Source organism: Episyrphus balteatus, chromosome 1 (assembly GCF_945859705.1).
Source record: "Episyrphus balteatus chromosome 1, idEpiBalt1.1, whole genome shotgun sequence".
Taxonomy (NCBI): domain Eukaryota; kingdom Metazoa; phylum Arthropoda; class Insecta; order Diptera; family Syrphidae; genus Episyrphus; species Episyrphus balteatus.
This window is the reverse complement of record NC_079134.1, coordinates 157,136,423-157,208,511: the sequence shown is the minus strand read 5'-3', so window position 1 is coordinate 157,208,511 and position 72,089 is coordinate 157,136,423. Positions and strand designations below refer to the sequence as shown.

The following is a 72,089-nucleotide window of genomic DNA, read 5'->3' as shown; positions in this document are numbered from 1 at the left end:
CAATCAAATCTTAACTACAGGTACAGTTTTAAATTTGGAAAATCAAAATGTTCACATTGAGATTTGCGCTATTTATGTGTGTTTACATTGCATTGAAATTGAGTTTTGAAGGACAAATGTATAAAGTTTTGAGTGATTATTTTTTGCGGCTTGTTGTATGTTTTTGGGGTCGCTGAATCCGAAGTTGCCAATTTTTGTCAGAGGCCAATTTAAGAGGCGGTAGTAAATAAATTGCACGACTGGGTCGCATGAACTTGCTCTTAGTGTTAAAGTTGCTTAAATTTTTAAGACTTTTTATATAGAAAAAAATTTCAAAATCGTTAGAGCCGTTTTTTAAAAAACTAATTTTTTATAAATAATTTTTTGGAAAAAAAGTTTAAAAATAAAATTGGCATGCCATTTTGTAGAAATCACTAATCAACATCTAAAAACAAAATTTCAAAAAAATTCAATGTCCCGTTTTCGAAAATTTGATTTTTCAAAAAAAAATTTCAAATTTTTTTTTTTAATCCAAAAATTATCTTTTTCAAAATTTAATTTTTTGTTTATATTTCAACTATATAAATGCTTCTTCACAAAAAGTTTTGTTGATGAAGTCGAATAAGCAGTTTCGGAGATAATCGGATTTGAAAAAAAAAACGGTTCAATGGTAGGTACCGTTAATAACACCGGCACACAAAATAAAAAAAGTGTCATGTACCAGGAACCAGACCTATCTTTCTAAATGTTTTTGGGCACGCTGAATCCGAATTTCAAGTCCGTTTGGCCCGGTCACCCTCCAGTTTTTACATTTTTATGACTTTTTTGGAGTTTTTTTGCATTTTTCTCAAAACTGAAGAGTGTTCGGGCAAAACGGACTTGAAATTCGAATTCAGCGGGTCAAAAAACATATAGAAAAATATGTCTGGTTCCTGGTACATATAACTTTTTTTTGTGTGCCGGGGATGAAAGCGACATTTCGCGACAGTGCCAGCACACCAAAAAAAAAAGTTGTATGTACCAGGAACAAGACCCATCTTTCTATATATTTTTGGACCCGATGAATCCGAATTTTAAGTCCGTTTTGCCCGGTCACCCTCCAGTTTTGAGAAAAATGTAAAAAAGACCCCAAAAAAGTCAAAACACTTCCTTTTTTTGAGTTTTTTGCATTTTACTCAAAACTGGAGGGTGACAGTGTCAAAAGATAGAAAGATAGGTATGGTTCCTGGTACATGACACTTTTTTTATTTTGTGTGCCGGTGTAATGATTTTAAAAAAAAATTTTTTCATTAGAAGATAGACCTTGTCTTAAAACTAACACTTGCATTTTTTAAACAAAATCGTTGGAGCCGTTTTTGAGTAATTTCAACTTTACTAAAATCGGTACCGTTATTTTTTGTCCAACAAAATTAATTCCAAAAACCCCTATGGAGAGTCGCCAAATAACGCTACATACCAAGTTTGACATTAATCGGTCCATCCAACCGATAAAGTCCCCCCGGGATTTAGGGGCCCCCAAAGATACAGAGCACAAGACGCATGCAAAAACATTCACTAAAATATTCAAACTTGAAAAATGTTATTATTAAAATTGTTATGATAATTAATTTTTGTACACGTCTTTGTTTCTTCGCGTCGATAGTTTTTTTGTTCCTACTACAACTTCAACATTTCTCACATTTTTCAATTCGAAGACACGCAAATTATCACAAAAGTGGGTCTCGCAAGTTCGTTTTTCTGTCTGTATAAGGAACTAAAGTCGAAAAAAATTATTACCAGCATAAGGGTGGTGGGAAAATTTTTAATAAATGGTATATAAAAGGTAAAAAAAAAAATCGCCCATAAACAAATCGGGGGATAATAAAAAGATGTAAAACTTTTACCTTTTTTAAAATAACCTCAGAAATATTGAGAAAATTTAAAAAATGTAATTTATTTATTTCACCTATTTTAAATGTTGTTTTATCAAAATATTATTTTTCAATCAAAAAAGTTACCAAAAAAATTTTTGATTTTTGAAATGTTTGGAATTTCTTTATTTAGATTAAAACATTTTTTGAGGCTATGTAGAAAAAATACACTTTTATTTCAGAAAATATTGAGAAAAATTGAAAAAACAAAAATACGATTTTTAAGATAGATTTTACCATAAAAGACAGTAATATTGGCGAGAAAAAATTTTCCACATTAACTCTATTATACTTTTCTAATGGTCTTTGACATTCTGAATTTGAATTTAGCACTAGAATGCATCTATCGTGCCAATATATAGAGTTTTCCAACCACCCATATGATTCAAATATTTTTTTTTTTTTTTTTTTCAATAATTATTTTCACTGGTCTACAAGATACTTATTCAATTTGAATGAAAAATTTAGTGCAAAAGCATTTACTATATAGCTTTGCTATAAATTCAAAATAAAATTCCAAAAAAATTAAATTTTGGAATGAAAACAAATTTTTTTGAACTATGAAAATATAAATACTTCCTTATTCCGTGACCTTTCTTTTTAAATAAAGTGCATCTTCTTCGTTGGCTATAGCCAACGAAGAAGATTCACTTTATATGAAATTTTTGAAAATGGGATAATTATATTTTTTAGAAGTTGATTAACACTTACTAAAAATTTCCAGCGTTCAACTTTTTTTTCCAAAAAATTAAATAAAGATGGGAGGGGCCCCCAAAATAATTTGGACACAGGTCTACAGGTCTAGCTACGCCACTGATCAAACGAAATATGCTAATAAGCCAATTTAAGGGAATTTGGTAACTTGTTCATCCCAAATTCCTAAAGGCTTCGATTAGCAAAAAAAATTATTAGACCAAAAATTTTTTTCCATGGGTTTTTTTTTCTGACTCTTAAGGAATTTTCAATTTTTTTTTATTAAAGCCAAAACAAGAATTTAAGCTTTCTTCACATTCAATATTTTTAGGATATCATTACTTATCGCTTCCGAGCTTCATAGACCCAAATAAAAACTCTCCACTTAAACTAGCACATTTATTGTGTCATTGAACCCAGAACGCATACATCCGCAAATATACAAATTTCCTCATTGGTAACCCTATATAGTGGTGGTCATAACATTTAACAATTTGAAATATTACATCTGTCAAAAATTCATAGCCTTCTCATAAATCAAATGATAATAATTTTCTTGCTCTACAGAAGCTTTGTTGACAAAACATTTATGTGTGTCTCCTTATCATACAACACTTAGAATTGAAAAAAAAAGAAGAAGAAAACGGACAAATAATAATATTTTTCCATCGGTCATTGTACTTTGGCTTTATTTTTTTTTTCCGGAGTTCATTTTGAAAAAAAAAAAATAAAAAACAAACAGAACCACATCAAGAATCACCATAATAAAATGCGGTAAGTCTACACCTACACCTCTTCAATATCTCCACACCACCTCTCCACTCCAACCCACACAATTGAGACACAAATTGCAAAAAGATGTCATCGTTACAATGTGGGCATTGTGCCACCATTATAGCTCTGTGACAACCAGACAAAACGATAGGTATTCCAGAGAGATAACCAAACAAATGAAGAAGTCCTGGAATGTTTTTTTTTTTGCTTCCTTTTTTTGTTATTTCTCTCCAACAATCACAAGGATGTCTCCACTTTGCTCTCACACTTTGTCCACATAATATTATAGCAGCCTTATAACACCACCCCTCAAGGGGATACTCTTCAAGTTATATTCTTCTAATATTGGCGATAAAAATAGTCACTCTACTATCTCGCAAACAATGTAAAATGGATGCAAAAGAAACTATAACATAAAAAAAAGATAAAAGAATAAAAAAAAAATAACATTTTAAAGATGGAAAAATAAAATAATGGAAAATATCTCTGAAGGATGGAGAAAATTATTATAATGCTCCTTTCCGCACCCGTATCTTTACACACGTACGTACAAGAGAGATGAAATCGTAAGGATTTTATTTGAGAAGAGATTCTCGCAAGGCAAGAAGGCAAAAAGGCAAGAGGGAACTATAAAATCAACTTTAATTGGATGCGATGTCCTCTCTTATCACATTGATCGAACTTTTTTTCACTCTACTTATAGTCTGTCACTATCGAAGACGATGATGGAGAAATATACAGTGGTTCAAGTTGTATGAAAAATTTGTCTTAATCATGAGATGTGAGAGAATACCAAAAACAAGCTTATAAGAAGTTTAAAAACTTGTAATTCCAATTCCAAAGTCGCCCACTGACACGCCCATTTATAGAATTTAAGAAATTTAAATGAAAACTTGTATTTCTTTTATAAAACAAAGTTTTTTAATGGTTTGATGCAATTTGGACAGAAACAATTTTAGGGTCTGTATAAAGGACCTTGACTTCCAACGGCTATATTTCGGAATTTTGAAAAAAAAATATTTGTATGCCAAAAGGTAGCGGGGACTCTAACCTACATTTGGGTACAACTCCCATCCCGGTAGGTCCACGCGTTCTTAAACCGGGAGAACTTAAAGGTAAAAAAAATAGGCCCGATTCTGAAAAAATAGGCATGATGTGGAGGTTCAACATGAAAGATGATTTTTTAAAAATCTGGCAATGTGCAAAGCGTAGGCCCATGACACAAGCTATCATTTGGCATCATTCCCTAAAATTGCTCTCAAGCGGTTTAGCTTCCAGAAGCTTTCAAAGATTCGGGGATTTTCTCACAATTAAAAAAAAAAAAACAATTTTTGTCTAATTTTGAGCCACTGTTTTGGCAGCATGACCGACAAGGACATGGGTTTAATGTTTTCTTATTCAAAGCAAATGATGCATTAAGGATCTCATCGAAGGATATAAACTTCTGTGGCTTTCTATACTTTGTGTATCCTACATAAACTCTAAGGTATGCTGAATAAATCTATGTAAATATAGCTGGAGACCAATATACTTCGTCCGAAAGCAAAAAAGGATGTAAATCTGATGCTGGCTCTACTCTTGCTGCGTTTGCATAAATCGACTCAACGGATATTGCACATAATGGCTCATCAATATGAGGTATTTTCCTATTATGTAAAGGTTTAAATGCTGGAGCTTTGGTCTGGCCTCTGTATGGGGTCTTCAAGGGTTAAGGACATAACTTATTCCAATGTTGTTTATTAACATTGTATCTCTTCTACAAGTACCACAGGTATTACATAGAGATTTCTAGTATAAACCACATTTATAATGATTTTGTCATTGAAAAAGGATTTTCCACAAATTTTATACATTTTGAATGTTTTGTTTGGAACATGTCTGGGAGGCATATATTAAATAAAAAAATATTATTGTTGATTTTATCTACGTGCGATTTGGAATTTTTATGACTCAATTTGAATATCATTCAATATTTAAGCAATAAAATGGGGAATCTGCTTTTTTTTTTTTGCTTATGATTTATTTGTATCATGTCCTTGTGATAGCACAGTATTTATGAGGCACAATGTGACTGAAATATTTTACGTTTTGAAGCAGTTAATCAATTTAATTTTACAATTTAAATATTGTTTTCAAGTTTCAAGTTGTTGAATTAAAAGTAACGTTGCAAATAATTGTTGTGAATTTTTCAACTTTTTGACACACTTTGTGAGAAGGTTTATTATTGTCAGCTTACGCAGTAGAATGAGATAGATCATCATATTCTCCGCATATTGAAATCAACCACTTCGTTGGGCGCCAATTTTTTAACAGATCTATTTAATTTCTTGTTTTCTGTTCTGTTTATTGCTTAATTATTTTATAGTTACGTTAATTATATTTACTATACTATTATGTATTAATATCACTCGGGTGGGAGTGGGTCAAAACTCTGGCTTCAAAATTCTGGTTTTTAAAATTCTGCTTTTTTCAAGAAAATTCTGTTTTTTTTTCAAAATTCTGCATTATTTATATTCTATCTTTCAAAATTCTGCTTTTTAAAATTCTGTTTTTCAAAATTCTGCCAGCGTTTTTTTTTGGGTTAGGGTCAAAATTCTGCCGGGGTCAAAATTCTTTTGTCAAAATTCTGCTTTCAAAATTCTGCTTTACAAAATTCTGCTTTCAAAATTCTGCTTTTCAAAATTCTGTTTTTCAAAATTCTGTTTTTCAAAATTCTGCTTTTCAAAATTCTGTTTTTGAAAATTCTGCAAAAAATTAAAAAAGGGTTTGGAAAATGTTAAAAAGCGCGCGCTTTTTAACATTTTCCAAACCCTTTTTTAATTTTTTGCAAAAATTTGTAAAATCATCTTCTTGAAAAATTTTCTGCTTATTTGATTACTTACCTTCATAATTTGTCATTCTTTGAAAGCAAACTAATTTTTGTTTTATAAATAAATAAATTTGAAAACATTAAGAAAAGGTTTTTAATACATTTCCGAAAATAATTAAAATTTTTTTAATTTATCAAATAAAGATGAATATTCAAAAATTTGAATAAGAAAAGGAATATTTTGTATCAAACAACATCGGTTCCAATAAGTTAAACATAGATTTTATTTGAAAGAAAGTCAGTCTGTGCATTTTAAAAAATATTTGCGACACTTTAACAAAAAAATTTAGGAAAGTACCAATGTTGAATTACATTAATGAGGTGTATTTTTCTTTAGTCAGCGCATATGCTATAAAAAAAAACAGAATTGGCAGAATTTTTTTTGTTCAATTATAATGCTGGCAGAATTTTGAAAAGCAGAATTTTAAAAAGCAGAATACAAAAAAAGCAGAATTTTGAAAAACAGAATTTTCGTTAAAAAAGCAGAATTTTGAAAAGCAGAATTTTGAAGCCAGAATTTTGACCCGATCCCTTTTTTTTTTTTTTTAAGAAAAAAATTCTGCTAATTCTGTTTTTTTTTTTTCATAGCGTTTTCATTTGTAATTTATGTTTGGTACTTTCCTAACTGCCTATAAGACTGACTATTTTATAACTCACATCTAAATACCATTGAAAACTAGTTAGAAACGATGAAGAATATTCCTTTTCTTAATTAAATTAAAAATTATTTTAATTATCATTTTTCGAAGATATTTATCATAAAAGACATTTTTCCAATATTTTTAATTTTATTGATTAATCAAAAAAATTAATAGTACCAATTCGTAAATAAGTAATCTCAAATAAGCAGCTAATTTTTCGAGATGATGATTTTACAAAATTCTGAAAAGAAATAAAAAAGTGTTTTTAACATTTTCCAAACTTTAATTTTTGTTTCAGAATTTTGTAAAACAGAATTATGAAAAGCTGAATTTTGAAAAGTAGAATTTTGAAAAACAGAATTTTAAAAAGCAGAAATTTGGACAAAAGAATTTTGACCCCGGCAGAATTTTGACCCCAATCCCACTCGGGCGTATACGTACTCTTTTTTGCATTTTCTATAGAAAAAGAAAATATATGTATAAGGGGCATGTTAGTAAGGTCAGGCATGCTAAAGTCAAACTTAAAAAATTCTATGTACAAATATGGTACAAATATGGTTTCTATAACCATTTGTCAATCTGTCTATACATATAATCAGGAATATTATCTTGCATTGCATAGCTTCATTTTCTGTGAATGAAAGTTCCTAGAGTTATTTCATTTATCATAAGAATTAATTATCTATCCTACAACATGGAAACATGTTTGTTAAAAAGAGGAAAAAACTAATGTTATAACAATAATGAATATGACACATGTCTAGATGTCAGGAACTAGAAATTAATGTATAAGTTCGGTTTTAATACCTACTTTGTTTGACATTTTACTTGCGATATAGGTACTATAGGGCAAGTTTAGGATTCGTAAAAAAAATCGAACTCAAGATAACAATTTTACATGACATTACGATGATGGAGAATGCCAAAAAAGTGGGTCCGGCAATTCTGTCTGTCTGTCTGTCTGTCTGTCTGTCTGTCTGTCTGTCTGTCTGTCTGTCTGTCTGTCTGTCTGTCTGTCTGTCTGTCTGTCTGTCTGTCCGTCTGTCTCTATCTGGAGCTGCAGCCTAAACGAGTGAAGTGATTTTCTTCAAACTTGGTAGTTAGCAGTTTTTGGTGATTCCCTAGAGGGGAAATTGAAATTTTTTTTATGACCAAAACTAACGGTACCTGCCATATAACGGAAATAGAAAAGTTAATTTTTTTCAAAAACGGCTCTAACGATTTTGATTAAAATTTTTGTGTGTAATACTACACATAAGGGCCAACTTTTTAAATAAAAAAAATATTTTTTGTACCGTTATTAACGGTACCTGTCATACAACGGTTTTTTTCGTTTCTGAATATCTCGTACAAAATTAACCCGATTTAAATGAAAATTTTTATACAAAAGTGTGTAAGTAAAGATAATATTAAAATTTTAGAAAATTTTCAAAAAACGCATTTTTGGTTTTTTAAAAAATATTTCAAAATTTTTTTTTGAAAAATCAATTTTTTGAAAACGGATCAATGAAAAATTTTGAAATTTAGTTTTTATGTGTAAATTAATTATTTCTTCAAAATGGCATACCAACTTTTTTTTTGAAAAATGTTAAAAAAATTTTATATATAAAAAATTATTTTTTTAAAAAACGGCTCCTACAATTTTCAAAATTTTTTTTCTAAAAATACCTTTTTATACGAGAAATAAAATGGCATATTTGTTTTTTTTTTTAAGATATTTTAAAACGGAGTTTTATTAATTATAAAAACAGATTTAATTTTTTTATACTACTTATGAAATTTCTTCAAAATATCGAATTTTAAATTTCTTGAATAAAAAGTTTTAACATTATAGTTACTTTAAGCATAAGAGCAAGTACGTGCGACCCCAGTCGTGCAATTTATTTTGTATGTATTTGTCTTTGTGTATTACATTTGTAATTTGTATTTCCTATTTGTATTTGTTTGAATACCAAAACAATTTAACAAATTACTTTGTATTTTTTTTGTCTACACTTAAAATCGATAAGATGATTTTTATAAAATAGATTTATCATACGAAACAAAAATCTTAGCCCAATTTTTTTAACTGCATAAATTCAGTTTTTCAATAAGAACTTTAAATATTTTTGAAAAGTAGATAACAAAGATAATTCAAAACTTTATAGTAATTGGTTTAATTTAACGTTCCAATGATGTTTAAAACAGTTTTTGTTAAACTGAATACAGCTTGTTCCGGGTTTTGTAAGTGTAGTGTATTTTGTAATTTGTCCCGTGATTGTCCCGTATTTGCAAATTATCTGATTTTTTCATTCAAAATTTTAAAAACTTTGTACGAAAAACAAGATAAACAGTGGTTGCAAATTAAAAGTTTTTCTAATTTTTTCGTATAAAAACTTCAAGCCTAGTTTAGTAACGAAAATTTTTTTGAGTATCCCAAAGTCAAAAAAAAACTCTTTTGGAGCAAGAAAAATTACCTGCACCGTTAAGTATGAGTGACAAACGATTGAAAACTCTCCAATTTAAACAAAGTGAAAAAAAAAAAATAATGAAAATTATTTTTATTTTTAAGCGGAGTGATTGAATAAAGAATAAAGAACAGAAGAGTTAAGAACCCAGCCGAATTTTAAAAACTAAATTAGTACCTACTTAATTACATAAAATTTAAAAAAAAATATTTTGAAATTTTTTTTTCAAAATTTTGATTTAAAAAATTAATTTTTCAAAAACTGTGCCATGAAATGACTTTGTTTGAAAAATTTGTAAAAGTCTAATGTTTTAGCTTTACAAAAAGGTATAGCACGTTATTGTAAGTATAACCGTTGATTCAAAAAAAAAAAATTTCCAAATTAAGTCAATTTTTTTTTTCAATTGCCCCTCCCCGCTAAACCAAGGGGAATAGACCCCCCCCCCCCCTCCAATACGATTTTTTTCTTGTCTCGACCTAACCTACACGCTCTAGCTTTTTGGCACATTACTCCTGAATCACCCTGTATAAAATTACAATACATTAATAAATGTTGGTATTATGCGTCATTTTTCTTGGGACAACTTTTATCAATGTATAAAAAATAGCAAAACTTAATTTTTTTTTGTAAGAGATTTACTAATTAATAAAGAGTATTGTGTATTATGTAGTGTTAAGAAAAGAAATACTCAAAAATAAATTAACTTTTATGTGATTAAAATCAGATTTGATTTTCAGTTTTTGAGTTATGGACATGTCCGGGAACGCTTTTTTTGGGTATATATTAGAAGCAATACAAAAGAAATGGAATTTTTTCTAACCAAAACAAATATATTCTTAGATGCGTGCCAACTATTTTAATTGGTAAATGAGAAAAAAGCTTTAAATAAATGTTATTTTGATTAAAAAAAAAAAATACCTGGACATCAAATTTTCCAACCCTCCATGATTTTGACCTATAAACATCGAAATCGATGCTTTGAATCTTATGTCTTGTATTAAATTCAATGTCCCCAATGGAAATCTTAGAAGGATTCAAGAACAACATACCCATAATCATAATTCCCTATTTTAGTCTAAGAGCCCAGAGCAGATTTTGGGAGTTTTTGGATAACCGAAAATGGGTCATATGTATGTGTAGGTAATAGCGTCCTGATGAAGAATTCGAAAGTCTGGCAGGTTTATTTCACGGCATTCTATGGTTTATGGGGAGTTGAAAAATGCATTTTTTCCGATTTTTGTGTCGAGTATATAACCACTTTAATTCATATAGAGCCGATAGAGGGCGATACCTTGATTGCAAAAAGTTCGGTCCCAGACGTTTTATTCACGGCATTACCCCCGCCAGACGTCCTTGAAGATTCGCGAAATGGCGATTTTCATACAAAAGTCAGAATATTATTTTTTGCAAGATGTATAACCGTCTGGTGGTACCTATTAAAAAATCACCACTACCCATTGATAGAAAATAAATTAGTGCCAGACGTTTAAATCACGGCATTACCCCCGCCAGACGTCCTTGAAGATTCGCGAAATGGCGATTTTCATACAAAAGTCAGAATATTATTTTTTGTAAGATATATAACCGTCTGGTGGTACCTTTTAAAAAATCACCACTACCCATTGATAGAAAATAAATTAGTGCCAGACGTTTAAATCACGGCATTACCCCCACCAGACGTCCTTGAAGAGTCGCGAAATGACGATTTTCATACAAAAGTCAAAATATTATTTTTTGCAAGATATATAACAGTAGATTTATAATAAAGCATTTCGAGACTCTTCAAGGCAGTCTTACAAAAAATAATATTCTGACTTTTGTATGAAAATCGCCATTTCGCGACTCTTCAAAGACGTCTGGCGGGGGTAATGCCGTGGTTAAAACGTCTGGCACTAATTTATTTTCTATCAGGGGGTAGTGGTGATTTTTTAAAAGGTACCACCAGACGGTTATATATCTTACAAAAAATAATATTCTGACTTTTGTATGAAAATCGCCATTTCGCGAATCTTCAAGGACGTCTGGCGGGGGTAATGCCGTGGTTAAAACGTCTGGCACTAATTTATTTTCTATCAGGGGGTAGTGGTGATTTTTTAAAAGGTACCACCAGACGGTTATGTATCTTACAAAAAATAATATTCTGACATTTGTATGAAAATCGCCATTTCGCGAATCTTCAAGGACGTCTGGCGGGGGTAATGCCGTGGTTAAAACGTCTGGCACTAATTTATTTTCTATCAGGGGGTAGTGGTGATTTTTTAAAAGATACCACCAGACGGTTATATATCTTACAAAAAATAATATTCTGACTTTTGTATGAAAATCGCCATTTCGCGAATCTTCAAGGACGTCTGGCGGGGGTAATGCCGTGATTTAAACGTCTGGCACTAATTTATTTTCTATCAATGGGTAGTGGTGATTTTTTAATAGGTACCACCAGACGGTTATACATCTTGCAAAAAATAATATTCTGACTTTTGTATGAAAATCGCCATTTCGCGAATCTTCAAGGACGTCTGGCGGGGGTAATGCCGTGGTTAAAACGTCTGGCACTAATTTATTTTCTATCAGGGGGTAGTGGTGATTTTTTAAAAGGTACCACCAGACGGTTATATATCTTGCAAAAAATAATATTCTGACTTTTGTATGAAAATCGCCATTTCGCTACTCTTCAAGGACGTCTGGCGGGGGTAATGCCGTGGTTAAAACGTCTGGCACTAATTTATTTTCTATCAGGGGGTAGTGGTGATTTTTTAAAAGGTACCACCAGACGGTTATATATCTTGCAAAAAATAATATTTTGACTTTTGTATGAAAATCGCCATTTCGCGAATCTTCAAAGACGTCTGGCGGGGGTAATGCCGTGGTTAAAACGTCTGGCACTAATTTATTTTCTATCAGGGGGTAGTGGTGATTTTTTAAAAGATACCACCAGACGGTTATATATCTTACAAAAAATAATATTCTGACTTTTGTATGAAAATCGCCATTTCGCGAATCTTCAAGGACGTCTGGCGGGGGTAATGCCGTGGTTAAAACGTCTGGCACTAATTTATTTTCTATCAGGGGGTAGTGGTGATTTTTTAAAAGGTACCACCAGACGGTTATGTATCTTACAAAAAATAATATTCTGACATTTGTATGAAAATCGCCATTTCGCGAATCTTCAAGGACGTCTGGCGGGGGTAATGCCGTGGTTAAAACGTCTGGCACTAATTTATTTTCTATCAGGGGGTAGTGGTGATTTTTTAAAAGATACCACCAGACGGTTATATATCTTACAAAAAATAATATTCTGACTTTTGTATGAAAATCGCCATTTCGCGAATCTTCAAGGACGTCTGGCGGGGGTAATGCCGTGATTTAAACGTCTGGCACTAATTTATTTTCTATCAATGGGTAGTGGTGATTTTTTAATAGGTACCACCAGACGGTTATACATCTTGCAAAAAATAATATTCTGACTTTTGTATGAAAATCGCCATTTCGCGAATCTTCAAGGACGTCTGGCGGGGGTAATGCCGTGGTTAAAACGTCTGGCACTAATTTATTTTCTATCAGGGGGTAGTGGTGATTTTTTAAAAGGTACCACCAGACGGTTATATATCTTGCAAAAAATAATATTCTGACTTTTGTATGAAAATCGCCATTTCGCTACTCTTCAAGGACGTCTGGCGGGGGTAATGCCGTGGTTAAAACGTCTGGCACTAATTTATTTTCTATCAGGGGGTAGTGGTGATTTTTTAAAAGGTACCACCAGACGGTTATGTATCTTACAAAAAATAATATTCTGACATTTGTATGAAAATCGCCATTTCGCGAATCTTCAAGGACGTCTGGCGGGGGTAATGCCGTGGTTAAAACGTCTGGCACTAATTTATTTTCTATCAGGGGGTAGTGGTGATTTTTTAAAAGATACCACCAGACGGTTATATATCTTACAAAAAATAATATTCTGACTTTTGTATGAAAATCGCCATTTCGCGAATCTTCAAGGACGTCTGGCGGGGGTAATGCCGTGATTTAAACGTCTGGCACTAATTTATTTTCTATCAATGGGTAGTGGTGATTTTTTAATAGGTACCACCAGACGGTTATACATCTTGCAAAAAATAATATTCTGACTTTTGTATGAAAATCGCTATTTCGCGAATCTTCAAGGACGTCTGGCGGGGGTAATGCCGTGGTTAAAACGTCTGGCACTAATTTATTTTCTATCAGGGGGTAGTGGTGATTTTTTAAAAGGTACCACCAGACGGTTATATATCTTGCAAAAAATAATATTCTGACTTTTGTATGAAAATCGCCATTTCGCTACTCTTCAAGGACGTCTGGCGGGGGTAATGCCGTGGTTAAAACGTCTGGCACTAATTTATTTTCTATCAGGGGGTAGTGGTGATTTTTTAAAAGGTACCACCAGACGGTTATATATCTTGCAAAAAATAATATTTTGACTTTTGTATGAAAATCGCCATTTCGCGAATCTTCAAAGACGTCTGGCGGGGGTAATGCCGTGGTTAAAACGTCTGGCACTAATTTATTTTTTATCAATGGGTAGTGGTTATTTTGTAATAGGTACCACCAGACGGTTATACATCTTGCAAAAAATAATATTTTGACTTTTGTATGAAAATCGCCATTTCGCGACTCTTCAAAGACGTCTGGTGGGGGTAATGCCGTGGTTAAAACGTCTGGCACTAATTTATTTTCTATCAAGGGGTAGTGGTTATTTTTTAATAGGTACCACCAGACGGTTATATATCTTGCAAAAAATAATATTCTGACTTTTGTATGAAAATCGCCATTTCGCGAATCTTCAAGGACGTCTGGCGGGGGTAATGCCGTGAATAAAACGTCTGGGACCGAACTTTTTGCAATCAAGGTATCGCCCTCTATCGGCTCTATATGAATTAAAGTGGTTATATACTCGACACAAAAATCGGAAAAAATGCATTTTTCAACTCCCCATAAACCATAGAATGCCGTGAAATAAACCTGCCAGACTTTCGAATTCTTCATCAGAACGCTATTACCTACACATACATATGACTCATTTTCGGTTATCCAAAAACTCCCAAAATCTGCTCTGGGCTCTCGGTCTATTTGATTAAAACCTTAAGTTTTATTCTCTACGAAACGTATACTCTAGGGACCAAGTAAAAATAAATTAATGTTAATGACCTGGTTAAATTAAATCTATTAAATAAATATGATATCTATTTATTAAAGCATTTTCAGGAAATTGACTTCAATAAATTTTCAACACAAAATAAAGCAAAAAACATAGATTCCAAAAAAAAAAAAAAGGTAGAAGGTTCACAAAATAGCTCTTTTGTATCACAAGACATCCATCTATCTTCTATTCATTTGCCTCCTCTTTGTGTCTCTTATCTTATTTAAGTTACACAATTATGTGGCTCCCCAAACAAAGTTGAATTTCACAGGACTTTACTTGGCTTAGAGATAGAGATATTCTTTTTTTGTGAAAATTGATTAAATTGGTTGAAAGACAAAAGACACACCATCATCACACAGGATTCCATTTCAATTTTATGTGTGTCCTTTCAGTCAATGACACAAAAAAAAAAGGAGAAAAAAACAACAACAACAATATACAAGCTTATCGAATCGAATATTCAGAGAAATGCTTTGTTTTGAAGTGTTATAAGCTTACCAAATCAATCGCAAAGTTAACCAATTTCAGTATATCGCACCGACAACAAAGCTTATTTTACTCTCTCTCTCTGATAACCGAACGTAAACGTAACAAAACAGATGAGATTTTGTATTGAATGTCCTCATAAATGTTATATACTTGCAACAACAAAATGAATTCAGACAAAGTTATAAACATTCTCTCTCTTCAGCATTCATTGTCAAAAAGGTCCTTGTCCTTGTGTTTTAAATGATCTTTGTCTATCTCTCTTTCTCTGTGGTGCAGTTGTGAAACAGGACTTAATAATAATATTTTCCCTTTTTTGCATATTTACCTTCTATGAACCTGTCAGAAGTTTTACATTTCTCGTTAAATTGAAATTTATGCTCGGGGCGTATCGGCAGGATGTGGGTTTGCCAAATGAATATAAAACGGACTATGACTTAAAAGTGTTTTTGTTTTTGTATTATTTTTTTTTGTATATTCAATTTTGATGGAGGTATCATAGTTTTTATGACATGCATATTTTGTGGTGTGTTGAAATAATTTAAAAGTTTGTTGTTGACATTTAAATAATGTTAGCCAACAAAAACAAACTATAAAAATAACAGGAAAATGATTGTAATTTACATTGTGATTAAGGCAACAGACTTTAAAAGGACTTAAGAGATTATTTAGTATAAAAGTGTAGGAGGTATGATTGTTTTTTAAATTCACTAAGCTGCAAAACAAAAAGAAATCCCAAAATTAAAAAAAAAAAATATCACATTCATAGAACCAGGGTTGTAAAAAATATTTTTTTTTGTTTTCCATTAAAATTTTTAAAAAATATTAACTGCAAATGAAAAATATTTGCATTAAAACAAAATTTATTGCAACTACTGAAAAAAAAATTGGCATTAAAAAATATTTTATTGCAACTGAAAAATATTTGCATTAAAAAAAATATTTATTAAAATTACAAAAATTTTGCATTAGAAAAAAATTTTATTGCAACTTAAAAATATCTGTATTGAAAATAAATTTTTTACTGCAGTGAAAAAATTTTTTCTTTGCAAATAAAAAATTTTCTACCATGAAAAAAAATTCAATGCAAAATGTGTGCATAAAATATATGTATTTTTTTTTTTAACCCTCTGTCGGCACACGGGTGCGAATTTTGCAGGACAAAAATAAATAAATTACGATTTTTCAAAAAAGTGGTCACAAAAAAGTCTATTATAAGGGTGAAAATATTTTTTTTTTTCGGAATTGTGAATACAATATTCGAATTCCTCGGAATATTCTACATCAATTTCATACTTGATTCTCTATAAAATATTGTGACCGAAAAAAGTTCTAGCGACATGAAAAAGTATAAACCAAATTCGCACCCGTGTGCCTATCACGTCACAAAAAAGAGGTGTGCCTACAGAGGGTTAATATTCGTCGAATTTCTTACAATTTTGGCTATTTGATCATACATTTGGTTCAATATTATAAATAGTTAAAATAGGTTTTTACTTGCGATATAGGTACTATAGGGCAAGTTTAGGATTCGTAAAAAAAATCGAACTCGAGACAACAATTTAACATGACATTACGATGATGGAGAATGCCAAAAAAGTGGGTCCGGCAATTCTGTCTGTCTGTCTGTCTGTCTGTCTGTCTGCCTGTCTGTCTGTCTGTCTGTCTGTCTGTCTGTCTGTCTGTCTGTCTGTCTGTCTGTCTGTCTGTCTGTCTGTCTGTCTGTCTGTCTGTCTGTCTGTCTGTCTGTCTGTCTGTCTGTCTGTCTGTCTGTCTGTCTGTCTGTCTGTCTGTCTGTCTGTCTGTCTGTCTGTCTGTCTGTCTGTCTGTCTGTCTGTGTGTCTGTCTCTATCTGGGGCTGCAGCCTAAACGAGTGAAGTGATTTTCTTCAAACTTGGTAGTTAACAGTTTTTGGTGATTCCCTAGAGGGGAAATTGAAATTTTTTTTTATGACCAAAACTAACGGTACCTGCCATATAACGGAAATAGAAAAGTAAATTTTTTTCAAAAACGGCTCTAACGATTTTGATTAAAATTTTTGTGTGTAGTATTACACATAAGAGCCAGCTTTTTAAATAAAAAAAAATATTTTTTGTACCGTTATTAACGGTACCTGTCATAGAACGGTTTTTTCGTTTCTGAATATCTCGTACAACATTAACCCGATTTAAATGAAAATTTTTATACAAAAGTGTGTAAGTAAAAATAATATTAAAATTTTAGAAAATTTTCAAAAAACGCATTTTTGGTTTTTTTAGAAATACTTCAAAATATTTTTTTGAAAAATCAATTTTTTGAAAACGGATCAATGAAAAATTTTGAAATTTAGTTTTTATGTGTAAATTAATTATTTCTTCAAAATGGCATACCAACTTTTTTTTTGAAAAATGTTAAAAAAATTTTATATATAAAAAATTATTTTTTTAAAAAACGGCTCCTACAATTTTCGAAAATTTTTTTCTAAAAATACCTTTTTATACAAGAAATAAAATGGCACATTTGTTTTTTTTAAGATAATTTAAAACGGAGTTTAATTAATTATAAAAACAGATTTAATTTTTTTATACTACTTATGAAATTTCTACAAAATATCAAATTTTAAATTTCTTGAATAAAAAGCTTTAACATTATAGTTACTTTAAGCATAAGAGCAAGTACGTGCGACCCCAGTCGTGCAATTTATTTTTTTTTTTTTTCAATGCAGAAAATTTTTTATTTGCAAATACAATTTTTTTTTAATTCAAATATTTTTCAGTTGCAATAAAAATGTATTGCAAATTTTTTGAGTTTCAATAAATAGTTTTTTAAATGCATTTTTTTTTTTTTTTGTCAATTGATATTTTTACAACCCTGCATGGAACACATTTGTATAGTTTGGGGGACGGAAATCGAATGTCCTGGCTCTTGTGGACCAGTCAAAATACTTAAAGAGCAAAAATATATATATTTCTTACATCATTCAATCATTCATATTCCCCCATAGAACAAAAAAAAACTCCTTAAAGCAACAAACTTTATCTGTTCCATACCTATTACATTGTTAATCCTTTCAACGAAAAGCAAAAAAAACTTGGTTTCTAATTGAATGAACATGACATTCATTCGAACTTTGTCCGTGTATCCTTTTCCAATATAATTCATACTGGTAATCAGAAATGACTTAACTTTCGCACGAAACTTCTCGATTAACACCCAATAATAGACTTTCTGTTGCTTGTTAAGCTTAATTAAGACTGAGTAGCTGGCAGGGATATAATAATGTTTGAGAGTGCGAGAGACAAAGAGGAAAATTCCCAAGATTTTGATAATTGATATCCGCTACCGGCACACACCGAAAATATAATTATTATGTCCTTCTGTCTGCACACGTGCAAATACTTAAACCATCTAAAACTTCGGCCTAAATGTACTTATGTGTACATAAATACATACAGATATAACAATTATTATTATTACCTAACCACAAAGCTTCAGTCTGCCTAATGAATACTCTGCTCTTATATGTGCTGCAATTATCTGCCTTATCCATTCCTGTATGGAGGCAACAAAAAAGGGGTTTCGTTTCATTCGTTTGCTTAAATATGGTTATCCTCTCAACTCACATTTATCAACCGCTATCCTCGTTCATTTCATCGCGCCAAGGACAAAATAAATATTCATTTTTAAGCTTAGAATGTGTGTATAAAGTAGACGGAATTAGTTCTATAAGCTTATGTGATGATGTTAAACGGAGTTTCCCATATAAAGTAGATGTAATTAACTTTTTTTTTTACTACTGCGGTAACGACATATACAAATTATAACTGTATAAGGTGAAAAAGAGGATTTTGGCTGGAAGCCTATTTATATACCTAGTCGCATTTATACCACCTAAATTCGCTAAGAGCTCAGACGTTTTTACTAAACATAGCTTTATATACTGCATAGAGGTTAATATGAGTAAACGTTTGAGCACTTAGAGAATTTTTTTATTTAACTTTTAATTTTAGTTCTGAAATAAAAATAATCCCAGTTTTTACACCTTATGAAATTACTTTCAAACTCATTTAACAGGAGGACAGTTAAGTACCTAATAAAATTACAAGTACCAATGTAACATACAAATATCCTCACAGTTTGTAATAATTGAACAGCGATGCTAGTTTAACTGCTATTCATTTTCGTGTCCAGTGCTTTTGAAAATGATTTATTTCTTTTTTATTATTATTTAATTGATATCGCAAAATTATTCGAAATGTATTATTTCTGATTTTTACGTTTTTAGTTCTCAGAAAATGCCTACAAATAAACTTACGTAAATGTCTGCAAGTAAGTAAACTTTCATACTTTAATTTCTGGAAGTAATTAAGATTTTGTAATAAGGTCACTATGGCGTATACGTACTTTTTTTTTAAATTCCATATTAATGGTAGATACAAAGTTTTGTTTCTTATTTCAAGGTTTTTGATTTAAATCTAACGTTTCTTTAAAGAGGAGATTAAATTCTATACAGGGTGTCTCGCAGTCACCCTCGCAAACGAAAACGATTGGTTCCTGAGGTAAGTCGAAAAGCTTATGAAATAATTTTCTCGTAATTTCAATCATAAATCAGAAGAAAATAAATGATACACCATAAATCATTTTTCTGAATAAAATAGTGTCAAAAAAGCAGATAAAAAAGATAAAAATGAATCAACTTTTTTAAATTATTTTAAGTTTTGTTAAAGAAAACAAAGCCAAGAAACATAAAAACCGTTTCTCGAGAACTAAAGTGAAAACTAGAAAATTAACAAATACTTTTTCGATTCAAAAACCAATACGGTGGATACCTGAAATAATTTTTCAGGTATCCACCGTATTGGTTTTTGACGGTGACTGTGGAAAAAAACTGTATATGCATAAAATTGTACAGATTACCAACAAATGGTTTCTGAAGATTTCTGTTTTTCCTGAAAACGATTTTACGATTTAATTTTTAAATTAAAAAAAAAATCAAGAAAATCATTTTTGAATTTTTCAAGATTTGTAGAAAAATCTTTTTTTTTTTCAAAAATCACTTCCAAATCCATGTGCTTGATAATTTGTTTTATATCGAGTAAACGAACAAACATTTTCCTATGTGCGAAGAGTTGGCTTCATATAACTTGAAAAAAACGGAAGATTTTGTTCTGAATTCATCGCATATTTTCTTTCGTTTTTCAGAAAAGAATGATCGTTTTCATTTCATTTTTATAGAATGTTGCCCCAGAGCTGCAAACCAATTTTTTTTAAATTTTTTTTTATGTTTGAAAATTTTAAAATAGGCCTTTCCATCGTCAAGAGCCACAGTGCAGCGGGCTGACACTTGTTCATATAATCAACAGGAAAATATATTGACAAATTCAACTGGGCAATGAAAAATGTGTCAATTTAATTTTTCTTTTTTTTTTTTTGAAAATTTACAGGGTATTTTCTCTTGTCCAAGTGGGAGAAAAAGTACAGATTTTGAGATGGCGAATATAATGGTTAGGTTAGGTTAAATGGGCTGACAGTTGATGTTGTTACCGTCACACTTAGATCAATGTACATAGATCCCTTGTGATACCCTAAAAAAGGGTAATCCTATGAATCCTATGGTTTGTCGAGCCATTTGGTAGACTTGACAAAGTTCAGTAGGCTGTTGCCTGACAGTTCTGATAGCTCTTCTAATTCAATAAAGAAGTAGTTCCTTAAAAATGTTTTTCTAGTGCCGCAGAGTGCTGGGCAGTGACACAGGAAGTGAGTAGTATTTTTTCTCGTCGTAATTCGGCCAAAGTTTCCTGGTGTAACCGCAGGTATCTAGGAGGTTCCATCTTTCATTGGTTTTTTGAAAAATATGTTTGCTGATATTTCGTTTCATTTCACATTGTTTGATTCTGATGTTATGGTCTATGAGAGAAGGATCAAGTACTGAGCCTTCCCTTGCAAGCTCGTCCACATTCACGGTGGCCGGGAACCCAGCAGAGTCTTACATTATGCTGCATACCAAGAACCCTAAGCTCTTCGCGACAGCAAGAAACAAGCTTTGACTTGATTAAGGTGGCAGAAATAGCTTCTATTGCAGCTTGGCTATCAATGAAAAAGGTGATGTCAGCAGGTGATATCGCCATCATGGATATTTGTGTAGCAGCATTTTTCACTGCCAGTCTCTCGGCTTGGAAGACACTGCTGTAATCGGGGAGTCTGAAGGAACTGGCAAGGTTGAGTTTTTCTGAGTAGAAACCTGCACCAACCCCTGTGTTCATTTTTGGGCAAAACGGCGGAACTTAACATTGAAATTAGTGCATCTTCTGTTGCAAGTCATAATTTCTGTGTGTCTGTTAAAAAATCTGTGGAGAACTGAATTTATCACGGGAAACTAAAAATTACAAACACAAAAATATAATTATACTATTCAAAATTTACCACAAACGGACAAAAAATGAAAAAAATGCACTTACAAAAATTGAAGCATTTTGAAGAATTCACTTTATAGCGGATTGACTCCAAAAAGTCTGAATTTGGAAATGCCATTCTTTCATCAAAAACTTTGTTAGCAAAAGTACCCTTTGCATTGAGCTCAAAGAAGACAATTTTACCATGTTTATGGGAAGATAATACAGTATTTATCTCATAAAACAAAAATCGAAAAAAAAAATTGAATTCTCAAAGGGACATGTTGTTGTTCTTTTCGCTAGTTGTGCTAGTCGACTCATTTGAGAAAGGTACACTGTTTTCCCAATCTTGTCTGTTGGGGGAACTGACATTAAAAGACTTGTTGAAGTCTAAGTAAGGGGACTTACGTTGTTGTCAAGGTAGTTAGAAAGAATCGTGGTATGACCGCTTTGACTAGTACTCCAAATGTTGTTTTGACTAAGTCGTAGGGCACTATTTGCTGCTAATTCATCACCCCCGTAGTACTAATGCATGCTGTTCTTTGGCACTACAAAAGGAGGAATTTTCCTACTGTTTGTGAAAAGTACCAGATCTGTTTTAAGGGGGTTTACTTTAAGACCGCATCTCCTGGTCCAGTTACTTACCTTGGATAATGCGTTTTCTAATTGTTCGCTTACAGTGGTTAGATATTTACCTGTCGCTAGAAGAGCTAGATCGTCTGCGTAGGCTATAACCTTGACACCGCTGTTATTCAGTTTGATGAGAATCTCATTCATCTGCGAATATAGTACATATATTTCAGATTTTTCCTTGAATCCTTTGACGGAAAAAAAAATATTGTATCAACGCCAACCAAATTTGTTCTGTTTATAAATTTCCACAACCTCACAAGTATGCCATTTCTCTTCCCTATTTGAAAATTAAATAAATTTGTAGTGGGAAGGGTAAACATTACCTGATTTTTTAATATGAAATTATCAAACCTAGATTAATTATGAGGAAATCAGAATTTGTCTAACAATCGCTATACATTTCCTTAAGATTATATTTATGGAAAAATAAAATTTATAAAAATAAAAGTCAGGCCAAGTCTTAATAAAAAACATCAATATCAATTCTCTAAGTGAGAAACCGAATGAAAATAAAAATCAACTGTTATTTCAAATCATTCTGATACAAACTAATTTTTTTTCTAAGTGGGACACTATGGCGCATGTGTAACATTTTTTTATAACAATTTCGACGAGCACTTATGTTTCAATAAAATGAGAAAAAAATTGCAATACCTGTGCACACTGAAGAAAAAATCTATTCATCATTCTTGTTTAGGTAGGTACCTACTCCAATTTAAATTTCTCTTTCTCCATTTGAAATGACTTGTCTTGAAATTCACCCAATTACTTTGAAAATTGTCTTACAAACTACAACCATTTGGAATGACATATCCGAAGGGCTTTTGCACAAGCATTTTTTTTTTTTTTTTTCAAATATTTATATGCAAGTAAAGTAACAATGTACATCCTTATTGTCAATCAATGGAAAAGAAAAACATATTTTTAACAGATTTTCGTTTTCAAAAAAAAACAAAAAAAATTTGTCTCCTTGCAGTTTAAGTTCAAGGACAGACGAATGAATACACATATTTATTTTTTTATTATTTAAAAAAAAGTCAAACCTTGAAAATTTACAATGAAGGGAATCCACTCGGCGTATAAAGTGATGTCATTCACTTGAGTGCATCTTGAAATTTTATATTCTCTTGCATATTCCTGCTAGACAATATAAACCTTCCTTTTTTTGTTTTTGTTTTTCTATAGAAGACAAAACTACATTTAAATATCTAATTCAGTCACTCACCGTGAGAATATAAAACCAAACAAAAAAAAACAACCAACAAATCTTTTTATTGTTTTCAAAACAACTGAAGTGGAAGGCAGATTCAACATCATCATCATCAAAACATTCTAACAATATAGGGTCAATGTGGGTAAATGTAAACAATTTCATGTCTTTTTTTTCTTCCGACTTTAGATTTTTATATGTTTTCACGGAACAACTTGAATGGTATCTTCAAATGCAAATATGAAATGATGTCACTTCTTCTTTATAAATATAAACAAATATTTCCCAAATTGTTTACATTACTGTCAAATATGGCATGTTTACAAATACCCCACCATGTTTGTGTTTTTTTACAAATTCGGGGTAAATGTAAACGGTGGTTTAAAATTTAGAATTTCCCCTTTATCATATGGATAACAACTTGAAAAACGTTCAAGAAGGTATTTGACAAAAACTTTTTCAAATTCCAATAAAAGTTTTTGTTTTCTTCCTTTGATTCTTTATATAGGCGCCCAATATGCATCCTGAGCAGCTCCGAACGTCAAATTTTTTGTTTTTTTACGTCAGAGACCGATTTTGCAACATCATCCACTGAAAATGATGGTGTTGGCTACTTTAAAATGTGACTCCGCGGCACTTTAGCAATAGTAATTGACTTAAAATACGTTATTTTTATTAAAACCAATAATTTCAGCAAAAATATATGTTTATATTTACCCCCAGAATACGTTGTTTACATTTACCCATTATGAAAAATATTCTGGGGTAAATGTAAACACATGCAAATCGATATAAATGTCCTGTATTTTAAAATTTGCTTGTATCACATAGAATCTACATCAAAATTAAAACCAAAAAAGTATTTGCAAATTATACTGACTTAATTGAATCTGCAAAAATATTTAATTTTTCTGAAAGACTAACGACTTGTTTGGCACTTTAAAAAATTATCTTTCACGGAAAATACGCTCGTGGAATGAATTCTCTCTTGACAGCAATGAGCTTGACGTATAAGTTAAAAGATACATGCGTCCGCGATTTGTACTTATGTATGCATCAAAGAGATTTAACTGAAGCTTGTTATGAGCCATGTTTTCATTTACCCCTGTTTACATTTACCCACATTGACCCTAATGAAAAAGGATCAACAACAATTTATTATTGTCGTTGAATAACTCTTCGAACAAGGTACAAACATCAACACTCAGAAGTTTCTAGGGCAGCGCTTTAAAAATGACAACAGCTTCTTAAATGGAGCATCCACGACCAAACGCGTGTCTATCATAAAAATAGAACTTCCCGCATTAGCACCGCCGCAAAACAAAAACAAACAAAAAAAAAAAAGGATGCGATAATGGAAAGTTGATTGCAAAATACTAGATTCTTGGTTTGTATGTATACCTAGAAAGAAGTGAAAGCGTGTTTTCCAAACCAATAGACTTGAAACACATTTCACCCACTAACCAAAAAAAAAAAAAAAAGGACGATGCGAAGACAAAAATCAATTCCAAGGATATGACTCTCTTTCTCTATTTTTATATGTTGTTTGAAAGATCTAGGACGTAGGTATGCCATAATTTAACGTAGACGCATAATATCTGCTAAGTGAAGGACACCACGTTACGCTACATCATACCAGTTACCAGTTAGTAGTAGTCTACAGCCACTATAACCAAACTCAGAAACTCACCCTAGGGTAATTGCGAACATCCTTTTCATTCTTCAGCTCCATTTGGAACATAGCAAGCGAGCTCTCTTTTGTCGACCACAATCACCGATCCAAATGGGTATTGGTGGTATCTCTTTTGCGAGGAACGATAATGGAGATGCGATGGGTATCGTGTTGAGAAGATTCCTACCTATACTGCTCCGCAAACCAAAATGGGCTTTTTTAAGGGAAACCAGCAGGACTAAAAAGAGGGTCTCTGTGAATGGAATATAAATATGTACCATTCCTAACAATGGCTCTGTTGTTTTTTTTTTTTTTCTTTATTTTTCTGGTTGACTGTGTTTTTCTTTTAGTTTTCCAAACTAAAGAATTAGTATTGGACTTTCTATTTTTTTCGGACTAGACGTTTATAAAAAGAGGAACAAATTCGAATCGAAAATTTCAGGTTTGCAGTCTATGCAATTAAAAGTATTTGAATAAGCCCAATGCCGTCTTTACCATAAGGGCACACGGGGCCCGTGCCCAGGGCCCCAATTCTCAGGGGGGCCCCGAAGCAACGAAAATGTCTCTCAAAACATTTTTGTCGGGCAGACCATCTACCAAAAAATTTTAGTTTTTTCTACACCTATACGGAAAATATATGTTTTCAAAATGAAAACAAATTATGTGGCGTTGTATGCGGACAAAATTTTAAATCCAAACGGCCAAACCCAAATTCAATTTTCCAAAAAATAAGACATTATAATTATTTATTAATAAAAACAACGAATGCAAAACTGTCAAATTTGTAGCGAGTGCTAAAATCAGTATAAGAATATGTGTAGATTCGTATTAAAAAACAAAAAAAGAATCGAAGGTACGTACATCAATGTTTTGGTTCAATGGAAAACGCCAAGGTACAATGGTTGGCACCCCCAAACATTTTTTAATTTGAATTGCGAATTGCGCTCGTATTTGAAGATTCACATAAAATTCATTCAATAACTTTAAACTTTTTTATATATAAAAATAATTTTTACTAAAAGTTTTCTTAATTTTAATATATAAGCCTTTTTATGTCAAAAATTTCATTAAAATCGGTTGTGTCGATAACGTTAATAAATCGGATCTATGGCAAGTAGGTACCGTTAATGAAAAAATATTTTTCTTATTACAAAAGTGCGGCCTTATTTGCAGCATTACATGTTTTTTTTCAAATCAAAATCGTTATCCGTTTTTGAGAAAATTGCAATATCTCGAAAAATTTATATTAAAAAGTAGACATTAAAATAAAATAAAAAAACGGCTCTTGGAAATCACGTAGGGTCAATGTGGGTAAATGAAAACATGGCTCATAACAAGCTTCAGTTAAATCTCTTTGATGCATACATAAATACAAATTGCGGACGCATGTATCTTTTAACTTATATGTAAAGTTCATTGCTGTCAAAAGAGAATTCATTCGACGAGCGTATTTTCCGTGAAAGATAATTTTTTAAAGTGCCAAACAAGTCGTTAGTCTTTCAGAAATATTAAATATTCTTGCAGATTCAATTAAGTCAGTATAATTTGCAAATACTTTTTAGTTTTGAATTTTGATGAAGATTCTATGTAAAATAAAAAAAAATTTTAAAATACAGGACATTTATGTCCATTTGCATGCGTTTACATTTACCCCAGAATATTTTTCATAATGGGTAAATGTAAACAACGTATTCTGGGGGTAAATATAAACATATATTTTAGTCAATTACTATTGCTAAAGTGCCGCGGAGTCACATTTTAAAGTAGCTAACACCATCATTTTCAGTGTATGATGTTGCAAAATCGGTCTTTGACGTAAAAAAATATTCAGAGCTGCCCAGGATGCATATTGGGTGTCTATATAAAGAATCAAAGGAAGAAAACAAAAACTTTTATTGGAATTTGAAAAAGTTTTTGTCAAATACCTTCTTGAACGTTTTTCAAGTCGTTATCCATATGATAAAGAGGAAATTCTAAATTTTAAACCACCGTTTACATTTACCCCGAATTTGTAAAAAAACACAAACTTGGTGGGGTATTTGTAAACATGCCATATTTGACAGTAATTTGAGAAATATTTGTTTATATTTATAAAGAAGAATTGCCATCATTTCATATTTGCATTTGAAGATACCTGTTAAGTTGTTCCGTGAAAACATATTAAAATCTAAAGTCAAAAGAAAAAAAGACATGAAATTGTTTACATTTACCCACATTGACCCTACAAATCGTCTGTACCGAGTTTTTAGCAAATCTATCAATCCGTTTAAGCTCTTTTTTTCCAATTCTTCAAAACTTATAACGGATACAGGGTATAATTATTGGCAGTATAAAAATTACAATTATTGGCAGTGGCAACGATTGATGTCTCAATGCACGTATTATTGGCACCCCCTGCCAATAATAAAGACACTAGGTACTTTATATGGAACGATATATTGGCACCCCTTTTTAACCAACCATTGCCTTTTAGCCAACTATTGTACTTATTTTACTTTCCAAAAGGGCCCCAAATTCTTGTGTGCCCAAGGGCCCCATGATAGTTAAAGACGGCCCTGAATAAGCCCTCAAAGAAAGACGTAGGGTAAGTTTAATAATATCAACTATAACTCAGTTATTTAGTTCTGAAAAAAGTGAATAAGCCCAATTAAGTTACAACGCAGGTTTGGATATTCGGCTGTCTTGGGATTCGAACCCAGTACTCTGGTGCAAAAGACGAATCTTTCAACGGTTTAACACCATACTAATACAGTCAAACTAACTCTAAGTCAAATTTCCCCCTAACTCGAACTTTTTCACTATTTGTAATGAAAAAGTTTGTAGCAAAAAGATTAATATAATTTGTTTTATTTTTAACCGACTTCCAAAATACTCCAGTCAAAGCGTCATTTGACCTTGCACACAGAGGCACTGTCAGTTTTTATTTCATGGATCGATAGGGGTATATTTAAAAGGCTTAAACCCAATTTCTCACCACCTGATCATTCTTTTTAGCGGAGTTATTCACAAAAATGCATTTTTTTGGGATATTTTACTTCTAAGCTAATATCTGCTCCAGTATGTCGTAGGCCAAAAAATTAACATTCATTCTTTTCCTTATAATATTTTCTATCGTTGTATGTAATTTCATTGTATAAAAGTGAGTTACTACAAAATGGCAGCCAGTTAAAGTCAAATTCTAGTTGTTAAAAAAACACATTTTCGTTTTTATTTCGAAAAAAGCTTATATTATGGTCAACATTTTTCTAACCTACAATGGTATTTTGACAAAATGAACATTTTTCTTACTGATGAGACTAATCTGTAACGGTTAAACATAAAATAAGGAAGTTGACGGTTATTTAATAAGTATTTTATGGTGAATCTCATGATGGTCAATTTCAGTCAAATAGTTGGTATTATGCTTCGAGGCTGCATTTTTTGTATAAAAAGTACTAGTTTTTGAGGGAAAAAAATATTTTGACAAACGTTCTATTTCAACGTTGGTAAGGTAAGGTAATGCATTTTACGTGTTTCAAGAACGTATACAACTGACAGACTTGTTAAGGCTCCGATTTGTAAAAAAGTGGGCAAAACGGCGAAACTTTACATTGAAATTAGTGCATCTTCTGTTGCAAGTCATAATTTCGGTGTGTCTGTTAAAAAATCTGTGGAGAACTGAATTTATCACGGGAAACTAAAAATTACCAAATGTGAAAACACAAAAATATAATTATACAATTTTACTATTCCAAATTTACCATAAATGGACAAAAAATGAAAAAAATGCACTAAAAAAATTAGAAGCATTTTAAAGAATTCACTTTAAATCGGGGATTGACTCCAAAAAGTCTGAATTTGTAAATGCCATTCTTTCAGCAAAATCTTTGTTAGCAAAAGTACCCTTTGCATTGAGCTCGAAGAAGATAATTTTACCATGTTTATGGGAAGATAATACAGTATTTATCTCATAAAGCAACAATTGAAAAAAACTGAATTATCAAAGGAGCATATTGGAATGCTTCTTTCATTCAAAAACAAAGTTTTATGGACCACATTCTCACAAATTTCCATCTCAATGAGCCGGGAAACGTAAAGGAACTGTTGAAGCTCAGTAAAAATTTGGTCAAGTTTGTTCCAGAAGCGAAAAGCACAACAACAGAATTCGGTTTTTTTTCGATTTTTGTTTTATGAGATAAATACTGTATTATCTTCCCATAAACATGGTAAAATTATCTTCTTCGAGCTCAATGCAAAGGGTAATTTTGTTAACAAAGTTTTTGCTGAGAGAATGGCATTTCCAAATTCAGACTTTTTGGAGTCAATCCCTGATTTAAAGTGAATTCTTCGAAATGCGTCTATTTTTTTTAGTGCATTTTTTTCATTTTTTGTCCATTTAAGGTAAATTTTGAATAGTATAGTTATATAATTATATTTTTGTGTTTTCATATTTGGTAATTTTTAGTTTCCCGTGATAAATTCAGTTCTCCACAGATTTTTTAACAGACACACCGAAATTTCAATGCTAAGTTCCTCCGTTTTGCCCAATTTTTTTACAAATCGGGGCCTTAACAAGTCTGTTGAAATAGAACGTTTGTCAAAATATTTTTTTCCCTCAAAAATTAGTACTTTTTATACAAAAAATGCAGCCTCGAAGCATAATACCAACTATATGACTGACATTGACCATCATGAGATTCACCATAATGTATACTTAATAAATAACCGTCAACTTCCTTATTTTATGTTTAAATGTTCATTTTGTCAACATACTTTTTCCGACTGTTGTATTTTGTAGATTTTGTAGGTTTTTTGCGTTTTCTAACGGTAATATCTCATAAACGAGAGCTGATAAGTTGTTTCAGACTCGAGTTCAGCACACCGAAAACCTTTAGAAAAGTATATTTTTGTTTCGGCAACAAAAAAAAAAGTTTAATTTTGTTAACCAGTGTAATGGGTTTCATTTTTCTGTTTTTGAAAATTTGGAGAGCAGATATTCGTTCCGTTTTCGAAAATTCTTTTTTAATATTCAATTTGCATTATATATATTTTTAAATTGAGGATTTGTGTCTAAGATGATGTTTGTGTTTTTTTTTTGCAGAGCTCAGTTTTTAAGCAACGCGTTTTTTGAAACGATGATTAAAAATCTTAACTAAACAGCGGCTTATAAGAGTACTCAACTCAGGCCAACATGACAGACTATAGCTATAGGTACTTCATAGTTCTGCAATTAAAATAGAAAAGTTGAGGAAAAAACTACACACTTATCAAAGTAATAAATCCTTCAAGCATTTACAGAATTTTGAAGTCTAGAATTTTAGGAACGAATTTTGGAAACTAAATTTTGACACCGAGTCAATTAAGTTTAAAAAAAAATGCTTGACATTGCCTTATTCGCTTTTTGTTATGGAATATTTTAAGGTACATTTTCGTATCAAAACCTAAATTCTTGGAATGATCAGCTGAAAAGTGGCGTCGCTCAGTGGGTGCCTTGCATATTGGAGATTGAAAAAAAAAAAAAAAATTTAAATCAGAATTATAAAACGGATCAAAATAAAAATTTGGATACTTGTATTAGGCTAACAGCATGCTAAGAAATTGTAAATTTTGTATTTACATTGCAGGTATACCCTTAAGCAACTTCATCCAACTTGAACCTTCGTTAAAAATTTCCTTGAAAAAAAGTATTTACTTTAATGCCCTTTTGGCGCGATTCACATAAAATCCTATCGATTCAATCCGACCAACCCAACGAGGACGATTAAGAACATTGCTCCTTGTCGTTGTCTGTTCGTTTGTTTGAGTTTTCTTTCTTCTTCTCATTTTGTATATGAATTTGTGGCTAAACCAGCAATTTAAAGGAAACATGGAGCCAAACAATCCAAGTATCCAGAGATATTGAACTTATCAGCGAATGTTTGATTTTCTTTTGCCAAAAAAAAAAATAAAAACGCAAAACAAAAAAACACCGGGAGATTCAAGACAAATCGAATCGAATCGTAAGGAAACAAGGATCTAGAAATCGTCTTCCTTTTTTTTCTTCTCTGCGATGTTAGAACTCTTGGGAGGGTTATGGAGAGAGTTGTTGTATAGTATCTTCTTATCTTAAATTCGTCTTGGCTTGACAATTCTTGAAAATAAATATCAAAAAAAGAAGTTCATTGATTTGGTGGTAAATAAAAGTTTCTTTTTTTCGTTCCTTGAAAAATCCTGACAAACAACACACACAAATGGGACATTTTGCTGATGATGGCAATCTTCCTGCTGGATGAGAGTGTCCTTCTATAGGTCCCGCGAATGAAATTTTTTAAACTGGGTTTTAGTTGAGTTTTTTTATTTTGTTTGCAACTGTTTTTATACATTTTTTTGTTTTGTTTTGAATTTTTTGATAAATTGGTTTCAGGAACGTGAACATCTCTATATCCCTATTTTGTTGGGATGTTTTTTTTTTTTTGTTTTTTTTATTAATTGAAAAATCCTTGGAGAAAAATTCATTCATCATAATGATAAATGAGAAAATGGACTTCTAGTTGTGTGGTAGTGTGTCCTTCTTTTTTTTGTTGCCTGGGCATTGTCGTATCGTCATCGTCATCATCGTCATCATCGTCGTGTAGTATACGAGAGAATAAAGTGCTTATTCGGTTGAAGTCACAGACAACAACTAAAAAAGGGTGGCTCTGGCTCATTCCCGGATTTCGGGGGTTATACACCCTGGGATTATTAATCCATGTGGGATGACTTGGCAGGCAATTAGAGGCGGAAGTTCTGGTGGAATTTTCGGGTGGGTTGAGTGAAGAGGAGAGGAAACAGGTTGAAACCAGGAGATGACACAAATTGTATTTTATCGATTTGTCAGTGTTTGTATACACGGTTTTGGAGGTCATAAAACTAATGTGAATTCTGATAACAAACATATAGAATCTTTATTAATGGACCAATAAAATGTTTTACAATGTTTAACATATAGGCGGTGGTGGTTGGTTCTGGTTGGATGTTTTTATCGAGTTGCACAAACTTTTGGCAAATATATACATATATCATTCTTAATGTTTCTACTGTAATTTAGCTTGTAAATTAGAGACAAAACATTTAGAAATCTTAATAAATTGTCGTTAATTTTTGTGAAGAATAAATAAATAAGTGAAATTAGACTTTCTTAAGGGTAGATAGCTTTCTTGCACAGATACCTACATATAGCTTCATTTAATAGACAAATTCATTCAAGAGTTTTTGTTACTTATTATGATTCCTTGCCATAAAAGTATGCTGTAGACAAAAATGTTACAAAATCCATAAGTACTTTTCTTAGAAAACGGCAACACTGGTTGTGGTTTGTTTTCAGTTTCTTTTTATTTAACTCGAAAACCAAGTAGCTACATATATAGGGAGACCAACAGAATCCCGAAACCCAAAAACCAGAAAGCCTAAAATCACTTAAACCCTAAATCCCGAAAACCCGAAATCCCGAAATCCCGAAAACCCAAAATCCCGAAAACCCAAAATCCCGAAAACTCAAAATCCCGAAAACCCAAAATCCCGAAAAACCAAAATCCCGAAAACCCAAAATCCCGAAAACCCAGAATCCCGAAAACTCAAAATCCCGACGTTGGTTTTTCGGGACTCTGGGTTTTCGATATTTTGGATTTTCGGGATTTTGGGTTTTCGGGATTCTGGGTTTTGGGGATTTTGGTTTTTCGGGATTTTGGGTTTTCGGGATTTTGACCCCAATCCACATACATATGTATATAATGTATAACTTTAAAATGTTTCAATGATATTTTTCATAGAAAACTAAACTTTCTATTGGTTAAAAAAATTTTAAAACTGGTTTTGAATAAAATTCTAAAGGAGAAGGCCCAAAAATATATGGAAAAAAAACAGCATGGATACGAATGAGATCTATATGGCTTCAAAGAAGTAGAGCATCAATATTTTATAACAAGAAATACTTAATTTTTTTTTTCAAAAAACCATCCGCAGAACTTGAAATGACGATTCTTATATTCAAGCTATAAAGTGTTTTTTTTTTTTTAGATAAAACTTTTTTGAGGAAAGTCCGACTGTCTTGGTTTTAGTTCCATGAGATGCCACATCGAAAAATACCCTAAGATCATGTGCCATAAGCCAAGGTTGATTTTTAAATAACGTTGTAAGCTTGTTTTTGAACAAAATGCACATGATACACAAAGGACCCACTGGATTTATGTGGTGGTAGGTGATAACATAAAATGATAGGTATCTTGGAAGGGTCTTTGATTTGGATGTACATATAAGATATAACAGTTTTTCAGACCCTATGGGGGTAATTAAAAAATGAATTGCATTTAAAATGCAGTAAGGATGAAACCTTGAAAAACCCGTTGCCATCAGATAGATGTTCTTTGGCATAAACCAAATTATGCACTTCAAGTATGGGTGTTCAAGTGCATTTTTTGGCGAGAAAAAATATCAATTAAACAATCTTGAACTCAACTTTGTCGTATCTTGGAAAAAAATCAACGATGTGGTAACGTTTTTTTTTTCAAGGTGCCATATCTTTAATTGAAAAAACGGCATTCTTGATGCACTTCATTTTGGAGTTGCCTCAGTATTGAAAAATGGCTTATTCTTAAATCGTCCTAAAAACAACGACAAACTTCTTAACCGTGTAGGTAAGCAGCGACTATCAGCTATCGAAGTTAAATATGGTCTACGAAGGTAATCAAACAGAAGAGACTGATCAGCTACTGGTGTATTGCAATGACTTGCCATCAAGTAAGATGCTATTTTCAATTTCTTTTTAAAATCTTTGAATATAATCCTTGTTCGGTTTTTCAATCCTGCCAAAACAATGCAGCTCAATATTGCCTCTATCAATTTCTAATGCATATTATCAAATAAATAAAAATAATCCTTAGCTTAGCTCTGTTATTTTAAGATTTGAAACGATTTTTCGTTTTTCCAAAATGAAACAAATTTAAACGAAAACTTTTTACTACCCTTATATGCATAATGTATGTATGTTCCAATCTCCCAATGAATAACTAAAACCAATCAACCCATGTAAAACATACAAAAACAATATTTGATATTTAAGGAAAGATAAGTCTTTCCAATAACAGTCAAACTTTATTGAGTTTGGCAAAAACCTGCAATATTTTTGCTTTTGCAAAACCTCGTAGCATTTTGTTAGTTTTGCAAAACCTACATAAATATTTTAAAGTTTTATTTAGTTTTGAAAAAACCACTTTGAAAGAATGATCTTAAATTCTTTTTATATTAAAAACTGTTAGTTTTTATATTTTATTTTTTTATTTCGTCTATTATGCGCCTGATCATGCCAAAATTTTTCATACCAATATCTCATTTTTAAATTCTTGGCGTTTTTTGAGTTTTGAAAAAACTCTCCTCAATTGGTTTTTAAATGTTTACAACCGCTGTCGGCTCTTCCTTACTTTCTGGTTCGTTGGAATATATCCATAATTCGTTAGTTATAACGAATTTCTTTTTGATAGACTGTGATGTAATTTTTTAAAGTTCATTTCCACGAATCCACATTAGTCTTTTTTGGGTGATTCTAAAATTATGCCGCAGAACCTTTATCCACAATTTTAACCGGCAAAATGGCAGCCCGTTATGTCCAAATTTTTAAATTTTAAGTTGCGCGTTATTCCTTCGGGCTTCGTGACGACTGACGCGACTGTGGACTTAAAATTCCAAGCTTGCAAATCCTCAATAATAATAATAACATTTTATCATTTAAGGTTCTAATTAGCTAGGATGCTTACCTTTGAATATCAATCTGTAAAGTATCCAAAGAGCAAAAACATACAAATAAAACACAAAACACATGAATAATTTGTCCAAACATTTTCTTCCATTCAATTTATTTAAATTCGCATTCTTTGAATAATATAATTTTTGCATTTGTATTCACTTTTTTTTCTCTAAATAACATATCCGAAAAACTTTTTGCATAATATCGCAAATATCTTGAAGTTTAATTTTTTTGTATTTAATTCTGTGTAGCATTTAAGCGTTTTTGTATGGTTTTCTATGGTTGACATTGTTTTTTCTTCTATTTTCAACACAAAGTAAAATTCATCTTCATATTTTTCTTTGTTTTTCGTTATTAAATTTAAATAAATGATTTAGACAAATCTTTACATTTTTTCTGACTGCCCATTAAATGTATATAATATGTTTATATATTTTTATATATATATATATAGAATAATATATGTAAAGTTAAATGTGTGTTTAATTAATATTTTTTTTATTTTTTGTTTGTTTTCAAAACTTTTCAAGTTCATACAATTTGGTGAGTGTATTTTAATTTTTTTTTTTTTTTTGTTTTTGTATTTTTTCTCTAAATAATGAAATAGGTAAAATTTTATTTTTTTTTTTTGTTTTTTAATATTGAAACAGAAAATTAGAAAAAAACATTCCACAAAGACTTAAGCGCAATGATTTGTTATGCATTGTGGCAAAAACTTGCATATTATTTTTATTTCTGATATTTTTTTATATTTAACTGACACAAAATGTGCATGTTTTTTTTTGTTTTTTCTTTGTTTTATTAAACTTAACTTTAAAAATATTTTTTTGTTTTTGTTTAAATCGTTTTATATATTGATTTTGCTTGGTATATAATGAGGGTGTTAAAATGTTATTAATAAAATTGCAAAAAAGAAAATGATTATAACTTTAATAGCATATACAATACATTTGCTTGTGATATATAGATAATTAATTATATATTTTTAAATATATTTTTTAAATCATGTTTATAATTTAAAGAAAAAAAAATTATTAGATAAACAAAAAACAATATATTTTAAAATAATTATTAAACAAAAAAAATAATAGCAAACAAAACAAATTTAACTGCTTGCTTTTCTTTTCTTTACCAGTTCGAACTTTGTAAAGGGGATTTATCTATATATGTTAAAGGATTATATGGATTATTTTTGTTTTTTATTTATTATTAAATATTTAAGCATAGCAATTCAAATAAAAAAAAAGAGTTCACTAGTAAATATGTTTAAATTTATTTCATTTTAATTTAAGTTCGATTACAAGTTACATGCTTGATTAATATTTTTTTTTTATAAACAAAACAAAATTGCGTGTCATATTTTATTTATGTCGCATTTTTTTCATAATAAATTGCTTTTTTTTTTGTATTTTTATATTTTTATTTATGTTTAACTTTTTTGCGAAAATGAAAGCATATAATGTGCTTGTTGTAAGCTATTTTCTTTATAATATTTTTGTTTAATATTTAAAACTTTAATTTTGTTTTATTTTACTTATGTATTCACGCCCCTTAACGTTTGTTTTTGTTTTTTTTTTTTCTATATTTTTAATTCTTAAGTCTCATCTTATGATGGACTGAAATATGTATTTTTTTCATTTTTTATTTTCTTGAAAAACATTTTGTTTTTTCAACAGCACAGTTAAAATTTGATTAAATGTAAGCTTAAAAGTAGTAAATATATATGTTGAAAATGTATTGTTATTAATATATTTTTATTATCAAACAAGTTTAAAATTTTAAACGAACAAATTATAAATGTTTAAAAAAAATTATTTAAATAAAAAAAAGTAAAGAAAATATACTAAATACATTTTATTCTTGTAATAATTGGTTTTGTTTTCCTTCTTTTTATTACACCACTCATTTCTTACCACAGTACATATTTTAGTAACGAAGTTTTGTTTTCTTTATTTAAATTGATTATACTCGTACATCTACAAAAGAACTAAAAATGAGGGAACTTACTAAAGGCATTTTATATCCTTTTTTTTTGTATTTTATTAAGCTTTACTCTTATTTTTATGTGTAACTTGCTAAGATAGATTTTAGGATTTAAGATTTTATATTTTGCTTTTCTTATTTGCTGACTAATTTAAATTACAGTGAAATTGGTTAAAAAAAAATTGTTTTTGTTTTCTTTCCTTAAGTTTCTTCATTCTAAATATTTTGTTTTCACATTTAATTTTTTGACTAAAATTCTGGTTTATTGCTTTTTTCGCTTTTTAGAATATTTAATATACAGGGGACTACAATTGGCTATTCATTCATTTTTTAAAACTTCTGATAAGCAGTCAGTTTTTAAATTTACATTAATTTGTTTTTGTCAAAATTTTCAATCAGGAACTTAATCAAGGCAAAAGTTATGAGACTTTCGGAAATTCAACAAGTGTGATGGAGATTCAGATTTCCCACGGTATTCTCATTGAATTTCGAAGAGTCATGACTTTATAATCATCGTGTAGTGTAAGTCTTTTATTACACGGTTATTCATATTACGACTTTATCTTTAAATCTTCATGCATTCATAATATTCATATGGTTCAGCTTCCTCTTGAAAAAAATATGTATATGCTTTCAGTTCTTGATCTATCATGATTATCCCAATGGATTCAGAATAACAATGTACATACATAATAACAATAATGGAATTATCATTTTTCCAGTTGTATCGAAGATTTGTTAAAAAAAAAAAAAACGAAAAAAAGTTTTCCGGAGTTCACCGTTGCTCTCTGCAATTTTGCATTGCAAAAAGATTGACATATTTAGGTTGGGTACTTGATAGTACAGTATTTTATTCACCTCAAACATGAAAAGAATGATTGCATTAGTGGTTTCCAGAAGAAATATTTAAGCTATTAAATTATTCATCCAATAGAATTTTTCTCAAGTTAATTTCTTTAAAAAAACGTATTCGTTGATTGGTTTAGTCAATCGTTACAAATCTACAACACGAAAGGAATTAATGAAATGGCAGATTTAATCAAACTTCAGAATCTGCAATAAAGAAGGACTGATTCCTCTAGACAGATAACACCGACACAAAAAAAAAAACCAAAGTGGCCAGTAGAACGAACTGAGCCCACCTAGGGTCATCTATTTCGATGCACTGAATTCGAATCCGAGGTCCATCTGGCCCTATCAGATCCTGATTTTAAGTAAAGTGCAAAATACCACAAAAAAATACCAATTGATATTGTTTTTATTTGTTTATTTTTTGCACTTAATTCAAAACCTGGACCTCTACGGGTCAAACTGATCTCGGATTCAGTACATCAAATTCATAACCCTAGGAGCCTAGGTGAATCTAGTTTGTTGTTAACGAAGCTTTTATATTTTTTGTGCCAGTGTAATCGGGCTTATCGAGAATTCCATCGGAACGGAAAATTTTCCTCGATTTTATACGATTCATACGAAACCAGACAAAATTTCCGTTTCGACGGATGCCTCGATAGGCCGGCAGGTATATGATCATTTACTATACGATAGTTTTGAAAACATTTTAATTTTAGATTTAATGAATTCTTCCTGCTGATTTAAAAACTGACGCTTAGAAATTTGACGACCTAATCCATACAAACTATGTATATTAGATTCTATTAAAAAACTCGTTAACTGATTTTGATATCTTCTTTTAGTATAGGTTAAGCAAATGTGATCATCATTATAATTTCGAATCTCTATACATATAATAATTTTGCAAGTTTTAATATCTTAAGATATTCATTTTGATATTAAACATTAAAAATTAAACATTCATCTTCTATTGAATAGGAGAATATTGAATTCTATATTCTCTTAACATTTTATATATTATTTTGTTTCTTAGCTTACTTTTAAATTGAAAACAAAAATTAATTTTTAAATTCCCTCATTATGAATATTTTGTTTTTTTTTATTTTTTTTTGTTAAAATTTCCATCAATGCACAAATATATATATGTTTAGTACTTGCATGCACTTAAATTAAACAAAAATCTATGTATTCCCTTTTTTCTAGGATATTAAAAATATATATACAAATCTTTAGTTTAAAAAAAAATCGTTAAATTTTACCGCAGAAATGGTTGTATTTTTTTTTTATAATTTTATTTTTAATAATAGTGGCTGTCAAGAAATTGTTTAATTTGTGTTTTTGTTATATTTTATTGTATAATCTAATAGTTATAAGTTTATTTGAGAAGTTTTTGCAAGCCTGTGTGTTTCAAGGATTTACAAAACATTTTTTTTATAATAAATGTTAAATATATGAAACGTGAAACAAAAAAAAAATTAAAGTAAAAAAGCCAACTTCTTGGCATAAAAATGTTTTGTTTATGAGATATATCCAAAGGATATAACGTTTAATTATTTTTTAAGAACAAAATAGCACTTATTATTGTTTTGACAGTTCATTCTGTATGTAAATATACTTTTGTAACATTTGTGTATACTCGCAGAAGTATATTTGATTTCCATTTTAAGGGGCGATTTTTTTATATAACTTTTTTCTTGATTTCATAAACTGTGTGTGCTGCTTTGTTGAAAGAAAAATGTATGTAAATAAAATTAAAAACTTATTTTTACGTTTAAGATTAATTTTTGTTTTTTTAAAGTTTTTTTGTTTTTGCATTAATAGATAATATATAAGTGTTTCAATATTCGTTTGTGAGAAAACGTTTTTGTATTAAGTGATTCTATTACGGTTTTTTTTACTTTCAAAACTTGATTTTTTTTTATTTTGTCTGGAGAGAAAAGGTTTAAGTTTTGTTTAAATTTTTTCATTGAACTTTTGTTTTTTTTTTTTTTTGTTTAAACTTAAATCATTTACACATTTTGTTGATTCTTAATTTTTGAATTGATATTTATTAGCATTTGCTATTTATTTCAAGCGGTTGCTATCTGTTTGTTTTGTTTTTTGTGAAATATATGGCTTTTTTGACATTCTTTTCTATAAATTTTACCTGTTAAATTCTTTCGATTCGACTTCATAAAATATATACCATACTTTTGTTTCGATTTTACTTAAACTTCATGTTTTTATTATTTTTGTTTTTTGTATTTATTTTTGGGCAGATGCAGTCATACATGTTAAGATTCGATCTTATGTTTCCTAACAAACTTCTTTTTGTTTTTTTTTTTTTTCTTTCTTTGATTCCTTTTTTTTTGAGTTGAATTAAATTCAACTTTTTTCGGTTGTTGTTTTTAAATTTTTTTATTTTTATCTACTTTGCTTGAATATAAGATAAGATTTTGCATTTCTCGTTTATTTTTTGTTCTTTATATATTTCTATATAAAGAATATATATAATAAATATTAATATTTGTATTTGTTATTTATTTTATATATAAATATATTATTTTTTTTTTATTTAATTTTCTTTCAGATCTTAATTCTCTTATTAGATTTTTTTATATATTAATAAAATAGTTAAATAACATTTTAATTTTTTATTTATTTTTATTTTATATATAAACTTTAATTTTACACACACAATAAATTACATTTAATGCAATTATTGTAGTGTGTATCGTGTTATGTTGTTGTTTAACATTTTTTTGTTCATTTTTTTGGAAATAACTTTGTTGTTGTTGTTATCGGTTGGTGTTGTTTTGTTATTTCCATATTTTTTATATTATTATAGCGGTATATAATATATGATTCATTTTTTTTATTTTTTGTTTAACAATATAATTAACAAATATATATAAAAATACATTTATAACATCACAGATCATAAAAAAGATTTTCTTTTAATTTTTTTTCGGTTTTATAATAATTTTTTTTTCACACGATTTGCATTTTTTTTTTTATTTGTAAAATGTAAATAAAAAAATTTTTTTTTGTAATACAAATATATAGTTTACATTTACTTAATTTGTATTTTCTCACCACTTCTGTTGTTGTTGTTGCTGTTAATTGATGTGGGATTTACGTGTTGAAGGTTTGCTGTTTTCGTATTTGTTGAGTAGGGCACATTATGTGTTTTTGCTTTGATGGTAGTGAAATATTTGCTGGAGCAGCTAACAAAAGCCTGGAAGAAATTGTTCGATTATAATGGATTTAAAACAATAATGAGCTTCGATATATTCACCGTCAAATTATCTTAAAATAGCAAAAGCAATTCTTTTAATTTGTATGAAATTTCATAAATCTCCCTAATTCTAATCAATAAATTGATTTATAAATTCCACTTTGATGTTATTTTATTAAAGCTTAGCAGCTGTTTTGGCACACAGTACTTTCATGAGACAAAGTGGAATTTATAAATCTATAAATCTTTATAAATCTATAATTTATAAATCAAAATTTGTGTTCTAATTATATTACACTGGCTAACAATTTTCAACTTAAAATTTTACAGAAAGTTCAATACCAAATTTTATAGATTTGGGTTCAATAAGCCGAAAAATCATATTGAATGCTTTTTAGCCGGTCTAGTTTTTGAAATATTAATTTTTTTTAAATTTGGGTCCATGTTAATGCTATTTTTTTTTTAAGTTTTGCTTATTTTAAGCGTTCATTTACATTTTCTAGAAAAATGTATATCAAACCTAATGTATTTGGGCTTAGTAAGTCTAGAAATCAAATTGGTTGGCTTTTTCTAGGAGCTCTAAACTCACAGATGAGTTTAAGTTAGTTGGCTCCGACTCTAAGCTGTTGCTGTTGCTTATCATCTAAAAAATTACTCATAATATCGACCCTCTCAAGCCATAAACAAATTAAATATTTTGGACTTTGATTCCTTCATTGGTAAATAATTCGCCATAAACAAATTAAATATTTTGGACTTTGATTCCTTCATTGGTAAATAATTCGCCAATCTCAGTTGTTCAATAACTAAAAATTTGTTTAAGTGTTGGATTCGGAAACAAATTATTTTACAAACCTATTTTACAAAGTTTTCATTTTTTTGAATTCATGCTTTTGGCCTAGGGGGGACGATATGACCGGATCACGCTGACGTATGTGTAATTTGCATTATTATTGAAAATTAACGATTAATCGGACAAGTGATAATTTTTTGGCTACTTATTATATACACAGTTTATTAAACATTTTTCAGTATTGATTTTTTGATACGCGATTTTTTACAGTTTGTATGTACACAAATGGGTGCCGCACAGAGATAACAAATACAAATGTAAAATGAAGGATCATTAAAGATTAAATTTCCCAAAACAAATTGGAGCATTCTGAACATTTAACTCAAATTTGTATCACCCTTAACTCGGACTTAAGTTTTGAAATCTTCAAAACACCTCTCAAAATGAACCAACATTGGATGAATGTGTACTTGGAAATCAATGTTTCCGCTTACTAACCATTAAACTGCCGTTGACAGATATAAAGCAAAATAAAAAAATTTGTAAATAAAATCGATTATATTCAAGATAATGCTGTTCACCTACTTTGTAAATATTTTCAACATTTTTAAATAGTAAGTACATATTTTTATAAATACATACATTTTTAAGAAATCTTTTGAGTTAAAAAAAAACTTACCATCCATAATGAGACGTCAAATCTGGATCAATCATCGTTCGACTGATTTAAAGTGTTTTTATTTAATTTTTTTTTTGTAAGAGTAAGTCCGGTTTTAGAATCAAGAATTGTATTTTAAAGAATTTTAATATATTGACTTCTTTTCATTTCTGCTTTCGATTTTTTTCATTTAATGCCACAAATTTCGCTTTATTTTTTTTCGTTCGTATATCTTTCACTTTAGATTAGTTTCAGTTTTTTTTTTACAATTTGCATATTTAATTTAAATAGTTTTTTATTTATTTTTTTTTTATCACAAAATAAGGCGAAATACTAAAAATACACATCATTGTCTATTTTGTTTTATGTATTTTATTTTTTTGTTTGTTTTTTAATAAATTCGTATCCCACGGCGGATTTTATTTTTATTTTTTTTTTAATATTTATTAATGTTTATATAGGTTTCTTGTGTGGTGTTGTGTGTCTTGTAAAGAAAATCATTTTTTGTTTTATTTTTTTTCTTATTTATATTGAGATTACAATTTTTTTTAGTTGAAACACTACTTTTACATTTAACAAAACAAAAAAAAAAAGAAATAAATTCTTTTTCACATATTTTTTTAATTTTTAATTTAATTTAAACATAAATTATCATCTTTTTTCAGTTTGTTTTTTAAATAAGATCCTTATAATAATACTCACTTTTAACAGTACGAACTAATGTTTTTAGTTTATTTTTTTCATATTCGTTTATTCTTTTAGACTTTAAAAGCCTTTAAAAAGACCGAACATTAAATTTAATTTAAAAATCATCGGATTTTATCTTCTTTCGATGAATAAATAAATAATCATGAATAATAGGGGAGCGCGGGTGATTTTTTTTTTGCCTCGTTTTTTGTTTTATTTATTTTTTTGTTTTGATAAATTTAATTTTAACATTTAAGCACATTTAAGGAGTTTTATTAAGTTTTTTATTTGTATTTGTTCTTTACTACACTCTCGTCATGCTTTCAAACAGGTTTGAAGCTTTCTTAAAGTGCTTGATATATTTTGAAGTTTTTTTATAGCTTTAGCAGACTTCCTCATCATCCACCGACCAATTCCTATCGCCATCATCATCCTTCCAAGCTTATTCCGTTCCTTTTTTCAGGTGCTAAAGTGCATGCAGTTTTTTTTTTTTAGATTGGTAAGAAATTAAAAGCTTTGTGGATGTAATTGTTGTAATTTAGATATATTTTTTTAAAAAGATTGTTGTTAACTGTTGTTGTTTTAAGTTTAGATCTCACATTGAATTAGCTATATCCGATTTGGGCAGGTAGGTCGAACTTTAAAAAGTTGATGTTGGCAGATTAAATTGAAAAAGTTTTTTTTTGTTTATAAGTTTTTTTAATTTATATTTTCTACGATTTTTTTGGGGTTAAGAGGAGAGAGAGAGTGTATATAATGGATTGTGTGGAGTTCGTTTTGTGCTTTTTTTATAAGTTTTTGAATTCAAGAACAAGGGATAGGGATACTAATTTTTTAAAAAAATTGGCATCGCAAAGGAACAAAATAAAGAAACAAAATTTCACTTTATGTGCAAAAATATATAAAAATAATAATAATAATAATATATAACAATGAGGTGTTTACATGTGTATGTGTGTTTTGAAAAAAGCTATTTTCATGATGAAGGGGTATTTGGAAAATTCGCGATCTTATTTCTGTTTTTTTTTTTTATTACACAAAACACATAAAAACTTTAACAAAACATATCAGCGCGAAAAAAATGTTAAAAAAATTTAATCGTTTTTCAATTTCTTATAAGCTTCTTCGACTTATTTTTTTATTATTTTTTATTGTCTTATGCGACAAGTTCGTTTTTGAGTTCAGGTTCAGTCATAGTTAAAGAACCAATTTGATCCAATACAGCTTCAATGGTTTTTTCATCTTGGGCCGATGATGGTTTTAGCTTGGCGACGGTGGCGGTTTTGTTTGTCTTGGTCACAGTGGATGATGGTGGCGATGATGGAGGCTCAATCTTTATGACTTTATCTACTTTAGCAACTGTAGTGGTGTTGGTTGTGGTCTCTGCTGAGGAGGAGGAGGATTTTAATGGCAATGAAGATGAAGATGATGAGGTTTTGGCGGTCGTAGGGGTGGTAGATGTGGCATTGGCTACAGTTGTAGCAGTACTTTTAGTTTTAATTGTAATTGGAGAGCGGGTTTTTGTAGCAACTGCCACAACAACAGCAGCAGCTGCTGCTGGTTTATCTTCTGATGTGGTTGTATCTGGTGAAGTAGAACCATTGGATTCGGTTCCTTTAGATGTTGATGTTGTCGTTGCTGTTGTTTCTTTCTCAGATCCCTCTTTGTCGCCTTCAACTTTAGCTTCTTCTTCGGATTTCTTATTTTTGGCTTGATTTTTAGCACGATTGTCCTTTCGCTTGTTGCGATTGCGACTACGAATGTTAACTTTGGCAGCAAAATTACGTGCCAAATTGCGATTGGCAATATTAGCAGCTGCCACTGTTCCAGGGCCAACATTGGCATTACGATTGAGTCGTGCATTTAGACTTAATTTGCCACGATTTCCCATGCCAATGCGAGCAGCTAGATTGTTGTTTAAGCGATTTCCACCACCACCTACCATGCGATTGCCACCGCCGCCATTACCACCGAGTGGTCCGAACAAGGAGCGGGATGCAGCTGCTGCGGCGGCTGCATTGTTACCGGCCCATGAACCTGTAACTATTCCTACAATTCGCAAAATTAATCAAACAAACAGTTTCGAGGTTTTTTGTTTTGTATTCAAATCTTTTTGAGAGAGAATGATTTTGGGATGTTTTTTTTTTCTTTATGTTTCTGAAATGCTTTAGGTTTTTTTTGAATAATTTTGGTGAAAGGAATGAATTAAAAAAAGGGGGTGTGCAACAAAACAAAAAGTCTCTGGGTTTAAAAATAATAATAAAATGATTTTTTTTTTCTCTTATTTAAAAATAAATAATAAAAAAAAACTACGCATTAATGCAAAATTAGGAAGAAAACAATTCTAAAGAACTAATTTGATTAAATTTAGATTTTTTTTTTTTCTTTTTGATTTTGCATTATACTAACCTCCAACTTTAAGTTGATAACCTTTACGATTTTGGCCATTACGATTGCCCATTTGATTGCGGTTACGTCCTCCATTGTTTGGTGGTGGATTTACCCCAGTTACTGCCTCGCGACCCAAAAGGGCCGATGATAGAGCAAAATAGGGTGATTGTGTATTGTAGAGAATCGCATTGTTGGCATTGGCTGCGGCAGTTAGAGGATGGTATTGCGAGGCTGCTGCTGCTGCAACACAATTCTTACTGAATTGTTGGAGTGAGAGAGCACGTTGCGATAGTGCCCTTTGAGGCAACAAACCGGGTCGGTACATCGGGTCTAGAAAAAAGAAATGCATTGATTTCAATTATGTTAGTAATAACACAAAAATAACACATATTTCTACGTTCTTTTTCAACTGACAGGGACAGGGACTTTTTTTATAAATAAGTTGGCCTCGAAGTTCAATTTATTTACACTCTATCAAATTTAAAAATGCTATTTAAAACGGGAAGTTTTAAAATTTGTATGCAATTTGACAGATTTTTCTTTTTGCAAGAGTTTTTTATAAAAACGTTCTACTTAGCCAAATCGAGCAAATGTTAAAGACGACAAGAAGAACCGAACCTCCATTTCAAGGGGGTATGGAACAGAAGTTGGAATAAGTGGAAAATTGACTTAAAATTGAACCTGACTGAATCATTTTCAGAATATTACTGAGTGGTATGATCGGGATCAACACATCGCTCAGTTTATATAAAAAGTTATCTCTAAAGGTTTTTTCCTACTGATTATTTATTATATTTATTATTATTTATTTATATTTATTTATATTTATCAAGCTACAGCCCAAACCATTGTAGCGTTTTTTTTTTTTTTGTTTCTGAATTTTTCGTAAAAAAACTTAACAAACTTCAACGAAAGATTTATACGAAAGCGTTTTAGTAATGTTAATTTAAAATCAATAGGAAATTTTTCTAAAAATATAAAATTTTCATTTAATATGAATACGGTGTAGTAAAATTTCTAGATTAATACCTTTTTTTTTGAAAAGTTTTGAAAAATTGCACGTAGAAAATTTTAAATTTTTAAATTTTCAAAAAAAAATATTTCTAAAAAAATAATTCTTTTATTCTTTAAAAACTTTAACATTCTGAGCTACTTTTACCATAAGAGGAATAACGTGAAGACAAGAATCAATAATTCTAAAAAGTCACTTAAAATTGATTTATTTTGTAAATATACATTTTACATTTGTAGGTATATGCAGACCATTTTGGTCAATTTGATTTTAAATGCAAATAAAAAAAAATTATTTCATCTTTTTTCCAACGTTCACGACTTCTTCAGGGGTTTTTATTGCTCTTTTGGCTGAATACAGACGAACGGCGATCTCTTTTGTAATACCTTTACATGCCACCTCGTCGGTGTGTTCATTGTCGTGATTTTTACTGTGTCTAGTAACGCATTTAATTCGAAAAGATGAATACTTATTCAGTATAATAAGATTAAAACTATTCTGAGATCAATTGGTTGTTAAAACTGGCGCAACTTAGTTGTTGTGAAGAATGGTAAATTAGAAAAAATTATACATTCTAATGATCGCAAGTGGATAAATTTAAAAGATTAAATTTGAGACACAAGGACCCGATAGCAAAAAGCAGATTTAATTTGGATGCTACCACCCCATTCAATATAATTAAGTGAGAACTTATTTAAATTATTAGGTGATAAAATATCATCTAGAAAGTTTTAACTTAATTTCAAATCTTACCCATATGAGCTGCAGGCAGTAAAAAGTGTTCCACATCTTCCAATATGGCCTTACGGAATCGTTCGATTTTCAATACTATTTCAATATGATCATCACAGAGTTCGCGTATTGTCGATACATAAGTTGACATCTTCAACTTTAGATGGAATAATTTGCCATCAAAGAACAACCATGGATTGATCATAGTCCATGGTAGAGGCACTCCACATGCATCATTTGCTAAAGATGCAGTCTCAACACCTTGCATGAATAATGTTGCAAGATAAACTCCACGCAAATGCACACCAGGTAACTAAATAAAAAGCCATTTAATATATATCAAACTTAATGGATTAATCTGATACACTTACCACAAGTTCTTGAGTGTTCTCAACCATTGGCAATTGCTGAGAAAATGCTGTCGCAAGGAATGCATCGAGTTCCTGGCGTGTCAGGATATTCCTATCGGGACTTGTTACAATATATCTTAACACACAAGCCATGACTAGCATATGTTGTGGCACATAGCCACGATTCAACATCAACGGCGAATCGGAGCGCATGATTGTCAAAAATGCCCGCATACGACGTTGCTTATCATCGAATGCCATACCAAACCACAAACGCTGAATAGTCGGAACAGCCCATGGAAGTGGAGTGGCACTCACCAGAGCTGGCTTCTTGTACTCATTCTGAGGAGACCATATCCATTCGGCTACTTGAATTTCTGGTGGCTTCGAACCAGCTGCTGCAGCTGCAGCATCTTTCTTGTCCTTTTTGTTTTCTTTTTTGTTAGACTTATCGGATGACTCATTATTGTTGCCGTTCCTCTTTGAACACAGGTACTTTTGGTGGTACAAGTTAAACAAAATGGCATAGATCATTTGTCGTGCTGGCCGGTAGAACAAATGAACCGAAGGAATCTCGCGATATTGCTCATCTTCCAACACTTGAGGAAGAATAATTTCCTTCTTTATAAGAAGCTGATAGATCCTTGGATCCATTATGCCACGTTGATGGCGATTTAGCGAGGTTTTCAGCACTTCAGCTGGTAGAGTGTATACAAAAGGCTGTAAGGTTTTTGCACCATTAGTTGAAGAAGCTGCTGCAGCTGGAGTGGATGATGATGCTGCTGCTGCCGCTGTTGGAGCTGGTTTCTCTTTTTCTTCAGTCTTTGCCTTATCACCAGATGCAGACCCTTCTTCAACTTCATCATCTTTAGCAACAGCATCGCTAAGAATTTTCTTAGCGGCTTCATCATTTTCAGCCGTTTCTGAGGCAAATGGCATTGGTGGATCTGTCACAGCAACCGGTTTAATAAGCTCATTGCGTTTCTTCGAACCTTGATATTTTTTCGCCGAGAATTTACCCTTTCGCTGGTAATATTCAAGTGATTCCTTGATCTCTTTTTCATATTCAGCCAAACTTAAATGCTTAATGAATTCATCAATGTCCGTTGTAGGGGAATTACGAACAATTTCGGCAATTTTACGAATTCGTCCCTCAAAGTCTAAACTAGAATCGATTTTTAATCGTTCATAAATGACTTTCCATTTGGCTTCATCGATTAGGATATAACCACCCAAGAAGACTGCAACAAAAGGCAAATGATCGGCGGTAAGGCTTAACGAAGCCAATAGCTTCGATATCATAAACTCTTTGGTCTCGAGGGCTCCCTTATAGGATAATCGCAGGTCATGGGAGCTGAAGTAGCGCGTCGTATTCGCTATAATATAATCGGGATGAAGGCCTAAAATGCCATCGAGTTTTTGTTCATGGAAGTGTTCAATGACTTCCATGGTATGGTCGTTAACCGTTTGTACCTTTGAAAATAAAATTTATAAAAATTGTCAAGGCTTTTCTTTAAATTGTCATTAGAGTTCTTACAATTTGAATATGTACACTCCTCAAGGCATTCCTTAACACTGTCTTAATTCCAGATGGAGGTAACCACCAAATTTTTGGTGGTGGTGTTCCAATCATTCTGATGTGCTTCAAGACCTTTAGGAAAATAAATTAATTTTTTTAAGAATTTTGTAGTTTAATTTATGGAATTTACCGAAATTGTCTTTTGGCGAAAATCATTGCATTCGGCAGAGCATTTTTTATTTTTCTTAAGAGTTCCATCGAAAAATGCAATCACCTCTACATGAGAATGTTTAAAGGCACTGGCTAAAAGTTGTACAAACTGGTAAGCCCTGTTCCATTGGCCACCGCATGCCCAATCTGAAAAAATAGAGTTTGTGGTATCAAGTTGGGATGTTCTATGAGTATTTTGTTTTCTTACCAGAATAATAGCCTCCATAGAATCTGTCCAAACAGTCTTCAATGTCCAAAGCAACACGGAAATTTCCATTATGCTTGTTGTTTTTACCAGTTGCTGAATAAGAAAGAAATGAAATTTAAAATTACATACTATAAATTAAAATAACAAAAACATATTTCGGGGTTGTATTGGATTAAGTATATAAATTTTGAGCACAGCTTTATTTTACATCGAATATTTTCATTTTTTGTATTTGAGAATGTTATGTACTTATGTTCCTAACACTGCAACGAAATTTTTGAAAAAAACGTATTGATAAGCCCGCCATAAGCTTTTTCGAACTTGCCAGGTGTCATTTTTACGGTCTTTTGCACGGCTCGAAAAAAATTTATAGCATTTTTTGTAGCATCATTGGCAGTACGGAAGGAAAGGATTTACAGCCTGTTTTTTTTTACAACAAACTTAAGATTAAGTGACTGTCCTCGACAATTTACATTCAAAAGCTTTTTTGTTCCTGCTGAATATCCTACTTTTAATTAAGCTGCGTTCCAAATTGCTTTCCTGCCGTCAGATTTTCAAGAAAATTTCTAACTTCGCGGCTCTTGAAACATGATACAACCTTCTAAAGCAAATTACTGAAGCAATTTAAATTAAGTGGAAGAGTTTGCCGCTAACGCTTCTTCTTTAAATACCATTTTTAACTCTTAAGTATATTAAGTCTCTTTAAAGCCGGATAATTTTTTGTGTTAAGGGGTACCTATTGTTACATGCGACTTTTTGGTTTTCCTGTAGGTTTCCAAAAAATATGTTCTTTACCGGCATAGTATAATACTCGGCCCTTTTTAGATATGCATCTAGAGCCCCAGCCCAAAATGTGTGTTTTGCATCGAAGTGATTTTAGGCAGTTTGAAAATTAATTTTTATCAATTTTGTACCACGGAGGGCAGTAAGTAGATGAGATATTCAATAAATGAGGAGTTCAGAATAATTGTGAGTCAGGTCCACTCTTTTACAAGTTGGATGTTTTCAGGTCTTATAAATTCAGTATTTGTTTATTTCGATAATAAAATGATTAAAATAAGGGCACACAAGGCTTATGGTCTGTAAAACCTTTTTTTCAAAAATTCTCTTAGTTTTTAAAAGAGAGCTTTTCAAAGCACAAAGGACCCCGCACATTTTGTATGGGAAGTGGCCCTCGGTGAAATTGTCTGAAATTTTAGTATGTTGTTCTCTTGAAGCTCTTGATCAAAAGTCGATATGGGCAGAAAGTAAAAAAATGGACAGTTTTTAAGATAACGGATTTTTTTCGATGACTATCTCAAACTTTTTAAAAGGGATAGAAACTCTATATATTGTGTTTTGCGTCATTTTTTAGTAGAATTCATAGGTTTTTAGGGTCACTGAATCCAAATCCGAAGTCCAATTTGCCTCATCAGGTAAGGTTTTCAAGATAACCTCAAAAAATTTCACAGTCTCAAAAAAATTTTTTCTTTGATCTGGAAGTGCGACTATGTTTGATACATGTTTTTTGGGTCGCTGAAACCAGATTCGAAGTCTATTTTGTCCTATCACGTCAGGTTTTCGAGATAACTTCAAAAAAGGTTTTCGTTACTTTTTTGCTGTTATCTCAAAAACTCGAAGTGATAGGATAAAATAGACTTCGAATCTGCTTCAGCGACCCAAAAAAAACTGCATCAAACATAGTCGCACTCCCAGATCAAAGAAAAATTTTTTTGAGACTGTGACATTTTTTGAGGTTATCTTGAAAACCTTACCTGATGAGGCAAAATGGACTTCAGATTTGGATTCAGTGACCCTAAAAACCTATGAACTCCACTAAAAAATGACGCAAAACACGATATAGGAAGTTACCATCCCTTATAAAAGGTTTGAGATAGTCAAAGAAAAAACCCGTTATCTTAAAAACTGTCCATTTTTTTACTTTCTGCCCATATCGACTTTTGATCAAGAGCTTCAAGAGAACAACATACTAAAATTTCAGACAATTTCACCAAGGGCCTCTTCCCATACAAAATGTGCGGGGTCCTTTCAAATGGACTTAAATCCATTATTATTCTGAAAGCCTCATATTGAGCTAGTTTTAACCTACACACTTATTAGTTGAATTGTTTCAACTTCATGGTTAAGGCCTATCCCGTGTGATACATCCTTTTATACTCCGTCGACGGATGAATAACATAGTAATCTAAAAAAACCTTTGATATTAAAATTCGATTCATATTTAACATGGATTTCTAATATTAAACAAAAATGTCAATAGCTGTGGTTTTTTTGGCATTGCTATCCGTATCTGTAGTTGGCGTTTATATGCATTACAAAAACAACATGCAGCTGCCGATAGGAATAGAAGCTAAATCAAGCTTGGCATAGAATTTTGACGATGTGTATAAGTTTACGTTTTCCTTTCTCTTGGTTCGGGCATATAAATTTTTGTTCAGTTTTGATATTTGGAAAATCCTAATGCGGATAGCTTTGCCAAAAAAACACGCCTACCTATATCTTTCTACTGAATAACTATTTCCATATCTCCAAATCTTTGCCATAATCCGTGGGCGTAATAATTTTAAGCTTTTCTATTAAATATCTTTGAGCTTAGCTAGCCTATCAGAAGGTTTGTTCGTTGTTCCCCGCTGCAGGGCACTCTGAGTGGTTTCAATCAACTGTCAAAAATGTCAGAGTTTTTCGGGTTTTCATTTTACATCCAACACCTTCTTAGAGGTGACATTTCTTTTATTTGTTTAGTTATTACCATACAATTTTTGCATCAACAAACAACAACCCAATTTTCGCGATCCAAACTAATTCTTTTCTAAAATTACAACAGCTGAAATGGTTCTTACAACCCTGAATTCTGCGCTCTGAAAAAATACCCAGGGTTGTTCAGAGTTCGTTCAGGGTATGCTTAGAGCGAACATCGAACACAGAGCAAATAACTCTAGTTGAAAAAAGAGCTACAAAAAACGCTTCAACGCGAGTTCGGAGAGTTACAGAGTGCCCAAAAGCTCACAACGAACTAACCTTATATCCAAGCAGGTAGAAAATGGTTCAGTATTATTTATTATGGGCGTATCCGCCATTTCGGCGTTATGAGTTTGCACTATGCGTTTCTCTGAAAAATCCTTTGATTTTGATGGCGTTTGATTTTCTTCGTCTATACACCTGTACTGGAACTAATTGTATGTATTTAAACTTAGATATTTGGGATCGAATCGGCTAAGTTTATATTTCATAGTTGACAGTCATTTTGCACAATTTTGTTGTTGCTTTATGGGCTACTCACCTTGTATGGTCAAGTGCAATTTGACGGTCAATACTGTCAAAAATATCACCTAACCTTAGATTAGGCACCTTTGCTTATGTGCTCTAGATTGTTGGCGGCATTTTTAGCTACTTTGCAGGCTCTTATTGTTTCAGAAAAGAAGGAAGTTCTTATAGAAAGCTTTACGTTATTTTGAGGATTTTACGTATTCTCGTTCTAGTTCTTCTTTGGCTGTCAATTTCCGTGAAATAGTTTTTGAGCTTTTACGAATGTAAGTTTTTCAGCCTTCCACAGGTCCGACACAACAATAACTGGTTGAATATAATGGTTTAGCTGTGGCTGTAGCTTGTAGTACTGTCAACATTTTATTGAGGGAAAACCCTACAAAATTTGGCGGCAGCTGAGCAAAATGTTGACAATTCTTCAACTTGCGCTACAAGCTAAAGCCACAGCTACACCATTGTATTCAGGGGGTAAAAGCCGAACTTTCTATTTTAAAACCAAAGAATTGTAATGATGACTAAGCAATCAAAATCCCGAATAAGTTTCTGGACATTTATGAAGGATAAGAAGAAGACTTATGGCTTTCAAAGAAACATGGAATATAATGGCATTTTGTCTACTGACATTAAAACTACATGTGAATTGTTTGCAAATTTTTTCGAAAGCGTATACGTAAACCATAATAGTATTTACCCTACTGTTGACCGTTTTGTTACTTCTAGCGCTGATATGGGATCCATGTATTTGTCAGATGAAGATATTCTTGAAGGTTTAAATTCATTAAGTTCTGATAATAGTTCTGGGCCTGATAAAATTCCCTCAATAATATTGAAAAAATGCTGTCATATTTTAATTATTCCTTTAAAAGTTATTTTTAATTTATCTCTCTCTGTCTGCGGGTATATTTTTATAACACCAATACATAAAGCTGGACCTAGACAAAAAATTGAAAATTTTAGAGGAATATCTAAGATTTCAGCCATTCCAAAATTATTTGAGCAAATTGTTACTAAAAAGTTTTACTTTAATGTTAAAGAATATATATCTCCTTATCAGCATGGTTTCGTATCTGGGCGTTCTACAACTACGAATTTGATCTTATTTAGTAAATATCTATCTGATACTTTGGAAGCTGCTGGTCAAGTAGATGTGGGGTTCACTGATTTTGTCAAAGCATTTGACACCGTTTCACATGACATTTTAATAAGAGTAGATTATATTCTTTTGGAACCAATTCTACTTTCTTGAAATGGATTTCTAATTATTTAATGAATAGAAAACAAAAAGTTAAATTAGAAAATGCTTATTCAAGAACTATTGATGTGTCATCTGGCGTTCCCCAGGGAAGTCGTTTGGGCCCATTGTTGTTCAATATCTTTATAAATGAAATTCCATCATTGTTGAAATATGCATCCTGTTTAATGTACGCTGATGATTTGAAGATATTCTTATGTGTTAAAAATGTTCATGATTGCTTTTTGCTTCAAAATGACATAAATGTTATACATAGTTGATTGGTGTGATCGTAATTGTATTGCTTTAAATATTAATAAATGTCAGTCTTTCTCTGTTTATCACAACAGAACTCCTCTTAAATATGAATATGTATAAAATTTTAAATAATGTCTTAGGTCTTTCTTGTATTGTCAAAGATCTTGGGGTGGTGTTTGATACCAAATTGACATTCTCAAACCATATTGATTATATAGTTGCCAAAGCAAATTCAATGCTTGGATTTCTTAAGCGAAATTGTAAAGAATTTTCTAATCCCTACGCCATTAAATCTGTTTATGTATCTCTGGTACGTCCGTTATTAGAGTATTGTTCTATTGTGTGGTGTCCTACATACATATGTCTCTTCTCAGATGAGATTGGAACGTGTTCAAAAATCTTTCACAAGATTTGTTGTTAAACAACTTAATTGGAGGTTGAATGAAATGCCAGTGTATTCGACGAGGTGTGCTTTGATTGGTTTAGAGTCTTTAGAGACTAGAAGAAATATTAGTTGTATTATGCTTGTCCATGATGTCTTTTCTTATCGTATTAAATGTCCTAATCTTTTGGAACAATTTAAAATATATGCTCCAGAAAGGGTTATTCGTCAGAGGTATCTTTTGCATGTTCCTTTTCATGTTTTTAGATATGGGCAAAATGAACCCATTACAAAATGTATTCATCTGTTTAATTTCAAATGCTTAGCCTTAGATTTAAATGATGACAGAATAAAGTTTAAACTTAAATTAATTGATTTATTTGCTCTAGATTAAATTATTATTATATTATATACTATATCATTAATAAATAAATAGAGCTTAGATTTAAGGAATTTTGTATCTGTTAGAGTTAATGCTCCGTAGATAAATAAATAAATAAATGAATCTTGTATAAGTGAAACCTAAAAATGTACCTCAGATTAAGCTAGCGCTGCAAGCCCATTTAAAACTATCGGAATACAACTAGAAACCAAAATAAATGTAACACCTCCCTTTTCATAGGTATTGGCTGCCAAATGTTGAGGTAGGTACCTAAGCACCTCAACATTAGCACCCTAGAACGCACATTTCTATTTTGCCCTTAATTCTTTATCGTTTATTCTACCCTTTTGCAAAAACCTTCATTTACAATAATTATTATGAAAGAACAAACAAAAAAAAAATTACAACAACCAAAGCCACACCGCATATTGATTTTTCACTTCTCCTAGGTAAAGTATTTGATTTTCTTTTTGAAATTTTGCGTGACCATCAATTGTATATGAATTTTGTTATGTACAATAAATGCACATGAACCGGAGCTATGCTCTTTTGGCATACTTAAAAATTCCAGTTTTTGCAAACCTCATTGTACATCTGCCCTCAAAAGTCTGTGACTAGTGTTTCTATGTATATAACAAACAGTTAACATGTCATAAGGATTTATATGCATTTTAAAGATATGACAAGTTGGAATGTACGTGGCTTTTAAGCCGTTTGGTCCTTAATTCAGTTAAGTACCCCTTTTTTCCTCTTTCTCAAAGCAAAAACAAAAAAAGAAGGTCAAACAAAAAATTTGCAAGCTGTTACCCAACATTTACCTTATTTTTCGTGTTAACTGTAAAATACTTACGTGCATGTTCATCATGATGCTTTTGGCCAATTTTGAATAGATCAACACCAACCGCACCCCCGTCGACTTTCGACAAAAAAGTTTGCAAATCTGCCGGATCGATCATATTGCTTCTTTTTTTTTTTTTTGTGAAATTTACTTTACAACAAACAAAAATATAGAAAACAATTCAAATTTCTATGTTTTCAATACAAAAAAACACACAATGCAGTTATTTTTCGAAACAAAAATATATTTTTTTCAAGTTAATTTTGAAAAAATTCTCTTCTTCTCTTTTGTGAGAACAGTTTAAAAAAAATCCTTTCCGTCTGACAGTTAACACACGAGGCAGAGGAATTCCTTCCTGTTTTATCCTTTCTTTCTTCTTCTTTCTTTTTTTGCTCGTCGTTCAATTTGATTGGAAAAAGAAATCCACAAAAGACAAAAAAAAAAAATAAACAACACTCCGCCCGTCTGTCTCCTCTAAGAGGGGGTGTGAAAAATTTAGAACAAAAATTTAAACAGTACAATCGTGCGTTCCCTTACACACTTTAACTGGTTAAATTGACAAAATATAAATTTATCTCATTCGCACTTGATGCCAACAACACCACCCATTAGCCGGCTCTTTGGCTGAAACACAAATTAAGTGTACTAACTGGAGCACACACACACACGACTATTTCTATTGCACTTATGCGCACTGCACTTGTGTATATCCGATTAATTACTGCAGCTTATATACTTGTCTCTTTTCTACTCACGATATATGAATGGATAATGGATAGAAACATAAGAAAAAAAAAAAACTTTATTTATTCTCTTTTTTCTTTGAGGAAAGAAAAAAATCAAAAAAAAAAAATATTAATCAATTTTTCCACCTCCGGTCGTCGTCGTCGGCGAAAATGAAGAAAAATTATCCAACAACGTACGGAATTTTCGAAGCAATGGACAAATTTTTTTAGGGAAAAAAAAAAACAGAAATTGGGCAGAAAAACAGTTAATAACACTTTTGATGAAAAAAATAGTCGTCTTTTTTTTATATTCACAGAAATTTTATGAAAAGGTGTTTTTTTTTACTAATTCAGTTTAACAGGGAGACATTGAGATATAATTTAAATATGTAGTTTAATTTGGCCAATTTGAGATAAATATAAATTCACATCAACTGCATTGCTAATTTAATTATTTGTGTTTAAATTAGTTTTATTTTTTTTGCACTTTGCTAATAGTTTTAAATTGATGAAGAAATTTTTTTTGTTAATTTTTTGCGAACCGAAGAATTCAATGCAGACGATAGCGAAAATGTTTCGGGGTGTACTAAAAAAAATTTTTCACTTCTCATTTTGAGTGTAGTAGATTTTGGCAGCCACAAAAAGTAGTAGAGTTTAATTGAATGGAAAAGAGTTGCCAGATTAATAAATAAAGTGGCATTAAAAAGAATATTCAAACCAAAACTCAGAATAAAAACAATAAAAATTATTTTTATTTTAAGTGGAGCGACTGATCTAACTGATGAGTCCACTGTCGTACCTGGGCGAAACGCTTTGGAGTTGAGGTCACTTGAACTTTAAAATTGAACCATACAGAACATATAAAAATCAAGTTAAAATAAAAATTTTAAATATTAAACAGTCTCATTTTGTCTAAAGGACAGGGGCCCGTTTGCAGGCCCTAAATCGGACTATTTGAAAGTTATGTTTATAATTTTATCAGAAATTATAAGGTTTGATGCATTCGGGGCGTATACATACCCTTATGTCGGGGCCCCACGTTAGATTGTATAGGGTAGAGTTGCCTATTTTCGGCCGTCTCCAGTTTCCGGCCACCTTTGGAAAAATCGTTATAACTAGTGATTTTGAAGGGGTTTATTCCAAATTTTCAATCGTATGATGTTCTAACAAATAAGAACAGCATAAGAGCAAAATTTTGGAATAAATCCTATGAAAACCCTAGTTATAACGATTTTCCGAAAGGTGACCGGAAACTGGAGACGGCCGAAAATAGGCAACTCTACCCTATAGATAAGAAATAGGATATAAGAAACGAAACAAACAGATACATTTAATGTGTTGCCTTATTTTCTCTTAAGATATCTATCTTAGACTTGAATCAGAATAGACAGAATAGATGCAAATTATGGGGCTTTTTACGTACTGCATTGTTGGTTACCCGTACTATTCCCGGGTCCTGCCTGTACCATAATTGGACCCATGCAAAAATTAAATAGGTTTTGTAAATTCCAATTACAAATTAAAATTATTTAAATTCAAAAAACACTGTACCTAAGACTGCGTAGGAGATATTTTTGAGGGCTTTTTCACACGGGGCTCCCAAAAAATTAATAAAAGGTTATCCTGTTGGATGACTGCAACATGTTATTTTTTTTCACCTAATATTTTAAGAAAAAAGAAAATGAATGTTTCCAGCTTAAAAAAAAAACCCTGAATTCAACTCCGAATGAACTAATATTCAGAATTTTTAGAAATTAAAATTGTTTTAAAAATATAAGGAAAAAACAAATCTCATAAACTCAATACAATTCGTCGAAACTCATTATTTTTCATTAAAAAAAAAATAATGGAATAGGTTTCAAAATCATTGCTTTTTTACAGCTGCAGTTTCAAAAATTTTAAAATTATTATTCAGAAAGTTATTCCGCTTTTTAATAAAATTTTCAACTTACATAGTTTGTGAACAACCTTCAAATTTTCCAAAAATTTAATAATTTGTCAGCTATCTCTTTTTTTTCAGCAGAAATTTTGAATAAAACACATCAAAAATTAAAAAAAAAAAATTCCATACATTTTTTTTAAACAAAAAGTAAAGACAACAAAAGCCCCAACGGTTTATTCCGGTTTTTGCAAAGCCAAAAACTTCGGCTTTTATTATAAATCTGTTTCATAGGAAAGTTTTTGAAAAATTAATTTTCAAAATCAAAATTAAAAAATAAAATTTCGAAGTAATTTTTTTCACAATTTACTAATGTACATGTACATAATTTAGTTTTCAAAATTCAATGTTCGTATTTTTTTTTTTCTAATTCATGGATAACACCTGAAAACACACCTCTGAATTATAACTAATACATGTATCGTTCAATGGCAAAAGTCCTATTTTTAAACAAAAAAAAACAATTTTTTAACCGTTATTTACGGCAGAATCAATTTCTTTATGTCTTATTTTCTCGTAAACTACGTAAACGATTCAAAGGAAAATTATAATACAAAAACGTTTTAACATTTTCAAAAAAATCATTTTTTATTTTCGACAAATAACAAAGCTTGCGAAAAAAAAAATGATTTTCAAGATACATAAATGTACTTGCAAAAATAATCTTACGTAAAAATAAAAATTAAATATTACCTATACTTTTTCTTACAACCTCCGGCATAAACTCAAAAGAAAAATGAAAAATCGACAAAATCAGTATCAGAATGAAAAAAAGTTAAATGTTTGCCTTTTCTAGGATATATGGAATGGGCTGTTTTCTCAAAACCCTTATTCCAAACTATAACAAAACCTTGAACATGTCTATGGTATCAAAATCTTTTATTCGTCTTTTGCAAGGAATTGCATTACACCCGTATTTTAAATGATTTGTATTAAATTTATATTTTCCCATAGTAACATACGTATCGTGCCTTAGAATTATCATTTTCTATCAATCTTCTTTCCAAACTAGATATTAATTGAAGATGACTATGATGAGAATAAATATCAAACACGCAAATTTTTAACAGCACAAAAATAAATTACCTCATTTGGATCACACTAAAAGCAAATCACAAAAATGAGGTCACCTTGAATATTCAAATATGTTTACGTTCATTTCAAACTGTGTCTAGAAAAATAAAAATAAATAAAAACATATAACACTCTCTTTAACCATCAATAGAGGCTAACAAAATGCATTATAAATCACAAATCAAATACAAAAAAAAACACTTTTGCCTCCGTCTGGATTAGAAACAGCAAACAAAAATCAATGTCATCTCAAAAAAAAATCTAGTTACCTCCTTATACGATGAAGATGACGATTCTCAAAGCGTGACTCCTTTACTAAAATTAAAAATATCAAACACTTCTCACACTTGTATGATGATAGATAGTAAAGAGCAGAGACATAACAACAAATAACTTGTTTTTTTTTTTAATACTTTTTTTGTTTATTTATTTAATTTTTGTTTCTTTCTGCTTGTTGTTTTTTAATTTTTAATCAGTTACATTGATTTATTTTTTTCAGTTAATTTCTGTAAAGAATTTTATTTATTTTTCAAATAAACAAACAAAAATTAAAATATTAAAAAAAATATATGTATAATGCATTTTATTTTTATATTCTTTTTTTTTTTTATTTTGATTAAAAATAAACGTATAAAAACACACATTAAAATCTAGGAAAAGTAATAATATTAATAATTATAATAATAATCATATTTTTATGTAATTAAGTTTTTTTTTTTCTTGAATTTTTTAAAATTCTATGAAATATATAAATTATTATTATTTTTTATTTGTTTAACATCTCACAAATTTAATGAGATTAAAAAATGGTTTAAATGTGTTTATGAAATATAAATATTATATATTTTTTTATTAATAATTTCAATATAATATGGGGGCACTTGGCATATAAATAAAAAAATACAATTTTTCAAATATTCGAGGGCATAGCAAAAAAATTATATAAAACAAAATAATCTCAATTGTTTCTAAAAAAAATCAATATTAACCAATTAATTATGTATACATATTAAATCGATTATAAAATAATTTATTATTTTTAAATAAAAAAAAATAATTTGAAAACAAACCCACGTTATAGTGAATCGTTGTTGTTTATTAGAAATTGGTTAATATAAGGTCATGTTTTGCGGCAAATATCTTAAGAGTTAAATAAATATGTAATAATTAGTAAATAATTAAAATAAGAATCAATTAAAAACATTGCAGAAAGTATAATAAATGAATTTAAATACGAGCAAGTTTTGTTTTTTTTTGTTATTCGACTGCGGCTTTTAAATACACATCAATGAATTATGCATGATTTATTAGAGATTAGAAAAAAAAAAAAAAATTGTATTGCACTGAGTTCGTATGAATACATAAACTTTTTATATATATATCTAAGCAATAAAAATAAAATTATTAAAAAAAAAAATAAAGTAGAAATAGCTTTAAAAGGTATATTCGATTACAACGGCGGCAACGCCCACAACGTGGCTGTTTTGTCAGCCGACGTTGACAAAAATGAAAAGTCTGTGGGATGCCAGCGTCCAGAGATTACTTTGTCGGCATGCTGCGCCACCACCACCGATGGCAGTGGGAGTGTTAGATCAGCTTGTAGATCGGTCAGCACAAGTTTGTTGTCATACCCAGATGTGAGTAAATAATATGCTGATGGTGAGAAGCGAATCGATCTGACATCTGCCGCGTGCGGCTTAAAGCACTGAATCGGTCTATTACCACGAATGTCATACAGCACACATGAGCTATCCTCATGCCCGGAGACAAGTAGTCTACCCGATGGGTCGACACACACTGCCGCCACTGGAGATCCCTGCCGCGAGCTGGGATTTGTAGCTGGTGTTATGGTATTGACACAACCGCGTGTGCGTAAATCCCAAAATCGAACAGTTTTATCATGCGAACCAGAGGCAAAGACGGCGCATCCCCAGTTAAAGAGCGACAGTATGTGTCCACCGTGACCACTTAGGGCCTGGAATGGGGTGGCAGTCGCACAGTCGGTGACATAGATCTTACAGTCCCCAGCGCCGCCAGAGATAAGAAGACTTGCTTTATTGGTCGAGTCTTCTAGGAAGCACAAATCCCTCACGGTACCGTCATGAACTGTCAGTTCTATCTCTCCGCCCTCTAGCTGCTTACTCACCTCATTGTAACGCATTAGTTTGATCGTTTTGTCATTTGACCCAGTGGCCACGAGCTCCCCATCGGGAGCCCATCCCATGCAATAAATCGATCCTTTATGATGCTTTGTTCTTTTGAATAATACCGTTGGTTGGTATGTTGTGTGTTGTTCTTGCACTTCTAATAACGATGGATATTCGCAAATGCGGAAAGTCTTTGAATTCGAACCGACCGCATAGATTCTTCCACTTGGATGGAATTCCGCACAGCGTACTGCTTGTACGTCTTCCAATGAAGTAACGGCGACAAAATGTGGTCGTCCGCTGTCCTTGTTTAAAAAGGATGTATTCATAGGATCTGCTGTTGCATCATGACTATCGGCCATAATGGAAGATGTTATTTCTTCTTCTTTTTTCATTTTTTGATTGTGGAACTTTTCAAAGAGTTCACCTTTCATCCGGGTCGAGAAATTAAGGCTTGCTTTTGGTGAATTATACGATTCATCTGGAACTGTTGGAACTGGTGCACTTTGTGGCGGCGAAACAGCTCTGGAAAATATATGAATTGATTTTAGTATTTATTTTTTAATGAAAATGAAACGATTAGTATTAAATGTTAATTGCCTCAAACACACTACTATGTTAATATCTATCCTAGAGACACATTAACAAAAAAAAAAAAAAACTTGTGATTGCGTGACCTGTAATTATTAAGCTTTATTTGTTCAATTTTAATGGGTGTGGGCATGAAGAAGTATTTAGAAAAGTTCAAAGTTGAACATTGAAAAAATAATCAATTTGAACAATTTCATTCCCAAATAGAGGAGCTAAGAAGTGTGAAATTGTAGAATCAATAAAAAACTTTCAGAGGTTCAATGGACTATGGTTCTCCATCGTGACTTCTGTCCTTTCGTTACGTCACTAGTTTACACATTGTGTACCTAGAAACAATCGCAAAGAAGGTCAAATAACGAATTGGAACAAAGGAAACATTATCGACGTTGTTGGTTGGTGATAAAAAGCTCATAAAGTAGGCTTTCCCATGCCTAAAAATAAAGTTGAGAAAGGCAAAGGAAACAAACTGTGCAGATAACATATTTTATTGCCCACCATAAAATGTTATAAAACAAATTGATTTTTCTATAAACAAATGAGAGCAATAATTTGCATAGATTTAAATGGAAAAAAATTGTACTGTAGGACTAAGTTGGTTCCGAGAGGTGTAAACCTCCAGACACTACACTTTACTATTACTCAATGTGGGTTACACGGTTACACCACTTTTGCTCTCATTGCCTCATTCATATAAATAGTTTTTTGTTGTAAATTGTTAATCGAATTTTAGTAAAATAAAGCTAAAAGTGAAGAAAAAAATCAAGGGAATAACATTGTATTATAGATTATTATACAGTTAACAGGTTAACTTTGTTTAGGCCCACTCATGGAAAATGTTCCTTTAATGGATTATATTATATCTAAAATGAGGAACTCTTCCGACTTGAGTAGGAAAACTGGTATAATTCATAAAACAAACAATTAATAATATAAAACTATAATTATAGTTGACGCGTAGTAAAATAAGATTTATTATTTAATACCGTTGGCTGTACTTTATGTAAATAAAAGGTACATATTTGAAAAATGAGTTCAATTTTACTTAAATAGATGAGAGAATTTTAAATGATTCACTTCCTAAAAATTTAAGATTCATTTATTTTATCGATAAATCTTTGACTTAGTCATTGGATACTGTAATAGAGCACTGGAGAGTATTAGTGAATTCTATAATCAAGATTAGTATTTGACAATTACAAATGCAATAAGTTCTCATGAGAAGATTATGGGAAAGTGTGTCAGGTCGTAGTAGCGTTTTTTGAAAACGAGGGGTTTTTTGGAATTATATTTACCGACCAAAAATAATGGAAGCTTTTATAAATCAATATTAGCAAAGTTTAATTCTGACAAAAACGGCTACGAATTTCATTTATGAAAAAAAAACGAATATTAGTTTTTAAGTAATGTTTATCTTTAGATGATATTTTTTTATTTCTGAATTAGTTTGCTTTCAAAAACCTTGTTTTTTTTTTAACTCAAATTGCAATATTTTTCGTTTTTAGTGCAACTTTTTTTTTTACTTTTTTGGAAACAAAAATAAAAGGGCAAAAAATTATAAACCAAAGTTAAAACATAAGTTTTTTTTTAAATAAATAATTGAACTGTTCATTTACTTGTATTTAAATGGCGAACGAAATAAAATATGCTATTATAGATAAATTGTTAACAACTTTGATCAAATGAAAGAATTATAAAAATCAAAAATCAATAATAGACAGGGCAAAATACTAGTTTAAAGTAGAGGATAGAGGTTCTTTAAAAATTTCACAAAAACTGCAGAGTTAAAACCTACTACTATTAAAAATACAAAAAAAACTCTCAAATCGCATAAGTTCTTAAACATTGGTAGTATGGAGTCTAAAAAATTGTTTTATATTTATTCAAAATTTTCAAAAACTTTAAATTTTTACTTTTTTAATATTTCTGTCAGGAGTATAAATATGAAGTGAGCTATTTTTCATTATAAGCCGACGCGACGACTAGTTTTATTTTTTTTTTTAATGTGAATACATTCAATACATGTTCAAAATTTCACCGTAAAAGTAAGTATGTACTCAGTTGTGCATTTTACTTTAAGAAACAATAATATAATTTTTATATTGTACAATTTTATAATCGTATTTTCAATTAATTTTTTTTTTGTAATATTAATCCAATATAAAAAATTAAGAAAAAATATTATTTTCACTAAACTGAATTTATTATGGGTAACAATTTTGTATTATTTAAAACCGAAAAGTAAACAAAAATCATGATAATCGCACCATAGTAAACCGAAAATTTGTTTACAAAATATTGTTTGAGTTTGTTTATAGTAGCTACGTTCATTGGTTCACAGGTAAGAAACGGATAATATTGAAAATAATTTTTCACGAGTTCTAAGGACTTAGAATTTTTCTTAAAAAAAAAAATAAAGTTAGAACTCAACTCAAGATCTTTTTTATTTGTTTTTTTTTTTTTTTTTATTAAAGTTTTGGCATCTATGCACATTTGGATATAAAAAAGTATAAAAAAAATAAAAATATGTCAAAATACAAAGTACCTACTGGGATTTTGGGACAATTTAGAAAAAGATTTAGATCAGTTTCAAAATAGACAAAATAACATCTCCAGAGAGAATTTATTTGAAAATAGTGAAACGAACGTTTTATTTTTAAAGAAGTTTCAAATAAGTTATAAAAACTTATATGAAAAAATAGAAATTGACATAAATATAAATATTAATAACTTTATATTTATTCAAAAATTTAATACCTTTTTGTTTTTCAAAAAAAATAACAAAATTTTATTTAAAAAGATTACAGATTAAAGGCATCTTTTAAAATATAACTAAAAGCCCAGGAGAGCGCGATAATACACTCATGCATTCTATTTTGTTTTTAATAATAAATAATATCGCTTAACAAAGTGCAAAATTAACTCGTTTTACTAAAAAATGTGTTCACTATTTTAAGAAAACAATATAAGTACCTCATCAAGTGAACCGGACTTGAACAATTTCCAGAACAATAAACCAACATCGATATTCAATAAACAATAATAATAAAAGTAAGATCACAAATAAAAACAATAAAAATAATGACTATCAAACAAATAAACAATCACCCGGGCACGCGACCGGAAACAAATTAAAAATAACTTGTTGTCGCCCTAAACTCCAGAGCTTTACTGGTTTTTGCAAAAGCAAACAAAAAAAAGGTTGTCGATAAAATAAATAATAATGCAAATATCCATGTGTTAGTATAAAAAAAAAATGTAAATTCTTTAGAAATTAAATGATGAGTCAAACCAAACCAAACAATTGACTTAAAAAGCAAATTCAAGTAATTCACAACAACAACAACAACAAAATGCATGCTTTTTAAGTAACTTATTTCAAATTAGATCAATTGAATAAATCTATTTATATCTACCTTGCTGCAGCTGCCGTCTGCTTAACAATCTTCATATGTGCCGGAATCGTCTGTGATTCACTCAACGAATCTCTCCTCGAACTCTTCGCCGTCGACGTTGCCGTATTCGGACTCTCCCTTCCACTGCTCCTATCATGCTGACCACCACCCTTCTCCGAACTCTGTGTCTCCTGTGAACTATTAATATCCCTAATCTCCTGAATCGATGGAAGACTCTCAAATTCACCACCACCATGATTTGCATTCCCATTGCCCGACGAAAAATCATTCGAAAACAATCGATCCACACTATTAGCCATAACGTTCCTGTTCATTGATTTAATACCCGTCAAATGGAAACTAGCAAAGCTTGACCTTGACATTGCCGACTTTTCAATTGTATCGGAAAGTTTAGCTGCATTCATTCCAAATGGTAGCGCCTCAAGATTTGAGACTAAAGATCTAGTCATAATATCAGCTGCACTTCGAGGCCGCGTAAAAGGCATTACCGAGTGAGGAAATGTTTTCGGTTTAATCGGTGTCACTAGCATATGCTCTGTCCACGATGTCTCCAACGATGGTCTCTCCAAACACTCAACATTCACATTCAACGTTTTCTGTTCGAATGGAACTGAGAATATTTCCGATGGGATACTTTGCAACCAACTGAGCAAAGACAAATCTGAATCGGAAAAACCAACCGATCCATCCAACAACTTGGAGAATATCAAATCTTGATTAAACGCCTCCGTAGAACCAGTCGCCTTCGCTTGGCAATAACTAACACACGATTCGTACAACACACCTTTTATGATCAACTGAATAAGTCGATCATTTTTAGCCCATGGTGCAACATTAAGCTTCGAATCGTGTGGTAGGAATTTCTCAACTAAAGGGAATATCTCCCGAAAGCATTGAACTCTAGCTTTACTGGGATTCCAATCTCTAAATTGAAGGTGATCAGCCAAGCGTGGAAAAGTTAAAAGCAAACATAAATTAGAGTATTCTTCTTTAGTTGGGGCTAGTTTTTCTAATTGTTCAAGAAGTTGGACAACTTCTTCGACAGCACCTTCCATTGAATTGACTCCTTGGCCGGCGGCTGTGTGGGAGCCACCTGCCTCGGATTTAATGCATAACAATTCAATGTATTTGTGTCGAAGGATTGTATAGCAGAATTTCTTTATGTTAAATTGTGATAGAGCTTCGAGAGGTTGAATAAATTCGACAACATCATCCCATTGGCCATCGAGAATGAGTTGACGTAGAAATAACACATCATCGGAATATTGGCCATTAATGACACCAGTTTCGCGCTCGAGTGAAAGCTGGCTAATGTGTAATTCACGATTGTCGAGAAATTCGAGGGTAAGTCGAACTACGTCCTCTTCACGGAGGGCAAGTTTTGCCGATTGCATTTCAGAGAGTGTCTTGAGAGCTTAAACAGCCTTCACTGTGAGTTGCACTTTAATAATTCTACTCTGCAAAAAAAAAAAAAAACAAGTGAAAAAAGGTTTTTTTCAGTAAAAAAAAATTCTTTTCTTTTTTTCAACCGATTGATTTTTCTCACTCACTCAATTTATTTTTTCTTATGATTTTCTCTCTTTTTTTTTGGATGATGTATCTTCTCTGGATTACGGGATTTTGTTGGTTTCGAATTATTTTTTACACATAGATTTGATGATGGTGAAAAATACAAAAAAAAAAAAGAGAGAACAAAATTCACAGACTTGCTTGTTTTTTTTTTGTTGGTTGATCGTTTTGGATGAGAGACGATTTCACGCACGCAAAAATTTTAGAGTTAAAGAGTTTATAATTAATTAAAAATTAATGTTATTCTTCCTCTTTTCTTCGAATCTCGACATCGCACAAACAATGCATACGCGAATGATGCATACTTACAAAAAGCTAGAGCCACACAAGAAAAAACAAGAGTTTTTTTCTTTCTTTCTTTTTTTGTATTTTTTTCTTGTAAAAAGTTTACCAACACAAAGAGGAAAGATGACAGATAGTTGAACAGATGATTTTTTTTTGACAGTTTTCTCTTTAGGATGGCAGAGTTCAGGGAGGGAATTGGATTTGCGAATGCGCAAGGTAAAATGGATGTGTTCAAAGTTTAATAAAATAAATAAATACATTAGGTGTGTTTTTTATTACCACCGGTCTTAACTGGACAAAAAAAACGCAGTCGGGGCTAAGCAATTTACATGTTAAATGCAACAACACTTTAGCCCCTTGGGCTTAGTTGTTTAGCCCGGAGAATTCTCTGGGCTTAACTTTTTCAACAGATTTAAATCTGTGCTACCAAATTAACTTGTTCGTAAATTGTTTAGAATTTGTTTAAAAACATCAAAATTGATGTTTGGAATGACAATTATTATTTTAAATATTTATTTAATAGTTATTTAAACTTTTTTTCTTCAAAAACACACAAGAAACCCCAAAAGCGAAAAATATGACAACTTTATATTTTTTTGAGTCAGCTGATTTCGGAACATTTAATATGCAGTGCTGCCAATTTTTCTCGCTAAGCCCCGAGGCGTTTTTTTTAAACAGTTAAGACCGGTAGTAATAAAAAACACACCTATTGTAATTAATTTGCATGAATGGAAGGGACCTACAATTAATAGCCGAATCCGAACGTCGAACCAGAAACGATTTTTTCATGACAATGATCATTTTTAGGGCTTTGTCAATTAATTACAAGAGACGAGGCAGTATCCTTGAAAAAAAAAACTTACTTTTACTTTACAAACTTGTTTTTCGAAAACTATAAAGGCTTGGCCACACCGGAGGGTATGCGGTAGCGGTACGGGTAGAGGTAACGGTACTTGTATGAAAAAAATTCCAAACTGACATATCAACGTTCAGATGTGGAATTTTTTTCATACAAATATCGTTAACGCTACCCGTACCTCTACCGCATACCCTCCGGTGTGGCCAAGCCTTAAGATTGAAACTATTTCAAAAATCAGAAGTGATTTAAAGAAAGGGGTATTCATGTAACGGTATAAACTCTGTGTAAAACGGGTTGTGAATTACGGCATACGATTACGATCATACGTTAGCCCTGTTCCATTGGGAGGTGGCAAAGTACTACTAGTAGTTTACTAGCGATTTTCAATGGAACGCACTTTCAACGAATTCAATACAAATTGTATCTACTCGGGAAGAAGAGCATGAGTAGATGATAGTACTAGATTAACCAAAACATCTACTAGTAGTAAACTACCACCTCCAATTTAATATGGAACAAAGCTGCTAACGTTTTGAATACTGCTGTCTCTATTTTTTCAAAAAGATAGAGACACATGGCGTCAATACCTTAACGTGTGATCAAAATCGTATGCCGTAATTCGGCCCCTGGTAAACGTGGTAGGTAAATGTGTCAAAATTTTGTATAGTTTTGACAGTTCGTTTACCACATTAACCATTTTACCACGTTTACATAAAAGGTATATTCACGGTTCGATGCAAATGGTCTCGTCTCTCGTATCGTTGCAAAAGTGTAACATTTTCTTACACTAAAACAACCAAATATACAGACTACAATTGTTAACACTTTTTTGTTATACCCTAACCCTATTGCAACAAAAAAATACAATGGTGCAAAATTTTGTCTGTTGTAGTTATTGTTATAGTAGTAGACAAATAAAATTTAAGGCTTGGCCACACCGGAGGGTACGCGGTAGCGGTAAGGGTAGCGGCAACGATATTTGTATTAAAAAAATTCCACACCCGAACGTTGATGTGTCAGTTTGGAATTTTTTCCATACAAATACCCGTACCGTTACCTGTACCTCTACCGCGTACCCTCCGGTGTGGCCAAGCCTTTAACATTTTTATTTTATTTTATTTTATTTTTGTTGCACTGGATCGTGAATACCACTATAGAGTTTACACCGTTGCATTATTTGTTTCTGTTGATAACATTTCTTGTTAAAGGTATAACTACAATGACCTAAAAAGTGAAAACAATTTTTTTTATTTCTTTCTAGTGCTATTTTTTTGTTTTTGGAAAAAACTACAAGTAGAATTGTTTTTCAAACCAAAAAATAAGCTTTATGCATCATTATTTTTAATTTTGTGGTTGAAAAAATTGTAATAAAATGAGTTTGAAAATTTTCACTTTTTGACTTTTTACAAAAAGTGGCCGTTGTAGTTATACCTTTATTATTTTGCGATTTAATGAAATGAGTGCATCCAGCACCAATTTCACTAGCTTTTGAGAAGATTTGTAAATAAAAGCATGACCTTATAGGAAAGGTATGCGGTAACGGTACGCATAAAGGCTTGGCCACACCGGAGGGTATGCGGTAGCGATACGGGTAGAGGTAACGGTACTTGTATGAAAAAAATTCCAAACTGACATATCAACGTTCAGATGTGGAATTTTTTTCATACAAATATCGTTACCGCTACCCGTACCTCTACCGCATACCCTCCGGTGTGGCCAAGCCTTAAAGGCTTGGCCACACCGGAGGGTATGCGGTATAGCGGTAACGATATTTGTACTAAAAAAATTCCACACCTGAACGTTGATGTGTCAGTTTGGCATTTTTTCATACAAGTACCCTCACCGCTACCCGTACCACTACCGCATACCCTCCAGTGTGGCCAAGCCTTAACTGTATGAAAAAATTCCAAACCGGAACGTGAACGTTCAGTTAACTTTTTTCATGCAACTACCCGTACCGCATAACTTTCATTCAAGGCTTGGCCACACCGGAGGGTATGCGGTAGAGGTACGGGTAGCGGTAACGATATTTGTATGAAAAAAATTCGGGTTGGGGTCAAAATTCTGCCGGGGTCAAAATTCTTTTGTCAAAATTCTGCTTTCAAAATTCTGCTTTACAAAATTCTGCTTTCAAAATTCTGCTTTTTAAAATTCTGTTTTTCAAAATTCTGTTTTTCAAAATTCTGCTTTTCATAATTCTGCTTTTCAAAATTCTGCAAAAAATTAAAAAAGGGTTTGGAAAATGTTAAAAAGCGCGCGCTTTTTAACATTTTCCAAATCCTTTTTTAATTTTTTGCAGAATTCTGTAAAATCATCTTTTTGAAAAATTATCTGCTTATAGCCTGTTTTCACTAGAGCAAATGAGATGATTTCGATCAAATTTGCCAAATGAGGTTCGAAATGAGATAATTTCCCATACAAATTTCAAATTTGAAATGAGATAATTATCATCTCATTTCAACGAAATTAGCTAGGAAATTAAGTCAAATCGCCTGAACGCACATAAAACTTCATTGTGAATAGGCCACAATTGTGGCATTTTACGAAACGTCAATCTAAAAAAAAAAATCATAGCGGTAAAATTAAATTTAAATTTGTGTATTTCGCGTCGGTAAATAATAAATAAATAAAAAAATATTATAAAGCATAATACTTTGATTTCCATCATTAGTTTCTACCTCTATTTCATTCTATGAAGCAATTAAATGTTAGAGGTAAGTTTTTGAATAATAGAAATTTGATGATTGAATAGAATTGACTTTGTTTTTTTTTTTTAATAGATCTTTGTTAAAAAAGCTGGACGTGACCGAGCAATTAACTAGGAGTCGAGACTATCCAATATCATCCCAAGGATGTAAAACGTGTATATTTGTTTTTCGCGAAATTAAAACAGAAATATTTCATTACGAAAAACTGAAAAAATTGTTTGCCGACAACAGTCCTCAGCTGCAAGTACTGCGCCACGACAAACCACTGAAAGTGATGAAGATTCATTCCCATTTGTCATATGTACCGAGTATATTATTTCAAAATCATTGAAGCACTTGGCGTGCAAAACAATGTACAAATCAACGAAGCTCCAAGCAGTTCAAGGGTTTTCTATGCGTGTTAGATCAACATATGAAACCAGGAGAAACCATTGCTCTGTTTGGATACTGACTACACCAAGAATCGTGTAAAAATAAAATAAAATCTTTTCTTTTAATTAATTTTTTATTAGTTTCAATTTTATTTTGTCAAAAATTATACTACATTTCGTTGGGCCTCGATTATTTTAAAAAGATTATTTTGAGGACATGTCTTGCTGCTGCGTTCTTCCCTTGGTCATCGCCGTCGTCGAACGTCGCCTCATAAAAGTGATATACCTAGATCTGCTGTATGCTTTTCTTGTGTTTCTTTCGCTTCTTTGTGATTGTTTGTAGATTATCCTTGAGTTGGGTCAGTGAATGTTCGAATACAGCATTACCCACTTCTGTTTGTACTGTCGTCTGGTTGGTGAGCATGGCATAATAGATTATAATTATGTAGCTTCGTCTTCATTACCTGATGCGAGTTTTAACTTCAGGAATAGCGATGATGTGTGTCCCACTGACTACGATTAGTTTCTTCGGTGGTGGTTTTTGGGCTGGAGTCTTTTTTTTAGTTTTCTTTTTTTATTTTACTTTCAAGGAGTCGTATTAGTTTTTATTCTGAAAAACAATTTGTTTGTATTGCAATTATTTTTAATAGATCATTATTTAACTTACCATTTTTTGCTGGCATTTTGATTTCCGTTTTATTTTAATATTTTTTTTTTTTTCATATGAATGACAGGCCTGTCAACAAAACTCATACTTCAGTGCATAAACAAAAAATACCAAGACTGGAAAATTTCGTACGTCTTTCCCCCCAAAACCCTTTTGTGTACATTGCTGTCTGTGAAT

General features: G+C 31.1%; 2 protein-coding genes and 1 long non-coding RNA gene across 6 annotated transcripts; 1 reads left to right on the top strand and 2 right to left on the bottom strand.

Annotated features, from left to right (window-relative positions):
• Positions 1-39,404: 39,404 nt before the first annotated feature.
• Positions 39,405-56,885, bottom strand: LOC129921361 (constitutive coactivator of PPAR-gamma-like protein 1). 2 transcript variants are annotated; one of them, XM_056003160.1, is made up of 9 exons: positions 55,577-56,885; positions 49,210-49,302; positions 48,982-49,148; positions 48,810-48,923; positions 47,294-48,745; positions 46,944-47,235; positions 45,197-45,508; positions 42,122-44,836; positions 39,405-40,649 (listed from the first exon to the last, which is right to left on the bottom strand). In XM_056003160.1, exons 1-8 carry the CDS (start codon positions 55,680-55,682, stop codon positions 43,944-43,946), a joined length of 3,429 nt encoding a protein of 1,142 aa, XP_055859135.1. In that variant the 5' UTR covers positions 55,683-56,885; the 3' UTR covers positions 39,405-40,649; positions 42,122-43,943. The 2 variants fall into 2 exon arrangements, with proteins under 2 accessions (XP_055859135.1, XP_055859136.1); XM_056003161.1 differs by having other exon boundaries at positions 42,122-44,830.
• A 3,344-nt stretch (positions 56,886-60,229) lies between these two features.
• On the bottom strand, positions 60,230-67,395 carry LOC129921363 (WD repeat-containing protein 47). Of its 3 annotated transcripts, none has more exons than XM_056003163.1 (3): positions 67,004-67,395; positions 65,454-66,910; positions 60,232-61,974 (listed from the first exon to the last, which is right to left on the bottom strand). In XM_056003163.1, exons 2-3 carry the CDS (start codon positions 66,845-66,847, stop codon positions 60,753-60,755), a joined length of 2,616 nt encoding a protein of 871 aa, XP_055859138.1. In that variant the 5' UTR covers positions 66,848-66,910; positions 67,004-67,395; the 3' UTR covers positions 60,232-60,752. The 3 variants fall into 3 exon arrangements, with proteins under 3 accessions (XP_055859140.1, XP_055859138.1, XP_055859139.1); XM_056003164.1 differs by having other exon boundaries at positions 65,454-66,905; XM_056003165.1 differs by lacking the exons at positions 65,454-66,910; positions 67,004-67,395 and adding an exon at positions 65,011-65,207 and having other exon boundaries at positions 60,230-61,974.
• Positions 67,396-70,512: 3,117 nt separating this feature from the next.
• LOC129921369 (uncharacterized) lies at positions 70,513-71,375 on the top strand. The gene is made up of 2 exons (XR_008773507.1): positions 70,513-70,880; positions 70,947-71,375. It is a non-coding gene; the product is annotated as an uncharacterized LOC129921369 (long non-coding RNA).
• Positions 71,376-72,089: the final 714 nt, after the last annotated feature.

What these genes read in the sequence shown, in the direction of transcription:
- LOC129921363 (XM_056003163.1), bottom strand. Translation starts at nt 66,847, where the DNA reads ATGCAATCGGCAAAACTTGCCCTCCGTGAAGAGGACGTAGTTCGACTT. An exon ending in CAGACGGCAGCTGCAGCAAG is followed by an intron (nt 61,975 to 65,453) that starts GTAGATATAAAT and finishes TATATTTTCCAG; the next exon opens with AGCTGTTTCGCCGCCACAAA.
- LOC129921361 (XM_056003160.1), bottom strand. Translation starts at nt 55,682, where the DNA reads ATGATCGATCCGGCAGATTTGCAAACTTTTTTGTCGAAAGTCGACGGG. An exon ending in CTATGGAGGCTATTATTCTG is followed by an intron (nt 49,149 to 49,209) that starts GTAAGAAAACAA and finishes CTATTTTTTCAG; the next exon opens with ATTGGGCATGCGGTGGCCAA. An exon ending in ACTGCCTGCAGCTCATATGG is followed by an intron (nt 45,509 to 46,943) that starts GTAAGATTTGAA and finishes TCTTTTTTCTAG; the next exon opens with ACCCGATGTACCGACCCGGT.